Genomic DNA, 72089 nt, shown 5'->3' on the forward strand with positions numbered 1-72089 from the left:
TCTCAACTGTTGGCTCTATTTGAAACATATCCAGAATCCAACCAGTTTTCACTATTTCCACCACTCCTGCTGTGTTTTCGCCCACCATTATCTGCCATCCATTCCCACAAATTCTCCCAAATGGTTTCCCTCTTTCTTTCTCAGCCTTCCCCTTCGTGGTCTATTTTCAACACAGTCACTTGAGCATAAGTCAAATCATATCTTCCTTAATATCTTTCCTTTGCATAAAACCTTTTAATGGTGCCCCAATTCACTCAGTGTAAATATCTAATTTCTTACAACATCTGGTGCCTCATTCTCACCCTGACCCCATTTCCCAGTCTCTCCCACTCATTTTCTCTGCTCCAACCATACTGGCTTCCTTGTTATTCCTTGAACATACCAGACATGCTTTCACTGTAAGACCTTGGCCAGACTGTCTGGAATGCTCTTCCTCCAAGTACCACTTGGCTCACTCCTTCCTCCCTCAAGTTGTTGTGCAAATGTCATCTTCTCAATGAAATCCACTCTCACTACCCTCTTTCATATTGCAAACTGCCTCTGTGACTGGCATTGCTTATCGCCCTCATCCTGCTGCACTTCTTGCTTCTACAGCACTCTTCCCACTACTAAGTGATTGATATTTGCCTGTGATATTTGTCAACTGTCTGTCTCCCCTGCTGGAATGTAAGCTTTCCAAGGGCAGGGATCTTTGTTTTGCTTTCCATGTACACAAAGCACTTTAGGACAACGTCTGGCACATAGTAGGCACTCAATACACATTTTTTTAAATGAATGAATGAAAAAATCATGTCTTATCAGATGCAGGAGTTGGGAGACTAGAAATGCATCATTCATTCATTCATTTATTCAGTACATATCTATGAATCTCTACTGTGTGTCAGACACTGTGACAGTTGCTGGGATTTTAACGGTTGGCAACATCAGGTGTGTTTCACGTTCTCATGGAAACAGAAGTAATAAAATACTCCCTGGGGAATTTTAATTGTGACCAGTGCTATTAAGGAGAGGCCCATGTGTTGGAGGCCATCATAGGGGATTTGGACTTGTTATAAAGAGTCAGAAGTTTTCACTAAGGAAAGGATACTTGAGCTGAGTTATAAAGGGTGAAGAGAGCTTAACTAGAGGATGGGTGGGGATTGGGGGCAAGGAGACCTTCCATGCAGAGGGAATGGCAGTGACCATGCAGTGCAAAGGAACATGCAGGTTGGAAGAAGTAAGAGAAGATCAGAGTGACTGGAGTGGAATGAGGTGTCTAAAGTAAGGCTGGACATGTGGGTAGGGTCCAAATTGTGCACAGTCTTCCAAGCCATAATCACAAATATGGCCTTTATTATAGAAACAATGGAAATAATGGAAGGGTTTAAAGAAACTTGGATGGAATGATGAAAATTGTGTTTTCAAAGACCCTGTGGTTGCGGTGGAGAAGGGATTGGGCATGGATACAAGTGGGTGCAGAGTCCAGTTAGGAGACTTTTGGAACCACCTAAATGAGAGATGTTGGAGGCCTGGGCTGTTTGTGATGGGGATGGGGATGAAGAGATGTAGATGGTTTTGCTTGAAAAATGGCTTAGAGAAGTCAGATAGCTCATTCTGTGCTGTACAGCTAAGCCTTCTTCAAAAAACAGGCAAAAGCCAAAAGGTAACCTCAAGACTCTTGGGGAGACTCTGATGTTGCTGCATTGGCAGGGTGCAGAGGGGTATTGGTGGAGAGCAGGGGAGGTGTGTTGCATCTGCGTCAGCTACAGAGACCTTCACCTTTACTACCTCCCTGCTCCCTGATCAGCAGTGTAATCTCTGCTCCCACTATGCTAAAATTCCTGCTCTTCCCAGGGCACAGCCTCAGGCTCTTGTGTAGGCTGTAACCCCCACCTGGCATGCCTTTCCCCCTTTCTCCACTTGACAAACTCTTAGTTATCAAAACCCTTTAAAATCAACACTGTTATCAAGCATTTCTGATATCCCTGGGAAGAATTTCTGTTTGTTCTTTGTGTTCCTGCAAGTTTTGGTAAATTTAAAATTATCATTACCCTGTAGTATAATAATTCATTTATATGTCAGACTGTTTGATGTCTAACTCAGTGTCTTGCACAAAGTAGTCATAATAATAATATCTAGTTTATCACATGCTTATTATGTGACAGATGCTAAGGTGTTTTGTTTGTTTCTTTGTTTTGTTTTTTGATAGGGTCTCACTCTGTCACCCAGACTGGAGTGCAGTGGCACAATCATAGCTCACTGCAGCCTCGACCTCCCAGGCTCAGGTGATCCTCCCACCTCAGCCTCCCAAATAGCTGGGACTACAGGTGCATCGCCACCATGCCCAGGTAGTTTTGTTTATCTGTTTGTAGAGACAGGGTTTCACCATGTTACCCAGGCTGGTCTCAAACTCCTGGGCTCAAATGATCTACCTGCACTGGCCTCCCAAAGTGCTGGGATTCCAGGTGTGAGCCACCGTGCCCAGCCTAAGGTTTTATATGTTATCACTCATGAGGTAGGTACCATCATCATCTCAATTTTACAGATGAGGAAGCTGAGTCACAGAGTGATTATGTGGCTTGCTTACAATCTCCTTCTCTGAATGATGGGCCAGGATTCACATCCACACACTCTTTTGTCACCCACTACTTGTAGCATTCATTAATGAACCTTGCCCGCAGCAATTATTGCTGTGGTATAAAAAGAATAGGTTTAAAACTTCAGCTTTTTTATTCACTCATTGTGTGACCTTGGAAATGTCACTTTACCTTTCTGCATCCTAGTTCTTCAAGCATAAAATAGGATTCATAATAGGTTTGATATTGTCATGAGGGTTAAATGAAATTAGCATGGAAAAATACTTGCCTAATCACATATTAGGTACTCCACTAATATTAGATCTCTCTTAACCTCATCTTCTCCTCCAAAGAAATGGTATGTTCATCCAAAAGGCAAGATACTGAAAACAACATTCTTTTGATACCAACTGCCAGAATACAGAGATTTCAAGAATTTCAGCAATGCCGAGCACTCCAAAGTTGCCAGTAGCTGCAGGATTCTTCTTACATCTTCGACAGAAGGACATTTGGAGTTTTCTGTACATGCACTGTAATACATATTTTCTATGGGGCATATCAATTATGCATTCACTTGCCTCCATTAATATTTTAGGCTTCATAAGCATAAATAAAACATACATTAATTAGAAGTTTGCAATCAGATTTCTTTCTAGATCTTCTCTCCCCAGCAGCCTTGTTTCTAAAGACAAGCATTAGGGTATATGTCCCACAGCCATAAATCATTTAGGACCATCCTTCTGGGACAGAGGCATGCTCCCCTGCCAGGCTGGAACGATTGGTTCAAACAGCCTTGGCATGCAGTCACGGATGCAACAAGCGATGAAGTTCTATTGTTTTTTCCTTTTTAGAAGAAATTGAAATTATTCATGAGGCGCCGCTCAGCTGAACACTTGGATCCTTTTCCCCCACTTCAGGGACAGATTTCCTGGCCAGAACTTGCTGCCGAAGAATTTAACATTGGTTAAAAGTGAACATCTTCTCCAAAGGGGGACATTAATATACTTAATGTTCAAGGAGTCTTGGCATCCCCTGTTGAGAGGCTGCCAAACAAATTGCATTAGGTAGGTACTTTTGCTCTTGACGAGATGAACAGGTGGCCCAAGTACATCACGCATCATTATTTGTTTGGTGCAAACAGGTGTGTGCCATTCATATCTCCAAAACATGGATTGACCACCACCTTCAATAGGTCCTTTGACAGTACACTTGCAAGTCACCCAGGTGCAGAAGAATTGGGACATTGTTGGCCGGGCACGGTGGCTCACACCTGTAATCCCAGCACTTTGGGAGGCCGAAGCGAGCAGATCATCTGAGGTCAGGAATTCGTGACCAGCCTGGCCAACATGGCGAAACCCCATCTCTACTAAAAATACAAAAATTAGCCAGGCTTGGTGATGAGCGTCTGTAATCCCAGCTACTCAGGAGGCTGAGGCAGGAGAATGGCTCGAGCCTGTGAGTCAGAGGCTGCAGTGAGCCCGTATCGTGCCACTGCACTCCAACCTGGGCAACAGAGTGAGACTTGGTCTCAAAAAAGAGAAAAAAGAATTGGGACATTGTTCTTGTTTATACCAACAAGCTGGGGATCTGGGGGTCTATAATAGTTTTCTCCCAACTGGTGGACTTGGCAGAGGACAGAAAGGAGCCTGATTCTCAAATTGCTCTCAGAGTACTCTGATGCAAGAGTCACTAACTCAATCTTAACAGGCACACAATGTAAACAGGCAAAGCAAGCTAATGGGAAATCTGAGAATGAGAAATCTGACTAAGGCAGAGTAGCCAGGATGCACAGATAGTACATGGTAAAGCTAGAATTAGGACACAGTTCTCTGTGACTTCAAAGTTTTTAAAAGCCCTTTTGTGAATGACCAGATCATGAGAAAAAGCCAGAAGAACTTCACAAATCAACACATGGCTGGAGGTTTCTGCTGCGAATGATTTCATGTTTTCAACTTGCAATGGGTAGATGAAGGGTCGTCCTCTCTAGCAGGAAAAGTCAGGATTTCTGTGGCTGCAGAATTCATCCCATGTTCTTTAATTTATATTTTTCTTGTTTCTCTAAAGCGTTTTGTTCTGGGAATTCACACAAAGGCAACTTCACCACCTGCCATGTAATCTCCCTAATGACACTGTCTTGCAAATACTCGGATTCCTTGGCTTCAGTAATCCCTACACTAAGGGAATGTTGGATCAGACTGCCAGGTCCCTTGCAACTTTAAGAGTTATGATCTATTAGTCAGGCATGGTGGTGCATGCCTGTAGTCCCAGCTACTTGGGAGGCTGAGGCTGGAAGACTGCTTGAGCTCAGGAGTTTGAGGATGCAGTGAGGATTGCACCACTGCACTTCAGCATAGGCAACAGAGTGAGACCCTGTCTCTTTTTTTTTTTTTTAAAGTTACGATCTAAGCTCAGATGCACAATAATGTGGATGCTACTTCTGCTCCAAATACACTCCTTTTGCATACCATTGAAGGCAGAGTCTTTCGACAATTGCCCTATGGTTGGCAGGGCAACTCTGGTTGAAACTGATCTATATGTGAACCCTTTATCCATTCGGAAACCACTCAAGTTCATTTGCCACACCATTCACGTTTCTGGTTACTGTTGCTTAGCATCCCTCATCAATTGGCAAAGATCTGGTTAAAATCTTTTACAAAATAGGTGCTTTTATAAATTGTCAGTGGCCGTGAAAATTGGTACAACCCTCTAGGAAAAAAAAGTGGGAATCTAAATGAAGAACGCTGAAGACTGTTCCATGCAGTTTTACTCACTCATTTGACTTCTGGGAATCTGTCCTAAGGGTGTTCTTCTTATACTACTTACCGAGCACCTTCTCTCTGCCAGACCATGTGCTAGTTTACATAAATATCTCATGTGTCCCCACAACATTGCCATGAAGCAGATATAAATATACCCATTTAAAGACAAGGAAACTATAGTTCAGAAAGGTTGAATCACTTGCCCAGGTCCTCAGCCACTGGGCAAGAAAGGATTCAGGTTTCAGACCAATGTATTTTTTCTTTAGACAAATTACCCATGCAATTGGCCACACTCCATAGCAATGCTATTTTGGAAGCTCCATTTAATAAGTTAAAATGAATTTTATGGGCAGCTGAGTAATTATCTGACTTGAACCCAATTAAAAATTGAGTCAGTTCTGCCTGAGTTTGAAGGCTTCTTTTGATTAATGCTGGACAAATGGATTTCTCCTTTTAACCAGAACCCTGAGTCCCAGATGGCCAGGCTGGCCTCTGTACAGAGTATCCCCAAAAAAGCTTGTGTGATGCACCCATACGTGCCCACTGGTCCAGATCTCTACGTGACATGTATGTGCACCAACCGGGGGAAAGATGATTGACTCAAACCAGACATTCAATTAGCATCTTCTGCAGCCACATGGTTTAATGACAGACTATTTCTTTTTAGAAGCTCAGTGAAGATGGGCGTGGCCTTTAGAATCTCTAGACCTAGGATTGTTAACTGGCTCTGCCACTTAGTAGCTGTGACCTTGGGGAAGCGACAGAATGAATGGTTGGGGACATTGGTTGTAGGCCACAAGCTAAGCCTGAGTGTTTGTAAGGAAGCTCTCCATTAGAGGGTCAAGGAGTAGGCTCAGAGCTATGCAAGCAGCGTCAGCTCCCAGAATCTCCCAGCAGAACTGGCTGCCGTCTCTCCCAGCCTTACTTGTACTGTTAGCCCAGCAGCCCTTTGTGTCCGGGGAAATCAGAAAAGTCGCCACCACCACCAGCATCTGTTTTAAAAATGGATTGCTCTTGTCCCTCATTTTTTGGTGCCCATAGCTCCAATATCACTCTGGAGCAGGCACAGCTGATTGGCAGAGCCTGGTGGTTGCTAAGGCCCGAGAAAGTGGGTATTTGGCATCTTTACCTTCTACAGTGGGAATTGAGCTCTGCCCGGAATGCCCCAGGAAAAGGAGGGAACATTTTTCAGGTGCCAGGTAGCCAAAAAGAAAAGTACTGAGATTACAGATGTGAGCCACTGTGCCCAGCTAAAGGCAGTCTTTTGACAGTTGCCCTGTGCTTGGCACTCTGGTTGAAAGTGATCTATATGCGAACCCTTTATCCATTCATGAAGCACTCAGGTTCATTTGCCACACCATCCACGTTTCTGGTTCCTGACGTGCTGTTGCAAACACACTACACACTACAATTGACAAACACTGCAAACAGGAATTATAATACTCATCTGCTTGCTTTTATTCATTCATCATTCATTCATTCCATCTACAGGTATTTATTGAACATCTATTATGTACCAGGCACTGTGCTAAGTCTGGGGATACAGCAGTAAAACAAGGGTTTATTGAAAAGGTTTACATTATTGCTTGTAACAACAATACAATTCACAGAGTCTCTCATGTTTTGAGTTGAGTTCTGTGCCAGAAACTGCACTAGGTACTTAATGCCTGTCTTTCTCACCCCGCCAGTGAATGAAACTTTCTCTCCAAAAAATCATTGCAGAGTGCTATTGTGCAATAATCCCCAATACCAGGTGGCCAATAAAACTAAACACTCTTTCTGCTCAACAGAAACTTTGATCCCGAGAGATTTGATTTTCTTGCTTTTCTTTTAGACATCAATAAGCTTAAAAATCAAAACATAGGAGCCTGATGATTTTGGCTAAATGCATGATGTCAGCTCATCCAGCTCAATCAAGGGGTTGACGGCTGTCAAACAGGTGACAAATGGAATTAAGTGCACCCGCCGCATTGATGCACAGCTTGAAAAGCCTTGCTTGTTTGGAGACTCTGATCATCTGTCTCCAGACCCCCTCCCTGTGCTGAGCTAACTGATATAATTAAAGACATGTTTCTGTTTGTGAAGTGATAGACTGAGCTGGCTTTCGGGGCTGCAACATCCGTCATTCCAGCCTGTTGCTGTCTTGTGGCTCCTTCTGAGTTCAGGGTTCCTCGGGGTTGCTGTCACTAGCCTTGAGAGCAGAGCGGGTGCCCATGTTTCACAACTGAATTCCAACTCTCGTATAAGGTGAGACACGGGAAAGGTGTATTTATCAAAGTGGACAGGAAAATAAAAGCCATGTGTGTCCCAGTGAAATGCCTGGGTAGAAGAGAGACACGGGCAGGCCCATAGGCAGGATGGCCTAGTGACAAAGGATGTGGGTTTGGGACCTGGGTTCTGAGCATGGTCCTCCCCAACTCCTTAATATTCCAGAGAGCCAACTTGTTTACACAATCATCACACAAATGATACCCAATCCTAGGGCTGATGAAAAATTTAAATGAGAGAATGGTAACAAAGAGCCTGGCTGATAACATTGTTGGTAATAAGTAGTGTCTGCTAATGATTAGTGTTATTAAGACAATTTCCCCAGCGTGGCCAATTGCTGTAGATTCTTAAGAAAGTTGCTTATCCCTTCTGTGCCTCGGTTTCTTCATCAGTAAGCATCTCTCCCAGTCCATTTCGTGGGAACACAAAGGAGAGAAGTAGGGAAGGTAAATATGTCAACATTTAAAAAATGACTTGATGCCAGGCGTGGTGGTTCATGCCTGGAATCCCAGCACTTTGGGAGATGGGTGGATCACTTGAGGTTAGGAGTTCAAGACCAGTCTGGCCAACATGGTGAAACCCCACCTCTAGTAAAAACACACAAAATTAGCCAGGTATGGTGGCACGCACCTGTAGTCCCAGCTACTCAGGAGATTGAGGCAGGGGACTTGCTGGAACCTGGAGGTTGCAGTGAGCCGAGATTGTGCCACTGCACTCCAGTCTGGGCGACAGAGCAAGACCCCACCTCAAAAATACGTAAATAAATGAAAATATGTAACATTTAAAAATGTAAAATAAATAAAAAATTAAAAATGACCTGACAATTATGGAGCAACTCCTCTGCTTGATCAGATATGAAGGAAAATGCCTTTTTTTTTTTCACTGTGTATCCACTCTAAAGCCTGCCACATGGTAACTTGGGTCACTCACTTTCTTTGCACTCCTTGCTAGTCTGTACAACAGGGCTCCGTGCTTGCCTCTTAGGGTCACATGAAGATCACTTCAGGGAATGCATGAGAAAGTTCTGTAACTGTTGAGTATTATCCCCATGAGAGGCAGGGGGAGGTCTGTAGGCTTTGTCCTAGAGCAGCAGCTCCCTGCAGCAAAAGTGAGCATCTTTGTCATCTCTGCAGGCTGCTGAGCACCGGGCTTGCTGACCTTCTCAATCTGGCCACTGGCCACTCGAAGAGCTTCATTCACTCCTTCCCACTGCTCCTGCTCAGCTGTTCTCCCAAACTTTGTGAGCCCTATTCCAGGCTATGTGCACTTGCCTGAACACATTGCGTTTATCTCCTTGTACTAGAAAGTATCTGCTCTTGGTGAATCCTAGGCCTTGGTGAGTATGGCGTTGCCATAGCACCCCCACCTGTCGTCACAGCATCTAGCTTTCTGCATCAACATTTCCTGTTTGTTTCTCTCTCTCCACTGTGAGGCTGTGCATAATTTGAGGGTCAAGGTCCTTGCCTGCTTATCTCAGTAAGGCACCTCACGCTTGCCAGTCCACACAATAGAGGGACCAACCTCTCAGTCTGCAATCAGACGGCATGAGTTCAAACCTCACCTTGTTCCTTTATTAGCCATGTTCTTAGGCAGTTCCATAACAGGCCTCGGCCTCAGAGCAGAGATGTCTGATTGGCCTAGACTTGGGGCTCCTTACACTTTACTAAACCCTTGAAACGCCTAGGAGTCTTGTATAAGAATTAAGATTTTGGTTCAGGAGGTTGGGAATGGGACCTGAGATTCTGCATTTCTGACAAGTTCCAGGGTGTTGCCACTGCTGTGGGTCTCTGGACCATATTGTGAGTAGTCGGGTGCAGGCTACGATTGGTTCAAACACTGGATCATGGGGAAGATTTGGTTTTCAAGAACAAGTTGACAAATAGGCTGACATGAGAGTCAAAGGACATCATGCATTTAAAGCCCTGAATCCACGAATCTTGGCTAATCAAGGCATGCCTCATATCAGCTGTCATTTACTGAGCTCCTCCTATGAGAGCAAATAGCAAATGTTGAGTGAGCACTTTCTATATGTCATTCAATGTGCCAAGTACTTTGACACACAGGGTCTCAATTCTCACATCAACCCTATGAAGTGGGAATAACTATATTCTCTGTTTTGCAAGTGGGGAAACTGAGGCTCAGATAAGTTAAATGTGTTGAATTATTACCAGCCTGATAATACTTTTGATTGACTTGCCTTTCCCACCCTCTTCTCTTTTAATAAAATCACCAAGGATCTGAGAAGATCAAATCTGCCTCCAGCCCCTGCCACCTAGGAGCAGATGTAACGATACCAGCAGTATATTCCCTACTTTTTGTTCATTCCTGCAGCCATTGTTTATTGAGCCTCTACTATGTGAAAGGCACTGTGGATATACTAATGGAGACAAGCATAGCCCTTATGGAGCTTCCAGTCCAGGGAGAGACACAGATATTAGTTGAGGAATTCCATAGATAAATATGATTCCAATCTGTTGAAAGGAGCTATAAGGAGAAAAGGATTTGGGAGCTACAGAAATGAGGAATTTGATCAACGGACTCTGCAAAGGCTTCCATGTGTGGAGACGACCTTGAAATGACAGAGAAAGGTGGGTAGGAGTTGGCTAGAGAACATCTTGTGCAAAGGCCCTGGGGTAGGTTGGTGGGGGAGAGCACAGAACACTCACGAGACAAAAGAAGACAAGTGTGGCTGGGGGTGGGGAGGTGTGAGCTGAAACTGGAGAGGCAGGCAGGGACAAATCACAGAGGGCTTTCTAGTGCACATCAAGGATTCTGGGCTTTATCCTAAGAGCAGGGGAAAGTCACTGAACAGTTTTAAGCAAGGGAGGAGTGATAATATCAGGCATTAATTTTGAGATCCCTCAAAGAGATGAATCAAACAGAGTTGGTGGGAGTTGCTTGAGTGAAAATGAAAAGAGGAATAAGAAAGGCCAGGCAAGAAATGACAGTGATCAAGGCTGGGTGTTGGGGTGGCAGTGGCAATGGGGAGAAGGGGACCTCTGTAGAACGTATGTGAGAAATTAAAAAAAACCCATATATTAGGGCTTGGTGATGAGGTCACTGTAAGGGGTGCAACAGCAAAGTGAGGGTGAGGGAGGCTTCCTGAGTATTCTCCAATGTTAGGACCCTAATAATTCAGTCATCCTCTTCGTCCATATCTTCTATTTATACCTGGGCAAATAGTCCCAGAGAGAAAGGAGAAAAGGATTTGAGAGCTACAAAAATGGGGAATTCGATCAATGCAGAGGCTTCCATGTGTGGATATGACCCTGAAATGACGAGCAAAAGGTGAGTAGGAGTTGGCTAGTTAAAGAAAACAGTTTGTGCAAAGGTCCTGGGGCAGGGTTGGTGGGGGAGAGCTTGAAACACTCAGGAGTGCCTTTCACATGGTAGATACTCAATAAACAATGGCTGCAGGAATGAATAAAAAGAAGGGAAAATACTGCTGGAATCGTTATGTCGGTTCCCAGGTGGCAGGGGCTGGAGGCAGATTTGATCTCAGATCCTTGGTGATTTTATTAAAGGAGGAGAGGATGGGAAAGGCAAGTCAATCAAAAACATTATCAGGCTTATCCAAGGTCACACAGCTGGATGAGCAGAGGCTGGGCCAGTGTGGACCAGTTTTGAGACTCTAGTGGCCAGTCCTGTGTAGTCCTAAGGAAGGGACCCTCTACCTTCTGCCTCTTGTATTGCTAAACAACAAAGTAGCAAGTGAGAAGAGGATATAACAGTGAAAAGATGAATGAGCTGAAACTGTTTCTCCCTTTAATGATTCTGTTAGGCCTGTCAGATTCTCTGTCTTCAGGATTCCCGGTGATTCGTCTGCCTTCAAAAGTGGAACAAACCCAGTCCTGCTTGACCCTTCCAGGACTCTCAACTCTGATTTTTGGCTAGAATAACAAGCAGAAGCTTGACATTATAGAAAGACTTTTCAATCAGGAAGGCCTGGGTTCAAATCCCCTCGGTACTTCTAAGTATCTACTCAGGAGAAGCACTTATCTGCATGCAGTATGGGTCGTGCATGGAAATTTTCACTGCAAAACTGCCTTTTGTAATGAAAGACGATTAAAATCAACCTGAGAGTGTATCAATAGGGGAAAGAATAAATAGGATATAGTTTATTTACATGATGGAGTAAAACAAAGCCCTCAAAGGAATGAACTGACGTCAGTTGGAGAGGTGGATCTCAAAGACACATATTGTTGAATAAAAAATATGAGTTGTTGAGAAATCCATTTAAAAGGATACTATTTCTGTAAAAAACATCACAGCAAATGCCATGTATTTTATGGATACATTTATGTGCATGTAAAGTAATAAAAAGAGGTCTGGAAGAACAGGAATGACATTCATAATGCTATTTGAGGTGGAAGTCAAAGGGACTTTATCTGCACTGTTCTAATTTTCTAAAAGGCGAATGAACTGATTTATTATAAGAAGAAAAACTCTGCTAGCATGACCTTTGAAAAATAATATAAACTTTTCTGGCTAGGCGCAGTGGCTCATGCCTCTAATCCTAGTACTTTGGGCGGCTGAGGTGGGTGGATCACGAGGTCAAGAGATCAAGACTATCCCGGCCAACATGGTGAAACCCCATCTCTACTAAAAATACAAAAATTAGCTGGGAATGGTGGCAGGTGCCTGTAATCCCAGCTACTCGGGAGGCTGAGGCAGGAGAATGGCTGGAACCCGGGATGTGGAGGTTGCATTGAGTGGGGATTGGGCCACTGCACTCCAGTCTGGCGACAGAGCAAGACTCCATCTCAATAAATACATAAATAAATACAATAATATAAACTTTTCTGAGTCTCAATCTCATCACTGTATTCATTCCATACTTATTAACTACCGTGCTTTACCCGTGCAAGTTGTGGGGGACGCAAAGTCGAGATAGGTTCCCTGACCTTAGAGAAGCTATGTGGTCTTTTGGGACAGAGAGGAAGCAACACAGTGATCAGAGAGCACAGAATAAGCCAGGGCCCCCAAAGAAAGGTCATTGCCTAGCCTGGGGTGCAGGAAAGCATCCCACGGATATTGGCACTGAGCTGAGGTTTTGAAAGACAGGAAGGTGTTAGACAGTTGCAGGACGAGGGTATAGGTGATGCAGTTAAAAAACAGCCTGTGCTCCGTGTTGGGCTGATTAATTACCATTTAATCTACAATCAAAAACAAAAACAAACGTGGCTGCTGTTCTCCGCCTCTTTTATTTTTTAAAAACATTATCACCATCCATAGGATGGAAATTATGATATTTAGCACACAAACTTGTTTTGAGGAAGGGATCTAGCACACAGCAGGTATTCGACAGACATGACTTCCCATCTCACTTGTTGCTTCATTGAACCCACCTTAGGGGGCTGAATAATGGCCCCCTAAAATATCAGATCCTAATCCCTGGATCCTGTAAATGTGACTTTATTTGGGAAAAGGGTCTTTGCAGAGGCGATTAAGGTAGGGATCTTGTGACAGGGAGATTACAGGATGTTTTGTCCTAAATATAATCACAAGTGTCCTTAAAAGAGAGAGCCAATGGGAGCTAACACAGACACACAGGAGAGAAGGAGGCAATGGAGAGAGATCTGAAGACAATGATATTGAAGATTTGATTGATGCAGCCACAAGCCAAGGAATGCCAGTGCCTCAAGAAGCTGGGAGAGGCAAGAAAGGCTCTCCCTTGGAGCCTCTGGAGGGAGTGGCCCTGCTCAGCCCCGTGAGGGTGGTTTTGCATTTCTGGCCACCTGAATTGTGAAAGATTGTATTTCTGTTGTTTTAAGCCACTCAGTTTGTAGTAATTTGTTATAGCAAATGCATAAAATGAATATACCCAAGTCCATTACCCATAGCCCTCTTCAATCTTTACTGCATTGCAGCAAAAGGTATCTGATAAACGCACTTGCAACAGGAATGAGAATTCATGGCTTCCTAGGAGCATATGCATGGGGAGAAAGGGCAACGCTTACTCCAAAGAGGGAAGACTTTCTAACTGAACCTTTCGGACATCAGAGGGCTGTGGGTTGTGGCCAGAAGGCCAGTTTGAAACAAGACTTGCATGCTAGAGGGAGCTGGCAGCCATGGGAAGTTTCCCGGGGTCTTATCCAGGAGACACAATCATCTGAGCTGGGATGCAGAGGCCAAGGCATAACCAAGAGGAAGCTAAAATAGTCTGGAATCTAGCAGCAAGTGGCAAATCTGAGCTGTTAAGCTCGGATGGAAGAGAACAAGTCACAACGGAAAAGTGACTGCCCGCCCATGTGGGCTATTCAGTTACCAGGTGCGGGCACCTTACTAAGAAGTGTTGTACACCAGATCACCTCATTCTTAAAATTCTAAGGGAAGCCTGTTCTACAGTTTTGGAGTCTTAGGCTTAGTGAATCTACCCAGGGTCACAGTGCTGGGAGGAACAGGTCTGCAATTTATACCCAAGTCTTTTGGATTTCATCCAGTTCTCTCAAAGTTGGCTGAAGACTGGGGAAGGTGTTCCAGGTGTACCTGTCTTGTGTCCTCTCACTTTATACCTTGAGGACCTGTTTGCTGCAAACAAGGCTGAGGCTAAGACTAATGTCTTCCGGAGTTTTTTCTCATGGACTCTTGCCAACCTAGAGACCCGCTTTTTTTTTTTTTTTTTTTTCTGGACGCCCATTTGGGTTAATTGACTAGACTTTGAGCTGAGGAGGGTGAGCGAGTGTGTGTGTGTGTGTGTGTGTGTGTGTAGTGTGTGTGTGTGCACATGCACACATACATCTGGTCTTATCTGCTCACTTAGACTGTGCTAAAATAATGTGTTTTGGTAAAAAAGCAACATTGCCACTTGGTATCAAGCTGATTAATTCCTACAGAAGCTGTAATGAAAACCAAACCACATTTGTGTCTCAACCTTGCTACCATTCAGCATCTTCTGTGATTTTGTTTTTCTTAAGCTAGTTTCAGAATCTTAACAGCTTCTGTAATCTTCCAAAGATCTCACAGGACTTTCTTATATGACTTGCTCAGAGCAAATGAAAATAAAATTATATTTGTGCTTCTCACAAATTCTTGGAGGTTGTGCATATTTCCTCAAATGATGGGCCACTGCAAAGGTAATCTCAAGTTATCATGATTTACTTAATTATTTTGTAATTAATTATTTATTGAGATGTAGTCTCACTCTGTCACCCAGGCTGGAGTGCAGTGGTGCAGTCTCGGCTCACTGCAACCTCTGCCTCTCGGGTTCAAGAGATTCTCTTGCCTCAGCCTCCTGAGTAGCTGGGATTACAGTTGCGTGCCACCACACCCGGCTATTTTTTTTTTTTTAATATTTTTGGTAGAGATGGGGTTGTACCATGTTGGCCAGGCTGGTCTTGAACTCACGACCTCAAGTGGTCCGCCTGCTCCAGCCTCCCAAAGTGCTGAGATTGCAGGCATGAGCCACCAAGCCCGGCCAGAATCCTGAATCTAATTCTGGCAACTCCCAGTGCATTTCATGGAAGGGATCATTAGGGCTAACACAGAATTTTCCCTGTGTCACTTGCTAGTTACTGTTTGTATACATTTTTACACATACTAATTCTTTTAAACTATACAATAGCTCTACGAGATAGGTACTATTATTACCCTCATATTAAAGGTTTGTAGAGGTTAAAAAAAAACCTTCCCAAAACCACACAGCTATTAATGCTAGCCTTTGAATTCAGGGGGCCTGGCCCAAGAGTCCACTCTTTTAAGCACTCCACTAGTGTCCTTTATGTATCCCGAGGCTATTTCATGAAATCATAAAGCAGCTAACATTATTGAGCCCATATTGTGTGCCGAATATTTTGTAGGGTGTTTTACATGCATTTTCACATGTTCCCAAACAAGCTGATTGCCACAATTACTAGGGAACTTAAAAAATGTTTGTTTTCTCTAGGAGCCACCACCTGCAACCTCCTCAATCCATTATTAGGAGTAGAAGTGAAAACAGGGATTAGCATTTGAGTCATAGTTTGACCCATGCGCTAGAGGGGTCCCAGGAAACTTGGGAAGGGGCAGGAGATATTCCCTCCTTCTGTTCTCAGGACCCATGATCACATTTTTCTGGCTTATCAGAAATTCTTGGAGGTTGTGCATATCTCCTCAAATCATGGGCCACTGGAAAGGTAATCTCCCATTATCATGATTTACTGAATGATGAGTCTAATTCTGGCAACTCCCAATGCATTTCACGGAAAGAATCATTACCGTAAACACAGAATGTGTCACATATTTTGCACAATATTTTCCCCAGTAGCCCTCAATTGGCTCAATTTGGAGAGGTCGTTCTCCAGTGGGGAAGAAGGAACAACAAAAGGAACATTTTTGGAGTATTTATTAACCGTATAGGCTAGGCATTTTTTCTGTGTATTTTATATGTATCCATTCATTTAATACCATTGATAATCCACTGAAAGAGATGTCATTATTAGCATCCCATTTTACAGAAGAAGAAACTGAAACATTTCAGTTACACTGCAGGGAAGAGAAACAGGGGAAGGGAGAGACAGGATAGCAGTTGCCTGAGTTAGGCGTAAATGTCCTTCACAGAGATGCAGAAACCTTCCCAAGACCACACAGCTATGAACGCCAGGATTTGGACTTAGGCAGTCTGGCTCAAGAGTCCATCCGCTTACACACTCTGCTGGTGTTCGGTGTGTACGCCTGGGCTGTTTTGTTCAAACACAAATCGGATAACATTATTGAGCCCTTATGACATGAGAAATGTTGTGTTGGGCAGACTCGAGCCCCAAGGCCTGCAGTATTTCACTCAGTCCGTTTTCCCACATTACCATAGCAAGGCTGTTTACTCATTAACCTTCCATCCCCATTGAGAATGGAGGGGGAGGACGTGCAGAGGATTCATGTTTATGGAATACACTGCACCAGGGTCTGGGACACGGTGCTAGATAGTTATATACGTCACTTTATTTCATCTTCACTGTCCCATGAAACTGTTGATGCCCATAAGGAGGCCAGATACTGAAACAAAGTGGAAATGAACTGCCCAGAAAACTGAGATGTGTCTATTTTTCTTCATATTCATTTTTCTTTTTTGCTTGGATAATTGCAGTACCCTGCTACACCCTGTATCTGCAGTTCAAGCCTGCCATGAATCCGTTCTCCATGGAGTGGCCAGGGTGATTACAAATATAAATGAACTCAAGCTCTGTAGTCTAGTTAATAGTATCACGCCAACGTCAATTTTCCACTTCTATAAGTTATACCTTGTCACCATTGGGGAAAATGAGTGAAGGGCTGGTGGGACTCTATGTACTATTTTGTGACTTGCTGTGAATCTATAATTATTTCAAAATTAAAAGTAAATCAGGCCAGGTGCGGTGGCTCATGCCTGTAATCCCAGCACTTTGGGAGGCTGAGGCAGGCAGATCACTTGAGGTCAGGAGTTTGGGACCAGCCTGACCAACATGGTGAAACCCTGTCTCTACTAAAAATACAAAGAATTAGCTGGGTGTGTGGCACGTACCTATAATTCCAGTTACTTGGGAGGCTGAGGCACGAGAATCACTTCAACCTGGGAGGCAGAGGTTGCAGTGAGCCAAGATCGCACCACTGCACTCCAGCCAGCGACAGAGAAAGACTCTGAGTCAAAAACAACAACAGCAAAAAGTAAATCAATTTATCTATCATCTATCTAAATATTGTGTCACTGCAGTGAGAGATATGTTTAGATAGATGGCTACAGATGGAGAGACAGACACACAGGCAGACATCTCCAGAGTTCAGAGCTCACTGCTTCCTATCGCTACTCGCCCCAGCCTGCATGCTCTGGCCCCTGGTTGCTCCCCTGGTTCCCTGCACCTTACACCAACCATCTCTTTTACTATAATGCTCCAACCACACTTGCCTCCTCCCTGCCTCAGGACTTTTGCACTTGATGACTCACTTTCTGGACCACACGGGCTATTCTCATGACTGGGTCCTGCTTGGTCAGGTTTCAGCTTGTGTTGCATCTTCAGAGAGGCTCCTCTGACCTCTCTGCCTTTACATGTCCTCTCCCTATGTCCTTTTTGATTTTTCCAAGCATCAGCAAGCTTTCTGCAAAGGGCCAGAGTAAATATTTTAGGCTTTATGAGGCACCGAAAGTCCCTATTACATATGATTCTGTTTGTTTACAACCCTTTTAAAATGTAAAAAAATAAATCATTATTAGGATTTACTGACTCTTGATTTGGACTGTCTCAGCATCTGATTTATATTCTACTCAGCACAGCCTATCTAAGGTTAGTTTTGTAAAGCCTTACTCTACGTTTACTGCCCGGCTTCCCCTCTAGACTGTGGGATCCATGAGGACAGGTGTTTTTTCTGGATCACATCCAAGCCTTGATCTAGTGTCTGCCCTGCAGTAGATGCCTAACATGTACTAATTAATAAAGGAATGAATGAGGGAAATTCATCAGCCTTTTTCCTGGACACCACCAGGAAGTTTCAGCCTGGCATGGCTTGGAATGACCAGAAATCTCTGTGCCCTCTCTTTTGCCCACTTGCCTCCCTGCTAAGGGGGTTAGAATACTTCTGTTCAACAAACAGACTCCCAGCATTTGGACCCCCATCAAGCTGCTGACTTCCACAAATACAGGTAGAAGTGGGAAAGATGAGCATCAACACTGCCCCGCCTGGCACATCAGTTTAGGACTTTTAGATGCCATTGACAAATGCCCAAATAACCTGCAACCTCCATTCATTAGGAAACCAAACAGCCAACTCATTGGCTTCCCAGTTGGCCTTCTTTTTTTCTTTTTGAGATGGAGTCTCGCTCTGTCGCCAGGCTGGAGTGCAGTGGCACGATCTTGGCTCACTGCAACCTCCGCCTCCAGGGGTTCAAGTGATTCTCCTGTCTCAGCCTCCTGAGTAGCTGGGACTATAGGCACACGCCATCACACCCAGCTAATTTTTGTATTTTTAGCAGAGACGGGGTTTCACCATGTTGGCCAGTATGGTCTTGATCTCTTGACCTTGTGATCTACCCGCCTCGGCCTCCCAAAGTACTGGGATTACAAGCACAAGCCATCATGCCCAGTCCCCATTTGGCCTTCTTAGAGTGGGCACCACTAGGTACCCGACCCCAGTGCTGCCACAAATGTGGGAAAATTCAAGTATGGTAACTGGCCACGGTCCAATGTTGTTTGTGATGATGATGATGATGATGATGATGATGATGATGATAATGATGATGATGACTTTTTTCCTTTGGAAACGAACACAGCTTTATTGTTTCTTTTGTATTACACAGATAATTTGCAGGAATTTTAGAAACCTCAAATAATACAAGGAAGATTAAAACAACAAAAAAACCCCTCAACTCATCCAAATTCCCATCAGCCCTAAATAGCCAGTTAACCACGTTCTATTTTAAAGAGCATCTTTCCAGATATCTTTCCAGTGCTTAAAGAAATACACATCAATATAATTTACATAAGTGGGATTACAAGATACTGAATGTTCCACAGTTTGCCTTTTTGCTCAGATGATGGTGATTTTAATGAACAAGTAAAACAGAATCAGCATAGGAGAAATATGTCCTCTATCACAGTGACACATGCAAACTCGGGCTCTCTGCCTAAATGTAAAAGCTAATCCCAGAGAGAAGTAAGTGATCTGTGCTAATTCTCAGGACCTTACTCATAGGACTATTGGACCAGAATTCTGCCAACCAAATACCTGTACCTCAAACAAACATGCTCCCTGCTGCCTTCTTTCTGTGACCATTCAAGCCCTAATACTACTTATAAACAGCGTACATGCTGATCATTTTCTTATCCGGGAAAATAGCTTCCAGAATTCCTGCAGACCATCAAAGTCTGGAATCAGAGATTAAAATGTGAAGGTAATTGGTGTCCGAGTATCTCAGGTGGAGCGTCCGTGTATTGCATCATTTCAAAGTTTAAATAGCAAAGGTCAAAAATGATATGAGGGAGGAATATTTATTTAGGTCAGTTCTTGGATTCTTCTATCTAGTGGAATTCCTCTCTGCACTCTGATTACCTCACATCTGAAAAAAAATAAATTTGAAAGTCCTGATTGTACTTCAGGAAAGAGGCACTTTTACTGTCTCAGGGAGGTCAGCTGGTATAAAAATTTGAATAGCTAATATTTATTGCCACTTCTCAGGCGTCAGGCACTTGGAATGCACTTTGTATCTCCTACCTAGGACATCCTTGGTGGCAGGTGATCTCAGTGTCCACATTGCGTAGGTGAGGGAGCTGAGCTTAGAGCAGACAGGTAATTTTCCTAGGTCATCCAGCTAGCAAGAGGCGAAGCCAGGAATTTAGATCTAGCTCTGTCTGAGTTGGAGCTGCCCTCCTAACTGCCATGTTGACACACAGTAGGTACACTATAAACACATTTTCCTTTCTTTTACCCTTACAATAGGGGGCCTTTGATAAGGGGAAGCCTCATGTCCTCATATCTGATTTTTTTTTCTATCCTGAGCATTCATTTATTCATGCATTCATTTAATAAAGATTTCTTGCCCTCCTTCTCTGTGCCAGGCATTGTCCTAGCTACTGTGGATACAGCAGAAGACCTAACAAAGCCACTTCACTCTCTCGCTTCATGGAGCTTACTTTGCAGTGTGGAAGGTAGGTTATTTGAAAAAGCAAACAAACAAACAAAAAACAGAGATAAATATGTGCTATGTCAGGGGTTACAGGGGCAAAGTAAAGCAGAGTATGGAAGATAGAGAGACACGGGTATATCCTAAACGGTGGTCAGGGAAGAATTTTGGATGAGATGGTAGTTGAGTAGAAGCCTGAAAGAGATGTGAAGGTGAAGCCTGCAGTTATTTGAAGAAAGAGCATTCCAAGGAAGGGCATGTGCAAAGGCCCTGCAGCAGGAGCATGCCTGAGGGCCACAGAGAGTGCAGAGGTAAAAGAGAGGATTAGAGAGAGAAGATGAGCTGGAAGAGAAAATAGGAGGTGTTGATCAGATCAGATGAGGCTTTGTGGGCCATTGTGAAGGATGTGGGATTTACCTTGAGTGAGCTGAGGTTTGAGCAGATGAGTGCTCTGACCTGATTACATTTTAACAGAACCATTCTGACACTCATGTGAGGGGGTAGATAGGTGGGGAGTGAGGATGGGGTAGATAGGTGGGGAGCAACGATGGATGCAGACAGGCTGACCAGGAGGCCATTGTGATAATCCAGGTGAGAGATCACGGGGTCTTGGGGCAAAGTATGAGCACTGAAGGTGGCTAGAAGTAATTGGATCCTCTGTGCTTTGAAAAAAGAGTCAATGGTCTTTTTTTGTTTTGTTTTGATAAATTGGATGTGCTGAGAGAAAGAAACAAGAACAATACATTCCATAGCAGTTATGCTACTCTTCAGTATCAATGTGAAAATAATAAAAGAGCAGCTTGATGTCTTCAATCATGCTGCCTATGCCCTATGCCCTGTCCTCTCCCGGACAGAACAAATAGTGTTGATTCAAATCCACCCAACTATCTGTGTTCCCTGGACAAGTAACTTTACCTCTCAGAACCATTTATTCATCTACTGAATAGGAGTATTGATATCAACCGTGCCTCCGTCAGAGCGTCTTAGGTGGATTAAATGGCATGACTCATGTACGTGGCTTGGAGACATGCATATGGAGAGTGGGGGCTAGGTGTTAGTCCTTATTTCTCTTAGGAGTCACATAGGCCTTTGTTTCAGTCATGAGATTAGGGCCCTTCTTTTGAGGTCGCTGCAACCCTGGGGAGAGTGATTATCTAGCACTGTGGCTAAGATCAGAAACTCAGGAATCAGTTGCAAGGAAACCATGGTCAAGATGGTTCCATCACTTGGTCAGGGCATTCAGGCTCTTCGTGGAGCATGGTGACTCACATCTGTAGTCCCAGCTACTCAGGAGGCTGAGGTGGGAGAATTGCTTGAGCCCAGGGGTTCCAGGCTTCAGTGAGCTAGGATGGTGCCACTGTACTCCAGCCTGGGCAATAGAGCAAGACCCTGTCTATAAATCAAAAAGACATTCAGACCCTCTATGCCTCAGTTTGCTCACCTAGGAAATGGGGAGAGTAAACTCTCCCTTGCAGGGTGGCTGGGAGGATTAAATGAGAGGACGAAGGAACAATGACCAAAGAACAGCTCCTCAGTCACTCCTGCTTCCCTTCTTTCTTCCAAGTCTCTGTTCTCAGTCGCCAAATACCTGCATTGGGATTTGCCTTCACATTTCACGTCCGCTCTGGGTTATGGAAAATTATGCTTCTGTCCTCTAGCATACAGACCTGCTGCTATGTCTGGGGCTGGGGATTTAACGTCTTTGCAAATTGTCTGATTCTGACATTTACTGTTCTCTGCTTGTCCTGGGCTGGAATCTGCACGATGAGGCAGCTCTAGGCTTTGTTCCGAGCAGAGGCAGTACACACCATGGTCTGTTTGTGGGGCATAAATTAGAGGTGGGACTAGACTTTATTGCTATTATTAAATCAGATAAGTATCAGTAGTGATTTCCATCACTACCTCTCATCTGGGATGCTGCCCCTGCTGTCCCAGGTCCATGCTCACTCCTTTCAATCTTTTCTCCATATGGCTCCCAGAGGCCAGAGGGATCATTTAAAATGCCCGATCACATCATAGTTATCTTAAAACATTCTCCTTCTGCCTCCCACTAGTCTAGCCACACTGGCCTGCCATTTGCAACTTGACTTTGCATCCTTTCTTCTACCAAAGTTCCTTTCCACATGCTATCCTCTTTCCTGGTGGGAGGTGCATTGGTGCATCTAGGGTTATATAACAAGATAAAATCAATAAGGTACAGTTGGAGCATTTAGAGGCCCAGCACCCTGAAAATATCAATCACACTGCTGCCATATGCAATTTAGAACAAAATAACAGTAAGCAGTGGCATATAATTTTGTTTTTCAAAATACACACATTTATATAGTTGTGCCGAAATACATTTGTTCTCTTGTTTGCTTGCTCTTGCTTTCTCCTTTCAGATGTTCTTATTCATTCTCTTTTAAGCTCAGTATCTCTGGGGCTCTGCTTTACTGATACCCTAAACTGTACTTAATTTCCCAACTGGGAATTCCAGAAACTGGAGTCAAGAATGGGATTTTTTTGTTTGTTTTTTTGAGATGGAGTTTCACTCTTGTTACAGCCCAGGCTGGAGTGCAGTGGCACAATCTTGGCTCACTGCAACCTCTGCCTCCTGGGTTCAAGAGATTCTCCTGCCTCAGCCTCCCAAGTAGCTGGGATTACAGGTGCCCACCACCATGCCTGGCTAATTTTTTTTTTTTTTGTATTTTTAGTAGAGATGGGGTTTTACCATGTTGGCCAGGTTGGTCTCGAACTCCTGATCTCAGATAATCCACCACACCTGGCCAAGAATGGGATTTTTAGAAAATAAATAATTAAAAGAGGGCAGAGTAAGGAGTATTCAAAGAAGGCACTCTCCCGAACCACAGAATCGTCATTATCCTCATTATTGGTTTTTTTGTTTTGTTTTGTTTTTTTGAGAAGGAGTCTCGGCTCTGTCGCCAGGCTGGAGTGCAGTGGCGGGATCTCAGCTCAGTGCAACATCCGTCTCCTGGGATCAAGCAATTCTCCTGCTTCATCCTCCCAAATAGCTGGAACTACAGGCACACACCACCATGCACAGTTAATTGTTTTGTATTTTTAGTAGGGACGGGGTTTCACCATGTTGGCCAGGATGGTCTCGATCTCCTGACCTTGTGATTCACCCACCTTGGCCTCTCAAAGTGCTGGGATTACAGGCATGAGCCACCATGCCTGGCCCTCATTATTGTTTTTTAAATAATAATGACAATAATGGTAAAAATTTGCCATAAAATTGTCCTTCACAATGAAGGAGGGACTTCACTGAATCCTTCCCAGAACCCTTTAAGGAAGTATTATCAACCTCATTTTACAAGAAAAGCTAAGGCCCTGAGAAGTTGTGTTCCTGCCTGTTATGGACTGAATTCCCTGTCCCTTCCCTCCCCGATTCCTGTGTTGAAGCCCTAACCCCTCATGGGATTGTATTTGGAGACAGGACCTGCAAGGAGGTGATAAAGGTTAAACGAGGTCAGAGGGGTAAGGTTCTGATCTGATAGGACTGATGCCCTTATAAGAAAAGGAAGAGACGCCAGGGCACTTTCTCTCTCTATACCGTATGAGGACAAAGTGAGAAGGTGAACGTCTGCAAGACAGAAAAAGAGCCCTCACCAGGAACTCAATCAGCCAGTGCTTTGATTTTGGACTTCTCAGTTTCTAAAATTATGAGAAAACGGATTTCTATTGTTTAAGCTACCCAGTTTATAGTATTTCGTTATGGCAGCCCAGGTGGACTAATACACTCCCCAAGCTGCTCTAACCACTGACAGCTGAAGACAGAATTCACAGTCAGATCACCTGACCCCAAAGCCTGGGCTTTCAACCCAAAGCCTGACTCATCACGAACAATTGGGGTCCTAAGTCCAGAGGGTTCCTGTAATATCACACTATACAGAAAGACCCCAAGTAGAAGCCAGTCAAATGAGACCTGATAATGCCCAGGCATGATAATTTTATTCCGTATACCCCAAAGGCAGGAGAGATTCTCTGACCTGCAGCCACAGTTTGCAAGACTAGGAGAATCCTGGCCACCATGTTTGAGTTGATGGCCTGGCATATGGCTATGAGGCATGTGGAAGAGCCCAGGACAAGGCCAGCATCCACAGAGATGTGTGTTTCCTAGGGATACCATTACTACAAACTGAGTGGCTTACAACAACAGAAATCGATTCTCTCACAGTTCTGGAGATTATAAGTCTAAAATCTAGGTGTTGGCAGGATTGGTCCTTCTAGAGGCACTGAGAGAGAATCTGTTCCATGCCTCTCTGTTAGATTTTGGTGACCCCTAACAATTCTTCGTATTCCTTCGCTTGTAGATGCTTCACTTTAATCTTTGCCTGTGTCATCCCAGGACATTCTCCAGTGTGTCTCTGCATCCAAATGTCTTCTTCTTATAAGGATACCAGTCACTGGGTTAGGACGAGTAGGCTTTCTTCTTGATTACTTCTGCAAAGACCCTATTTCTAAATAAGGTCATATTTGCAAATATTGGGGATCAAGACTGCAATATTATCTTTTTGGGAAACACAATTCACCAGAAAACATGGGGTGGTTTTAGTGTCCACCCTAAGCCATGTGGAGAGACCATGCACCCCATGTAAAATAGCAGCCATGACTGCTATGCAAATGCAGCTTCAAAACAATGCCCCACCTCTTTGCAGTAAGATGACCAACTGAAGCCCTCCTACACAGAACTTCCAGAGACTCAGGATTTCACATAGTTTTGGTATCATAAAGGATGAGGTAAGTGAAGGTATAGGAGGGGGACTAAAATTGCAGCCACGGAGGTCCCTTGCTTATATATCCCTTTGAGGAAACCTGCTGTAATTAGGGTGATTGGCTGATCATCTCTAGCTGCTGCATGGTTAAATCCACTACAGCGTTTATTATGAGGCCATATTCTCCTGGCTGCACTGAGCCAGTAACTAAGTAGGGTGAGGGTGCCAGTGCCATCCCATCCTGCCTGATGAAGATTCTTCTAGTAGACAATGCATGCTTGGACGCTCCTCAGGCAGCCTGAGCATCTCCCTACCACATCCTCCTTCCTTTTCTCCTTTCCCAGGTGTCAGACCTGCATCATGGTCTAAAGGCTCTCCCCACCTGCTCCTCTTCACTTCTCCTTTATCCTTCATAGGCATTTCCCCCAATAAATCTCTTGCATGTCAATTTCCGTCTTGGCATCCACTTCTGAGAGAACCCAGAAGAAGAAATGACAATACAGACATACAAATCCAGCCACCTTGGAAGCTCTGACATTCTGAAACTCAAGAACTCCAGCCTTCATGCTCACCATATTCACATGGATAGTAAGATTTCACTCATGTGGAAGGTTGTGTCAAAGACGGCCTGGAGGTTAGCTAGCCGAGTGGACACTCCGTAACTATTCCCACCCCACGCCCTGGCTTCTTTCCACTACAGTGCCTGGAAAGCCAAATATTTATTTTCCAGCCTCTTTGCATTGAAGATTGCTTTCTTGATTGAAAAAAGGACAAGATTAAGCCGGCACCACCCTTCCCTCCCTTTGTTCTGCCTTGAACATGAACATCACGCTTAGATCCTGAGTAGCTAATTGAGAACACGAGATAACAATCATGAAGGAAAGATTCAGAAAAACACACAGGCACCCCCCCTGACATCACCAAGCTTCTGAATGAGCACAGCAGCTCTTTACCTCTAGACATATTGTTACGTAAGAAAAATAGACCCTTATCTGTGTAAAGTACCATGTGCCACTTGCAGGTAAAAACACACCTAGATGATACAGAAGACTTGATTTTGAATACATGCTCTGTGGATTTTGAGCAAAGAGCTCAGGAAATACTAGCACCGTCTTTGGGTGCAGGCAGAACATCACAGGCAGAGGGTCAGAGAGTAGTACCCACATCCCCCTCCACTTGGCATCCCATGCAGAGGTGGACCTGGGCTAGGAGCTTCTGGATTAACTGTGGGGCTGAGAAATGCCCCTCCTCCCTGTTGCTCTCTGTTTTGCTTTGATGGGGTAGGCAAGAGAGATATGGGCTTTGTCTTCTCCCTAGTTTATTTGATTAACAGGAATAGGTTACAACAATGAGAGTTTGTGGAAGAGAACATCAAACTTTTTTTTTTTAGTGAAATCTTTTTTTTAACTTTTAAGTTCACGGGCACATGTGAAGATTTATTACATAGGTAAACTTGTGTCATTGGGGTTTGTTGTAAAGATTATTTCATCACCCAGGTATTAAGCCTAGTACCCATTAGTTACTTTTCCTGATCCTCTGCCTCCTCCCACTCTCTGCCCTCTAATAGGCCCCAGTGTGTGTTGTTCCCCTATCTGTGTCCATGTACTCTCTTCATTTAGCTCCCAGTTATAAGCGAGAAGATGTGGTATTTGAATTTTTGTTTCTGTATTAGTTTACTAAGGATAATGGTCTTCAGCTCCATCCTGGTCTCTGCAAAGGACATGATCTCATTCTCTTTCATGACCGCATAGTGTTCCATGGTGTATAAGTGCCACGTTTTCTTTATCCGTTATATTGCTGATGGACATTTAGGTTGAGTCCATGTCTTTGCTATTGTGAACAGCTGCAATGAACATATATATACATGTGTCTTTATAATAGAGAGTCTTTATAAAGGATTTATACTTTTGCTTATGCAAGTGACAATGAGTAGAACACAGAGGAAAGTGGTCTTGGGAAGACTTCCACAATGGAAGACTTCAGAAAAAATTGCAACCACTCACTCATGTGTTTTTCAGGACTTAATCTTTTTTATTCTATTAAAAAAAAATCAAGTCCACTTTCCACATCCCCCCAAAGCCCAGATCTCCACCAGCTGAAAGTGAATCAACCCCGCACTCACAGCACGATCGGGTGTCACATTCTTTACTTAATATCAGCAGCAGTAACACTCAAGCACCAAAAAAGCCCAACTAATTATATGTCTGTTTTTCCGCTGTTGTTATTTGCTTGTAACAAAAGGCACCTGCCATGTTAATTATGCCCTTTTCATAAACAGCTTCTCCAACCAACCAACCAAAAATGAGTTTTGGAGTAAAGCGTTTTGAGTTAGAAAGGGAGGTCTTTAAATCAGATCTTTACATTGTTCCTTGAGTCCACCCAGTGACATTCTCATTCATATGAGGCCTCCATAACCTTCACTTTGGCCATCAGGGAAGATGATTCACTGAAATTTTTTTTTAAAAAAGATAAAAATGATAAAATAAAACATCTTGGAGAAGGGGAATCTAGAGGGAAGTCAGTCAAACCTCCCTGCTTTGAAAGTCACAACCTCACTTTGAGGATGAGATTTCCTGGAGAAAAGCACACATCACAGCTGTATCATGTACATATTGTAAAATATTCTCTGACAGTTTTCTTTTTCTATTTGTATCCAGAGGCATAACATACAGGAGAGGGCACACATCTGAAGCATATGCCTTTGTTGCTTTTTTTTTATTTTGAACATTTTTTATTGTGGTAATAGATATACAACCTCAAATTTGCCATTTGAACCTTTGTGTGTGTGTGTGTGTGTGTGTGTGTGTGTGTGTGAGTGACAGGGTCTCACTCTGTCAACCAGGCTGGAGTGCAGCGGTGCAATCTTGGCTCACTGCAACCTCTGCCTCCCAGGCTCAGGTGATCCTTCCACCTTAGCCTCCCAAGCAGCTGGGACCACAGGCATGCTTCACCATGTCTGGGTAATTTTCGTATCTTTTGTAGAGACGAGGTTTTGCCATGTTGCCTGGGCTGGTCTCAAACTCCTGAGTTCAAGCGATCTACTGGCCTCAGCCTCCCAAAGTGCTGGGATTAGAGGCATGAGCCACTGCCCCCAGCCCATTTGAACCATTTTTAAGTATAATATTCAGTGGCATGAACTGCAGTCACAGTTTTGTACAACTATTACTACTACTTCCAAATTTTTTATCATCCCACACAGAGACTCTGCAACCATTACAGCTTGATTGATTTTACACGTCTACAATGTGTAGCCAAACCCCAGATCAAGATATAGAACATTTCTAGCTTGCTCTCTTCTACTTCTTTCTAGTTAATAACCTCCCAGAGGCAACCACTGTTCTGACTTCTAGCACTATATGTTAGTTTTGCCTAAACATCCACATAAATGGAACCAAACAATATGTACTCTTTTGTGTCTGGCTTCTTTTACTCAACAATGCCTGTGAGATTCACCCATATGGTTGCCTGTATCCAGTTTGTTCTTTCTTTATTGCTACATCATATACTATCATATGAACACATCACAAGTCTTTCAGTGAACAGGAGCACTTCTTTCTCTTGGCCACTGTGCTAGTTTCTAGGACTACCATAACAAAGAACCACAGATTGGGTGCCTTCAAAAACAGAAATTTGTTTTCTTACAGTTGTGGAGGCTAGAAGTCCAAGATTAAGGTGTTGGTAGGTTGGGTTTCTTCTGCGGTCTCTCTCTTTAGCTTATAAATGGCCCTGTGCCTTCACATAATTTTCCCCCTCTGTAGATGTCTGTGTCCTGATTTCCTCTACTTATAGGAACACCAGTCATATGGGATTAGGGCTCACTCCAATAATCTCATTAATCTTTGATCACCTCTTTAAATACCCTACTAATAGGACTTGAACATATAAATTTTGGGTGGGACACAATTCAGTACAAAACAGCCATGTACGTAGGAGTGACATTCCTCAGTCATAGGATGGGCAGGTGTTTAGTGTTAATGATTATATTGCTGGTTTTCCAAAGTGACTGTACTAATGGAGAGTCCCACCAGCACTGCAAGAGTTCCTGTTCCTCCACATCTTTGACAACACTTGATGTTGTCAGTTTTATTTTCATTTTAGTCATTCTGGTGAGTCACTGGCAGTATTTATTGGCATTTTCCCAGGCACTTCTTGAACAACAACTCAGTGTCTGATTTGACATTTGCCCTCTAGCCCATATGTTGTCAGAATATATTTTGTGGTCATACCTGGGAAGTTGTTTAGCTCACAAAGTTTCCTGTGGTATGTTTGTCTCCACAAGTCTGGGAAGTGGTCTTTACCCCTACGTGAGTAGAGAAATTGTGGGTAATCCGCAGTTACATATTTATTTATATATGAAATTTATCAAATACTCTTCTATTAGTGTGTACTGCTTTTCTAAAACAAACAAACAAACAAACATGAATTTGAGAAAGGAGGCTGGGCATGGTGGCTCACACCTATAATCCCAGCACTTTGGGAGGCCGAGGCAGACGGATCACCTGAGGTCAGGAATTTGAGACCAGTCTAGCCAACATGGCAAAACCTCATCTCTACTAAAAATACAAAAATTAGCCAGGTGTGGTGGTGCGTGCCTGTATTCCCAGCTACTCTGGAGACTGAGGCAGGAGAATTGCTTGAAACCAGTAGGCTGAGGTTGCAGTGAGCTGAGATCACACCACTGTACTCCAGGCTGGGCAACAGAGTGAGACTTTGTCTCAAAAAAAGATGAATATTCATTGTGCGAGCGCTAGAGAGATGATTCTGGGGCGCAGTTGTAAGTGTGCTTTTTGATTGGTTTCCATTTTCAAAGAGCTCACTCATCGGCAGGCACTGGGATCACCCACTTGCTGTTGGGAAGGCTTCTAGAGAAGACGGAAGGCTAGTCCTGATTACAATACAAATGTGTAAAAATATGTGCTTGCCTGTTTGTGTAAATACATACATGTCATTATTTTTTTAATGACTCTGCGCCAGATACTGTGCTAAGGGTGCTTAGCAATCTTTGAAGCATCTTTATTAGATTTATAGTGACATAATAACAACACTAATAACAATAATAATAATAATGATTATTATTTTTTGATGTTCAGAGAGGTTCAATGACTCACCCAAGGCCACATAAATAGCTTGTAAATGGCAGACCTAGGACTGTGAACTCTGTTCTACCTGACTCCTTTTTTTGAGATGGAGTCTTACTCTGTTGCCCTGGCTGGAGTGCAGTGGCACCAGCTCAGCTCCTTACAACCTCTGCCTCCCAGGTTCAAGTAATTCTCCTGCCTCAGCCACTCGAGTAGCTGGGTTTACAGGCACACTCCACCATGCCCAGGTAATTTTTGTATTTTTAGTGGAGACAGGGTTTTCCAGGTTGGCCAGGCTGGTCTCAAACTCTGACCTCAAGTGATCCGACTGCCTCGGTCTCCCAAAGTGCTTGGAGTACAGGCATAAGCCACCACACCCTGTCCACCTGACTCTTACCTTTTGACATTTTGCTGCTTTTGTTATGAGTTTGGGTCTTTCACAAACCTTACCTGCAGGATTTCCAAAGCTCATGATGCTGCAAGGTGGGAGTTATTTAGACCCACTTTATAGATGAAGAAATAAAGGCATTTGGCCATAGTCACGTGGTTAGTTGACAGAGCCAGTACTGAAACCCATTTGGTATGATTCCCAGCTCCATGATTACTATCATTATTCTTATTATTCCAAATCTGTATCAAGCTCTGGTAAGATGGAAACTGGGTTTGTACTACCCTTGAGTGACAGGTTCATCCACCGGAAAGTTCTGCCTTGCATTGAGCTGAAATTGGCCTCCTTGCAACTTCACCCAATTGCTTCCAGTTTGCAGCCCAGTATTTAGCACTTAATTACATCTTGTCTTCTATTATGCATTAATTGTGTCTTGCGGTTCCTCCCTTCTCCCTGGCTCACTTGCCAACTCCTCGAGGGCAGAGACCAAGTCTTGTAGGCTGTACACCTTTCAGAGAGGCAGAGCAGGAGCTTATTAAATAAATACCTGTTGAGTGAAAATTCCCACCAGGGTTTCCCCCTGGGGCCTCATACCAGGTGTGTAGAACACAGTGTAGGAAGGTCACAAGGGATTTGCAATTTAAATATGCATACAGTTCGTATATAATTTGCATACCCTCTTAACAAACTGTGCAGTCAACACTCAGCAACTTTAAATTTTAAATGATATTGCTCCCTGAAGGCTGTCATTTCTTCATCTCTTCTTTCTTTCCTTCTTCAATATTGTGCATGTCCAATCAGGAACTAGGGCATTTGCACCTTAACTATAAAATGAATAGAGCCTAGCTTGTGGCAAAAGAGGGTCAGGGTAAGGCTGCCTAGTTAAAATTTTATTTGCCCTTGCAAGGGTTGCCTGTGTTTGCCAGTGTTCTCAGACACAATTACTAAGTCCTGCGTTACTTAGTTCATGCCACCAACTGTGTCCTTTACCACTGTATTTTAGCTAGAAATTACTCAGCATTCTTTCATTGCAAGTGATAGGAACCTCACTCAAAACAGTGTAAGCAAAGAGAGAGAACTTGAATTCATTGGCTTCTGTAACCGAACAGTCTGAGATCTGGACTCAAAATATAGTGACATATTAATAACAATGACACTAATTGTTGTTGGCTGGATCTAGAGATTGAAATGATGTCATCAAGAGTTAATCTGACTGTGTCTTCTCGTTTTCCTACTCTGCTTACAGCCCCAGTAGAAAGAACCTTCCTGGCCCCATAGATGCAGTAAAAATCCCAAGACTGTGTCTCATTGGTCTGATATGGGTCACATGGCAATCCCTAAAACAATCACTGTGGTTGGAAGAAAAATATGCTGATTAGCTAGTTCTTGGATGAGCCTCACCAAGTCATGTGGTACCAGAAAGAGGAGAGGGAGTTTCCTAAAGAGAAGTCAGGTTGGGGGGCGATGAAGGGAGAGAGTTTGGGGATCCTGTCATTAGAGAATGGGAAGACACAAACCACAGATGTTCATGAGATGTCCATCACCAGCCCTGTACCTGCATAGTAAGTCAGTCCATCTTCCTAGCCTGGAATTCCTTGAAGGCAAAGAGTTGGGTGACTCCTCATGGAATGGAACATCTAAAGGAGTATGAAAAAGAAACTGCCAAGGCACAAGGCAGTCCTTCATTTCCCAGCTGTTCCCTGAGTGCCAAGTGTTAAAATGACAGCGATGAGCAAATGCAGACAGAGTCTCTGCCCACCACAAGACTCACATATTTTTGGTGGGCAGACTACACACAATTGGCTGTGATAGAGAATGATGCCCATTATACAGAAGTATGAACAAAGATTTCTGCTCTCAGCCTAGAACACTCGAGGCAATAGAAGGGTGATAACAGGCCGGGCATGATGGCTCACACCTGTAATCCTAGCATTTTGGGAGGTCAAAGTGGGAGGATCACTTGAGCTCAGGAGTTCAAGACCAGCCTGGTTAACAGTGAGACCTTGTCTCTACAAAAAGTAAAAAAAAAAAAAAAAAAAAAAAAAAAAAAAAAGCCAAATTTGGTGGTATGAACCTAGAGTCCCAGCTACTCGGGAAGCTGAGGCAGGAGGATCACTTGAGCCCAGGAAGTTGAGGCTGCAGTGAGCTGTGATCCTGCCACTGCACTCCAGCCTGGGCAACAGAGTAAGACCTTGTCTCAAAAAAGAAAAAGAAGGATGATAATAACAGCTTACATCCTCTTAGACACATTCATAGCGACTTCTAGGATAACAGATGTGATGGTGCCCCCATTTTGTAGATAAGGGAGTGGAGGCTTTGAAAGGGAAACACCCCACCTGCCAGTCACCCATGCGCTTTCACATAATAAACCACTTTCACTAATCTTTCCAGTAGCCCTGAGATGTATTAAGTTGGTGCAAAAGTAATTGCGGTTTTGCCATTGAAGTAATTGCAAAGACTGCAATTACTTTTGCACCAACCTAATACTTACCTTCTTTTGTAGATGAGCATCTCAGCATCTCAGAGGCAAAGAAACTGGCCTAGCCACCACGTGGTGGCACTTGCAGCCTGAGTCAGCAGATCCCCAGGTAAATGACTGAATGTCATACAAAACCTGAGGCTGGGACAGGACTCCATGCTCAAGCTCATGGCTCCAAGCCCAGTGCCAGTTCCTCAGCCCCACTGATGCCACCCTCTGCCCTCAAGCCATGCCCCCATCCGGGCATCACTCTGATGGGTCATTAGGCGGTGACTCTTGCAACTGGGCAAACAGCTATGAGCAGCCCAGGCCCAGAAAGAAGAACAAGGTGCCCTTGCTATTCTCCTTGCCAGAGCTTTGAAGCCCTGCCCCAGAAATGTCAACCTCCTGTTCCGAGAGGTATTTCTGTCCTCTCCATCACTCATCACTAACCCCGTTCCAGACGCTGGGTGGTGATGGTGGCAGTGGTATGCAGCCAGCCCCACTGGGGCTTGGCTGGGTGTGGGTGGCAGCCGAGATCTGGCCTATTTTGCTCACAGGGTGAGCAAAGACCTGCTTGCTATTCTGCAGGTAACATCCAGGCCATTCTCATAAAAGTAAAGGATTCTCTTGTGGTTCCAACTGTACAAAATGTCAGACCCAGAGAGAAGCATGGTGCCCAGTGCCTGATGGATGTACAACAATGGTTTCCTAAATTTATTAAATAACTGAAGGGCCAAATTGGATCAGCTGAGATTTCTTCAGTGCCACAGGAAGTTTTGGGGACACAGCTCTCCCTGTCGCCCTCATGATAAAGGGTAATGAATAATTGAATCCCAGCATCCAAACCCATGGTGAATTTCTTCTCTGTCATTAATGACAGCAAAACCATAATAGTACCTACTTTTTTTTTAGTGCTTTTGTTGCCCATATTACTCTGGCCTTACTCTGACACTTACATATATTGTTGATAAACTTTATGACAGTCCTCTAAGGTAGATGCCCTCATCTCCATTTCACAGTTTAAAAAACTGAGGCTCAGAAAAGAAGATAGACTTGACCAAGTGCACGTGATCAACGTCACACAGCTATTACATGCCACAGTCAGAACTGAAACTCCATCTGACTTTCATTCACTTATTCAAAAATATTTAATTAAGTGCTTACTGCATGCATTCACTGTGTTGGGCTCTGGGGATACTGCAGTGAACAAAATAGAAAAAAATCCTGTTCTCCTGAAGCTTCACATTCTAGAAGGGGTGAATCACAATATGCAAACAAATATATACATACAGAATATGTCAGATGGTGGTAGGTGCTTTAAAAAATTAAGCAGACTTGAGGAGCCTAATGGGGGCCGATTTGATTTATGGTGATTGGAGAAGACCTCTCTTACGAGGTGACATTTGAGCAGAGACCTGGAGGGAACTAGGGAGTGGACAGTCAAGAAAATACCTGGAGGAACCACATTCCAGGCAGAGGGAACAGCCTAATATGAAGGCTTTGCAGTGGGAAGTCTTCACCAAGGAGGGAAAGTAACATCAGAGGGTGAAGAGGGGCCATATCACGTGTTGTTTTATAGCTACTACACAGATTTTGGATTATGTATTTGGAGGGAGATGGGGAGTTGCAGGCATGTTTTGAGGAGAGTTATGCCTTATCTGACTTATATTTTGGATTACTTAGGTTTTTTGCAGAGAACAAACTGTAGGGGGACAAAGGTAGGACCCAGTGCCCACTTAGGAAGCCACTGCAGCGAACCAGGGAAAGAAGGTGGAGTCTTGGTCTAGAGTGGAAGACGTGGATTGATTTTGAATGCATTTTGAGGGAAGTGGTGTGGGACTTGCTGATGGCTTAGATGTGTGTGGTGAGTGGGGGCAGAACAAAAATGACTTCGACATTTTTTTTTTGTCCGTGCAACCAGAAGTTGCCATTTACTAAGATGGGGAGATACTGGTCAAAGCTGATTTGAGCAGAGTGGGGTCAAAAGTTTGGTTTTGTACCTGTTACGTCCAAGATACTTATTGGATAGTCAAGGGGAGATATTAAGAGGCAGTTGTATATGGAAAGGATGGAGCTGGAGATGAAAATGAAGGATTTGTCGCCACAGAGGCAGTATTAAATGCTATGGGATGGTTAAAACCGCTAGGGAATGCAGCCCTGGAGCACTCCAATCTCGGAGGCCAGGAAGATAAGACCCAGCAAAGAACACTGAGAAGGCACAGTTAGTGGGACGGACGATACAAAAATTAGATTGCGGAGGCCAAGGGAAAAGGGTATCTCAAGAAGACAGAAGCAATTAATTGCATCAAATGCTGCTGCTCAGTTGAGTTAGATGAGGACTGAGGATTCATTATTTGTTGTAGGACATTAGATATCATTGTTGACTGTGACACAAATCTCTTTCTGGGGTAGAAAGCAAGAGAGAGTGGGAAGAACACAAGTGGAGACAATTATTTTTCAGCGTGTGCACAATAAAGGAAAGCAAAGAAACAGAACAGTAGCCAAACAGATCGGGGATGATTTTTCTTAAGATGAGAAATAGTGCAGCATGTTTGTGTTCTGATAGGAATGATACAGCAGAGAGGGAAAATTTTATGATACAAGAAAACAATGGGTGATTGCAAGAATAGTACCCCTGTACTGGCTAGAGGAGAGGGGCTTCAGTGGACAACTGGAGTATTTGGCTTTAGACCCTGCATCTATGCTCTCTCTGCTGTGCCAGGGAGCCTCTACAGCATGATGCATTCATTCTTCACTTCTTTCCTCCTGTTCGCAAGAACAAAGCCTAGGACAGACGCTTGCTATTTCTGCTACCTATAACCATGAATTAGAGAGAAAAGAGAAATAGGAGGTGACAGAAGACTTTGTCTGAGCTGCTGAATTTAGGTGTATGAACTGTGAGCTTGCAAAATCACCTTGATGGGGATGTTTTCAAGGTTGGGAGGCAGTTTCAAGTGGAAGCTGACACAAAATTAACACACACTACTAAAATACAAGTGGGGAAGTGATCTAAGATGTTTACCAAGGAGGTAGCAGTTGTCATTGTCTCTCCAATTTCCACAGTTGGTATTTAATAGCTTCCTTTTAAGGCCATTCATACAACAAATGAAGATCCTGGGAGAGGTTTTGGAGATAGAACAAAGATAGGGCTTTTGTCCTCGGGGAGCTGGAGGTCCAGGAAGGTTTTTGTGAACACTGGATGTTCACACAGTACACCATCCCATGTTATGTGTTTGGAGAGAGTTACACATGAAGCACGCACAGAGCAGGGATGGATAAACCAGGTAAGTTTGAAGAAGACAAGGCTTGGGCTTGTCTTCAAGAAGGAGTGGACTCTGTTCAAGGAGATGTAAGGAGACGTGGTTCTGAGACAAGGAACAAAATCTCAGTGGTATGAAATACACTCAGGAAACACCAAATATGGAGTTGGCTGGAGTTGAGACTATCCAGAACACTACGAAGATCCAGTGAAAGATTTCAGTAGAGGGACAATTGGGATGGGCAAGTTTCAAATTCAGAGCACGAAAGAAATATAAAAGAAGTGGCCAGGTTGAAAGGCATTTCATTAACACATAAACAGGCTCATCTATTTATCTTGTAGTATAGTTGAATTACATGCACTCTCTAGGGTTTGGGGGGTCTGGAGGCAGGCATGGAAAGAAGATTAGGAGTTTCCTGCTTCGTGACTACTTACCAAGCCAGGGTCTTGTGCATAATTATTGAATGACTGTTCTCTAAGATGTAGAGTTGAGAACTAAAGTTTTCTAAGCATACAGCTCTAATTCCAGTGACACCCATTTAAGCTCCTACTAATAGCAAAGCAAATACCTACACAGGGCCGATGGGAGCATCCCCTAAACATGTGGGAGGCGTACCTCTGACGACATCTAAATTTATTTTAAGTGGGACATAGACGAGCACAAAATAATAGAATCACTGAATGAGGGAGTTATTTTATTTTATTTGTAATTATTTTCCAATCCTTTTGAACACTTCAGTGCTCAGTTTGGTGCTGAGCATTTAGTGCTAAGTTTGGTCTTTAACACTTCTTTATTTTTATAAATTCAGGGGGTGTGTGTTCAGCTTTGCTACATATATATATTGCATAGTGATGAGGTTTGGGCTTCCAGAGTACCTATCACCAGAATAGTGAACATTGTACCCCATAGTTAAGTTTTTAACCCTCACCCGCTTTGACACTTACTAATCTCTCCTTTTCACATGTTGAAAGCAAGTCAACTATGCTACAGGATAAATAGGTGAGCCTATTTTGACGGAATGCCTCTCAACCAGGCCACTTCTATTTCATTTGTGCTCTGAATTCTAAATGTGCCCAAAGTTGCCCAGATGTCAGTAACTAACTAGCTAAATAACAGTTTTATTTATTTATCTTTTTATGGAGACACAATTCATGACAGTATTTTATTTTGTTTCTATTTATTTTGCAGTTACCTTCCATTACACTGTAAGTAACATTGGTTTTCCCTTGGTAGTCCCAATGTTTTTAGCACAGCTTTTAGAAAAGTAAATGACTTTAGATAGTTATACTATTCTAAGAAAGGAATAATATATGTGGCACTTGAATATGACAAAAATTGTGAGGGCAGCCAATATAAAGGAATGAAGCAGTGATGCATGCTACAATATGGTTAAACCTTAAAAACAGCATGTTAGCGGAAGGCCACCACTTACAAAATGCCATTCTATGAGTCCATTTATATGACATGACCAGAAATGACCAATCTATGAAATAGATTAGTAATTGCCTGGGGCTGGGGGTGGGAAAGGGGAGAGAACAAATAGGGTATGAGGGATTTTTAGGGGTGATGAAAATGTTCTAAAATTAGTTTGGGCTGATGGTTGCACAACTCTGCAAATCTACTAAAAATCACTACATCGTACACTTAAAATGATAATATGGCATGTACATTATAGCTCAATAAAGCTGTTTAAAAACTATGAGGGTGGTCGGTGCTCACACTTATAATCCCAGCATTTTGGGAGGCCGAGGCGGGAGGATCGCTTGAGCTCAGGAGTTCGAGAGCAGCCTGGGCAAAAAGGTGAAACCTTGTTTCTACAAAAAACACGAGAATTAGCCAGGCATGGTGGTGCATGCCCATGGTCTCAGCTACTTGGGAGGCTGAGGTGGGAGGATCACTTGAGCCTGGGAGGTGGAGGTTGCAGTGAACTGAGATTACACCACTGCACTCCAGCCTGGGTGACAGCATGAGACCCGACCTCAAAAAAGAAAACAAAAACTGTGAGAGTAGTGTGCGAATGCCTGAAGTTTTGAAACCATCGGGCAGTAACAATAGGATGGGTTTCGATTGTGTTTGTCAGAGCTGGCTCAGGGGCTACTTTGAAGGAAAAGATAGAAGGACACCCAATCAGCGCTAGTTCAAAACCACTCTAATCTGTCCTTAATTGTATATAGAGAGTTCAACTTAGAAACACTGCTAGAGACAAATGAAGCTACCGCCAGAGCAAAAGTAGGTCCACTCTGCCCAGCACCAGCTGATGGCATAAGCATTGTGTAGGGCCACTTAACGTCTAGATGTCATGATTTATTTATAAAGGTGACTCATGCCTTATTTATGATATAAAGAAGGTCACCATGTAAACATCTTTGAATAAAACTTCTATGAGCACGAAACAGAACAAGAGGTGTCAGCATACAGAACCTGGCTTAATTTAGATGGGTGTGCATCTGTCACATGTCCAGAGTCTTGAGATCTGGGTACAGAGAGCTTGACGAAACCTAACCCATCTGCAGGTTGAGGCGTGTCACATGCCTGGGACTTCCACAGACAATTTCAGTGGAGGACAAGATTCCTCCCATCCAAGTACTAACCACGCCCTAGGACAAGATTCCTCCCATCCAAGTACTAATCAGGCCCGACCCTGCTTAGCTTCTGAGATCAGATGAGATCGGGAGCGTTCAGGTTGTATGGCCATAGACTGGAGGACAAGATTCCTAAGCTAAAAATGCCTGTCAGTGCTGTCCAGGGAGGACAGTACCATCACAGAGTTTGGTCTGGTTTTGTATGCTTTGCACAAATTGAAGTAATTACCACTTGTGATTTCCTTTATGGGTAGGCAAATGAAGACTCTCAGATGAAGATAGCTGAGCACATGATGGGGTAGGTCAGCCTTCCTCATGGAAATTCTGTGTGCATGAGGCCCACCCTGCCAGTGCAGATGGAGGGATGGGATGGAAATGAATCCAGGGGAACGCATCCTAGCTGGGATCCAGCCACCTCTGCGTTTGAGGGCTGGGGGTTATTCCCTCCCCCTGCTTGCAATGTAAATGTAGCCTTTTAAACTAGTCTCTCTACGTCCAACCCGATGCTCGCAGAAGAAAATCTCCCCTCAAAGCCACCACAATCCTTTTTAGAACAAATTCAGTAAAGTCATATTCCCACTCAAACTCTCCAGTGGCTTCCCATCTTACTGAGAACAAAGCCCAGGCAGGGCGCGGTGGCTCACTCCTGTAATCCCAGCACTTTGGGGGCCGAAGTGGGTGGATCATCTGAGGTCAGGAGTTCGAGACCAGCCTGGCCAACATGGCGAAACTCTGTCTCTACTAAAAATACAAAAATTAGCCAGGTGTGGTGGCGGGTGCCTGTAATCCCAGCTATTTGGAAAGCTGCAGCACGAGAATCACTTGAACCCAGGAGGCGGAGGGTTGCAGTGAGCCGAGATCACGCCATTGCACTCCAGCCTGGGCGACAGAGCGAGACTCCATCTCAAAAAAACAAAAAAACAAAAGCCCAAAGAATAGAAACCTGACAGCCAAGTTCAGCTATCTCAGTCTGCGCTGTCCATATGTGGTTACTGAGTCCTTAAAATATGGCTACCTGGAACTCAGATACACTGTGGGTGGGGAACCCACAATTGTGGACATTCTCGTGTTTGCTCTATTTTTAGGGAATATGAAAAAGTAATGAGAACTATCTCTTTATAACTTTTAATATTATCACTATTAAAATAATATTTTGATTCTATTGGCTTACTAAAATAAGTTTCACCTGATTTAAAAAAAAATGTGTATAAGAAGAGAAAAAATTTATGTTACATTGAGGACCACACACTGTTGCTATTAGATAGCACTCAACTCATCCCTGCTTATTTCCTACACTGGCTTTCCCATTTGTCCTTGAACTAGGCAATCATGCCCTTGGTTTATGCACTTAGCATAGCATGTGGCTTCTTCCTTTGTCGACCCCAGACCTCTGTTCAAATGTAACTTTATCAGAGAGGCCTTCCCTGACCAGACTGTAGTCTAAAGATGCACCCTAATCGCCCCAATCACCTTCTCTTGCTTTATTTCTGTTCATAGGACTCGCCACCACTGATGTTATACTATACATTGGTTTTGTCTGTTTATTGTCTCTTCTACCAGAATGTAAACTTCAAAGGGTGGGGGCTTTGTTTTATTCATCATCTGCTCTCCCAGTGCCTAGAACGGCGCCTGGCATTAGGTAGGAAAAGTCCCTCCTTGCATAAAGCTCTGTCTCATGAGGGAGACTGAGGAGGAAGCAGATTTCTTTACTGCATTATAATAGGTGCTCTTATGGGGAGTACGGCCTGCTAGGGACGCAGAGAAAGAAGGTGATGCTGTTCTTGGTGATCTTCCTTCCATTCATTCACCCTCTTCTTTACTAACATAATCCCAATGTTATTCAGGTATCCATACCTTCCCTTAGCTAAGTTCCTCACAGGAAGAAGACCCCATCCACACGTGGGCCTTATTCTCTTAGCCAGTGATTGGTTTAGAAAATGGTCATGTGACCCAACTCTGGCCAATGAGGTTATGAGGGTTTACGAGGGGATTCTGGGAAAATTATGTGCTTTCCTGTAAGAAGAGATAGTCTCTCTTTTTCTTCTAGGCATTCCCATGTTTGCATGTGATGCCTTGAACTGCTGCAGCCACTTCGTGACAGCCCGAGAATGAATCCAGCGCTAAAATCATTCTAGCAAAGGGAGGAGAAACACCTGGGTCTCTACGATGTGACTGAGCAAGTGAATTGACCAGCTGTGAGGTCTGTACTATGTTTTAGGAATCTTCATGGGAGATAATGCATATCTTTATTTTTAAGTAATATAGAGTTAGGGCTTTGGTGATTTTCAACTGAAAGTTTCCTGGAACTGGTATCTGACCTAACCTTATGAAGTGTTGAGGCTAGCATCTGTCTTAAATCAGGTTCCTCAGGACATAGGCTCTGAGATGGAGAGTTTCATGCAAGGCATTCCTCAGGGAGTAGCCTTGAGATCAACACTTGTTGGGGAGTGAAGGAAATGGGATCCAGCAAGAGAGAAGCTGAATGTGATGCATTTGCAACGAAGGCCTCCACTCATGCCTCAGCAAGCTCTGAAGCTGGGATGGCCCTAAGCCTTGTACTTCTTTGAGACAGCCACATGGGACAGTCACGGGATGTGACTTGGCCCCAAGTAGGTAGAGTGACTTTCGGAGGGGCAGTTCTTTTTGAATGAAGGCATTTTTTGGAGAGAGATCGTTAGGTGGGAGCTGTTAGCCACTGACTTCCCAGTAGTTGGAGGTGAATATTGGTGGCTCACCTCAGCAGTGACTACAGCCTTATGAAGCAGGTGATAGCTAAGCTATGATTTGAAAAGATAAGGGGAGGATTGGGAAAATGGAGACCATTTCAAGGATAGGAAATAGTACTTGAAAAGCCTAAAATTAACAAAGAGCATGAACTCAGAACTGAGAGGTGACAGAAAAATGGTGATCCTTTTTCTCCCCACCCTAAGTCACTTTCAGTTGGGTTTTCTGTCGCTTGCACCCAACAAGTCCTGATTGGTACATATAGGTTCTAGATGTCAGAGCCAAGATTTGAAGTCTATTCTCTGTAACTCAAGAGTCCATGACCTTAATTGACATACATATTGTCTCTTGAGCTAAACAATATAACCCTGTATCTGAGTCACTTAAAGTGTTCTAGGCAAGATCTTCAGATGACTACACATTTGAAAATGAGGTTGTGTGAGTCAAAAGAGTTGAATCCCATATATTTTTGTGCCCATATGTTTGCAAATAAACTTTCCTTTTACCTCTTCTAAATTCAATTTGTTTATGAACCTTCCTTTGTCTCTCCCCTGTGTGATGGGAGTCACAGGAAGGAGGAAAGGCGGGGCCATGGAAACAGAAATAACAGGCACTCAGTCATAGCAGGAGTCCCATAAACTAAGCCCTAAAGATGGAAAGAGATTATTTCATTCACTGTAAATCAGTCACTGGCAGGCAGGGCTTTTGTCACCGTGGAAGGCCAAATGTGCTTCTGAAGTGAGTTCATCACATAAAAGTAGCATCTGGAGGGCCATTGACATAATGTTGAGGGAAGCAAACAGCCTGGCTCCTGGGGCCCTGTCTCTGCAGCGAGTGTGTCACCAAGAGCTGCAGCATTTCCTGTAGGCTTATGAGCTGAGCGCCTCTCAAAGCAGCCATGCTCCCAGGTCAAAACAAATCAAGTTTTAACTGGGGAAAGCAAAAGCTGCTATCTTCAAGGTATACCATGCTCTAATATTTCCCCACCCCTGGGATTTTGCACAGGCTATGTTATCCACTTAGGCTGCTTTTCCCTCTCTTAAGCCTGGAAAACTCCCGGTCATCCTTTAAGACCCAGCTCAAATATCACGTGCTTGTGAAGCATTCCCCAAGGATAATGCAGCTGACCCCTCCTCAGGGCCTTCTCAGCAATTTGCACCGACCCTTCCTACATCATGTTTCTGCCGTAGGTAAGACAATGTATTGTAGTTTTTAGTCTTAGCATCAGATTCCCCTTTAGACTAAAGTTCTCCTTTAGGGGAGGAACGTGGGCCATTTCTGCCTACAGTCTCCTGGTGTCAGACATGTGATATGTACCCAGTAAGGGTTTGAAGGGTGAATACATGATTGCATGAGTGTGTGACAGAGAGAATGAGTGTGTGTTGCCTGAATGGTGAGTGAATGAGACAGTGAGTAAATGATGTGTGTGTAAATGAGAGTGTGGGTCACTGGAGAGATAAGTGATGACTGAGTAAATGAAAGGATGTCTAGAAGTCACATCAGACTTTGGAAGTCTGTCTTTTGAACTTTGAAGGGTTTAATTCGTTTGCAGCCAAACTTGGGCATCTCCCGTACCCACCATTCACTGTGCTGCTTAGCATAAGAAAGACAAAACTGATTGCTTTCTCCAAGGGCAGGATGAGTTTGTTTCCGGGGGTAAAGCAGTAGGCAGGAGGTGCTGTAGTTGAAGAAAACCAAGAGGCTTGCAGATGTTGAGATATTAAAAATCCTGAAAATGGTCCCGAAGTCCTCAAAGTGATGGAAGATACACCATTACTCCTGGACTTACCAATTCTTAAGCCTTTTTTTGTTTTTTTTTTTTCTTTTTCTTTTTTGGTGGTGGTGGGGGGGGCGACAAAAGGGGTGGAATCTTTTACAGTAGGATAAACTCTGTGGGTCTTCTCTCCAGAAAATATGTACAATCCCACACAAAGATGCACACATACATGCACAGTTGTGTGTATAATTTTAGGGATTAATGGAACCTCTTGAATCCAACTACAAGATATGCAGACTCCAGGTTTCGAACCCTTTGAGATTTCATGTGTCTATTTTAGCTTACCACTGTATTCACTGGATGCATCAGAGAGCTTAACATACAATATTAGGGCTTCACACATTTCTATTGGATTGAGTTGCATTTCTGTTGAATTGGTTTCAACTGAAATTGCCCAACTTGAGAAACAGGGGCAGGTACCTGCTGACTTTCTCAAAATCTCATATATCTTGAGAATGTTCAACTATACACAAGGTGGCTCCAGAAATTGATTCTATGCTGATAAAATGATTTTTCCAGCACTTTCCATCTTCAGCCCTCACCAGGACATGTGCGTCTTTCCTTCCAAAAAGAATCATGGTGGAAAATATGAGAGTGTGAAGTATGATTCACATCTGGATGAGCAAACAGAGCTCTGTGTTGAAACAACTTAATTAATGGTGATGCCAAGCCCTTGGCCTTGTTTCCTCAGTGCCATATGCTGTGCAAATGACACCCAAGTCTCCACTCTGAGTGGAACACGTGAAACTCCAGTCTGGAAAGGGCAGCCTAGATCGGTGAAAAAAATTAACAGTCGAGGTGGAACGGAATTAAAATTTAATTTATCTTGAACCTAGCATTTAAGGAAGGGTGTTTAATTTCATTAATAGAGCTTAGAGAATCTCTCCTGTTGAGAAGGACTTATATAAGGGTAAAATGAATAACTGTCCAACTACTAGGGAGGCAGAATGGTAAAAATGGAAAATGTCAGTAATGGGAGGTTTGGCCAGGGTGTGAGAAAATCAGTATTTTTATATACTGCTGGAAGGAGGGTGAAATGTGTAAATATTTTGGAGAGCTATTTGGTAATAATGATCAAAACAAGCATAAAAAGCATGTAGTCTTTGACCCAAGTGTTCCAGTATTGAGATGTTTTCCTACAAATGTTCTCATTCCTATGCACAATGAAGATGTTCATTGTTTATAATAGCGTGGACTGGAAACAACCTAAGTGTCCAAGAATAGGGAATTGACTAATTAATTAATCCATTCACACAAAGGCACCCATTGTGACATTTGGGAAGGAGAAAATAGCTTAATATGCCCTGATAAGGAGTCATAGCCATGATATATTTTTTCAGTGGAAAAAAAGCATGGGGCTTAAAGAATATTTCTAATGATAAGAACAAGGATGTGGAAAAGCTTGGAATATCTGTGGAAGGCTGGGCATACACACATACACACTTTATAATAATAGATACTTGTAAAGAGAAGTTGGGGATGGTATCAGGGATGGGATTAATACTTAATTTTCATTGTATATACTTTGGAGTTTTTCTATATGCATATATTAATTTTTTAAATTAAAAAAATTTTAAATACAAGAAATCCATTTTAAAAACAAGTAATCATTTCTTAGGTTTATTTGTTCATTTATTCACTTAAATACTCACTGAGCACATGTAAAGAGCTGACATTTGATGACCCAGTCTTCAAAAATGTGACAAATAAAAAGAAACAGCTGAGAAATGGGGCTGTCAGTTTCTGCTTTAGCTATCAGGATGCAGCCAAAAATGAAGATATGGACAGACTAAGCCCTCATCCCAAAGGGAAGAGCAGCAATGTCCATGTGGGTATCCCAGGATGCCCCACGCACAATCTCATTTAATCCTTCCCCTTAACATTTCTGGCAGGTACTTCTATGATTCCTCCACCTCACAGGTGAGAAAACTGTAGTTTGAAATGGCTAAGTCATTTGGACGAAGTTACATGGCCTATTAGATGTGCGACCAAGGTTTGGCTCTTGTTCTTGGCTTAGCTCTGGCTCTGCCTGGATTTTTGGCCCTGGATAAGGTATTCTCCTAGTCAGGGCCTCAGTTTTCCCATCTGCAAATGTAAAGTGTGGATGGAATGACTCAGAATCTTCTGCTCCTTAAGTTTAGTGGTTTTCACATTGTGGGAAGTGTAGCTGACTGTTATAGACTGAATTCTGTCCCCCCAAAATTCATGTTGAACATAATCCCTTATGAACTATATTTGGAGATAGGGCCTTTAAGGAGATAATTAAGGTTAAAGGAGATTATAAGGGTGGGAAGTACAGTTGACTGTTACAGACTGAATTCTGTTCCCTCCAAATTCATGTTGAACGTAATCCCTTATGGACTGTATTTGGAAATAGGGCCTTTAAGAAGATAATCAAGGTTAAAGGAGGTTATAATGGTGGGGTCCTAATCCATAGGACTGGTGTCCTTATAATGAAAGGAAGAGACACCGAGTTCTGTCTCTCAGCCTTTTGAGGACACGCTGAGAAGATGATTGCAAGCTGGGAAGAGAGCCTTCACCAGGAGCTGAATTTGTTGGTACTTTGATCTTGAACTTCCAGCCTCCAGAATTGTGACAAAATACATTTCTGCTGTTGAAGCCACTCAGTCTGGTATGTTGTTATGGCAGCCCAAGCTGAGCAATATACTGACCATCACTTGACTTTATGGATTCATGTATTGGAAGCAGAGTCTAAAGGTGGATTGCAGAGGACTATTTGGATCAGATTCTGGATATGGGCCAGGGAAAGGTATTCTGGGTGGCCAAAGGATGGGGGTCATGATAGGCCAAATGAGGGGACACAAGGCACAACAGCCATAAATAGCAATGCCCTTGACATTTTTATCCAAGGGCTTTCCATGCCAGAGGGAGTCCCAGCACAAAAGGTTAAAATCTCCAAGGACTGGGACGGTGTCTGTTGTGTTTCTCATTGCCTAGCTCAGAGCCTGCCACGGAGCAGAATTTCAACAAAATTTATTGACTGACTGGCTGGGCAAGCACTTACTGAACTGGTTTGAACTCTGGTTCTGCCTCTTAGGCAAGAGACTTTTTGGTGCAAATGACACATCTATAAAATAGGTACCATGATGGCAAGACTGTTTAAGCCTCACACGTCGATTTCGGTGGTTGAGAGTTTCGGTTCTGAGGTTGGATGGTATGAGTGTAAATCTCACCTCAAACTTCTGAGCCATTAGATTTCAAGCAACATCCCTGAACTCTCTGTGCCTCAGTTTCCTTATCTCTAAAAAGGAGATGATAATACCACCCCATGAGGTGCAGGGAGGGTGAAGTGAGATGCAAGTGTAATGTGCTTGGTGGGGGGTCTGGCACAGAGTAAATTCTCAGTCATCAGCAAATGCCTTCTACTCCTTAATATTCCTTCAAAGCTGCAGAGTGTGGGAGTGAGGGCTTCCCTGCCAGTCCTGCGTTTAACTGAATCAGACGGAATATTGCCGTCTTTCAGTCCCCAGATCCCTGCAGACTCAGGATTCCCCACTGCAGCCTGTAACCAACCTGCTGGATTGGGGCTGCTGGGTAACACCTTTTTTTTTTTTTTCCTTAAAAACAGAAAAGAAAGGTTTTTCTTAGATGGGCTCACTTGCTGAAGAACTCTCAGAAATCCATTAACTCTAGTATTACTAAACATCTGAATGCAATTTGCGGGCTATAATAACATCTCTCTAGTTAGCAAATGTTTATGCCTCTCTATAATTTTCTTTTCCATATGAAAATAGACCTGTCATACTAACGCGGTAGGCCAGCTGCCTCTGTAATATCGTTAAAAGGCGGGAAGGGCTGTAGGTCCTACAGTCTGATGGGCTTGAGATGCATTTCTGTTCCAGAGTGGGCTCAAGGACGGGTGGGGTTTCAGCTCTGGGGTCTACTTCACATGTGGTGCTTAACAGGTAGAAAATACATGACGCTAGAATAAAGGAATTAGGAGACACCAGGCCTGCTCTCATCTGTCAGGGAAATGAGTGAGTAGAACAAACATTTTTAGAGTCCCTGCTTTGTGCCAAGCAATAGGCTGGGCTTTATATATATTTCAGTGGTATTCTAACTTGTCAAGGTCCCCCATGGAGATTATCATAAAAACAGATTCCTGGGCCTCACCCCATACTTGGTGAATTAGAATCCCAGTGGGTAGTGCCTGAACATCGAATTTTTAATGTGTTTCTTTGACCACCTAGTGGTTTCCATGCATTTCAGGACTTGGAGGGCGGGGGGCTAAATCCTTACAGCACAGAGGAAAATAAAACTATATTTCAGGGAAAATATTCCTTTTACATGGCAGATATGGATCATTTAAGCTTCCCCTAAATGTTTATTTCCTTTTCAAATAATTGGATAATTTAGATCCTCCACCCAAACCAGCCTCCTAATTGAGTTATCTGGTACATCAATTCAGCAAACATTTTCCGAGTGCCTACTATGTGCACAGGTGTTTGTGAATGAAACATTAGAAAAACAGAGACACCACACTGTTCCTATAGAGGTTAGTCTCTAGCGGAAGAGCTGGGCGTGAGCACAGATGACTATAAGAGTATAAATATTACAGCAAATGGAGAAATGGGAACCCTGAGAAGAGCTACTGACTTAGTATTGAGGGTCCAGGAAAGACCGTCAAGAGGTAATGATAGCTCAGCTGAGATGAGAGGAACACCAGAAGCCAGCCATGGGAAGCAAGCAGAGTGTGTGCTGCACAGAGGGAACACCACACGGCTTGAGTCCTGGGGCTAGAAGGGACTTGGAGAGGCAGAAGGACTCCAGAAGTTTCTGCCTGGCTGCAATGTAGAATGAGAGGTAGAAAATTTGGAAAAATGAGATGAGGCTGGAGAGGGCAGTTGCATGCCAGGCTGTGGAGTAGAGACTTTATCCTGAGGGCAGTGGGGAGCCGTCGGAGGGCGCAATGCAAGGGCATAACACAGTCATATTCACGTTATAAAGATCACTCTGGCTGCTACGTGAGATGCAAAGTAGAGGCGGGGAGTGGATCTCAGGGCTGGAAGACCAGTTGGGAGAATGTTGCTGTTGTTCGGGAGAATGGGGATGGTCATTTAGACCAAGAGATTGGCAGTAGAGATGGGGTCCAGTTGACAGGCTCAAGACTCTGTCCAGTGAGTGAATGGATACCAGACAATCTAGAGAGTTATTAAGATGCAGAATAAACAATTCGTCCTGAAATCCAGCCCCAAGGAAATTATTATTATTACTACTGATTTGAATTATTTATAGTTTACTTTATGTTCTGGGATACATGTGCAGAACGTGCAGGTTTGTTACATATGTATACGTGTGCCATGGTGGTTTGCTGCACCTATCAACCCATCATCTAGGTTTTAAGGCCCGCATGCATTAGGTATTTGTCCTAATGCTCTCCCTCCCCTTCACCCCCACCTCCTGACAGGCCCCGGTATGTGATGTTCCCCTCTCTGCATCTGTGTGTTCTCATTGTTCACCTGCCAGTTACGAGTGAGAACATACGGTGTTTGGTTTTCTGTTCTTGTGTTAGTTTGCTGAGAATGACGGCTTCCAGCTTCATCCATGTCTCTGCAAAGGACATTAACTCATTCTTTTTTTATGGCTGCATAGTATTCCAGTAGTTCTTCTTACTATTACTTTTTTTTTCAGATAGAGTCTTGCTCTGTCACGCATGCTGGAGTGCAGTGGTGCGATCTTGGCTCACTGCAACCTCCACCTTCCAGGTTCAAACGATTCACCTGCCTCAGCCTCCTGAGTAGCTGGGATTACAGGCATGCACCACCATGCCTGGCTAATTTTTGTATTTTTAGTAGAGAGAGGGTTTTACCATTTGGCCATGATGGTCTCTAACTCTTGCCCTCAAGCAGTCCACCTACTTGGCCTCCCAAAGTGAGCCACTGCTCCCGACCCCTGATTTTTTTTTTTTTTCATTTAACATTGTATCACACACATTTCCTATACCATGACTAACTTTTCATAAACCTTATTGAGTGAGACTGGCTACACAATATGCTACTGTCTGGATGCACCATAATTTATTGAAACAATCCTTATTGCTGGACACTGAAGTTGTTCACATAAGTTTTTTACCATTATTAAAAATGCTAGTTATAATACTTTGACTTAAAGCTTTTCCGATATTTTAGACTTTTTTGAGAATAATTATTAGAGTATACTAGAGGATTTTCTAAAGAGAGGTAGCCCCAAAGGAAGACTCAGCACTGATTTCACTGGACAGGTGCCTTCTCCTTTCTGGTCAGTTTCCTTATCTGTGAAATGGGCTCTAGGTGTGATGATCTCTGTCACTATCATCCTCTGAGTCTGCTCTGACTTTGAGCAGAGGGTAACTGCCCACCCTGACCCTGAGTTGAGCCTCTTGGGTGGTCATCCCAGCTAATCCTGTACTGCTTTGGAGGGAGCACCAACGGAGGAGAGCCTTTCTAGGATTCAAAATAGCAGCATGGTTGCTAGCATGAGCTCTGAACTCAGACAGGCATGGATCTGAATCCACTTACTAGCTGTAAACCTGGGTCAGGCTATTTATCCTCTGTATGCCTCTGTTTTCTCGTCTGTAAATGGTGATAATGATAGGGTGTAGCTTATTGGGTTATAATAAGGACTGATGAGGTAGAACATGTAAGGCATTTGGCTGAACTTAAGCAGCAAGAGAATATTCAGCCTTCTTACTACTTTTCTATTCTTAGAGAACCTATGATTTTAAGTAGGAGAGTCAGTATGGTGTTGTATTGAAGAGTGTATGCCCTGGGGCCTGATTGTCTGGGTCCCATCTACCATCGTTCTACAACTGCTAGCTCTGTGACCTTGGACAACTTCTCTGAGCCTCAGTTTCCTCATTTGTAAAATGAAGATAATACTATGCCCATATCAAAGGGTTGCCGTGAGTATGTACATGAATTAATCTACGTGAAGGAATGAGAACAGTGCCTGGCACATGGTGAATGCTGGAGGAGTGTCAAAAAAGAACGTGCATTTTCTCCAGCTAATACGGAAGTCACCTTGGTACCAGCTAGTCTTTGTTGAGTGCCCACCACGTGTCAGGCGTATCTCAGGACACCTCACATGTGCGGTACTCACACCTCCCACAGCAATGAGTCAAGGCAGAAATGATGATTCATCCTACTTTACAGACTGGGAAGGTGAAGGTTCAGGGTGGCTCCCTGACATGCCTGAGATGCTGGTTTCTGCAAGAAGAGTTCTGTCTCCTTGCACACTCCGTGCCCTGCCCATGACATCGTGCGGTATGCTCTTGATGATTTTGGACCATTGACTATGAAGGCGATTGGAAAGCTGCAAGAAAAATGGTGTCCTTGAAGCTGTGATGAAAAATGATCACTTTTCACAGTCCAAAGAGCTTCTAATTAAATTACCAGCTCCCTTTGCCCAAGGCTGGCCCAAAGAATATTGACTTGATAGGGTACCCTCTCTAAAGGAGGGTCAATTTTAGGCTTGGAATCTGTTATATTTTTTTGAATCAGATCCAATGGTCTGATTTGCTGTCATGACCCTCCTAATAAATGAACTGGTTTGCTCAATTTCCCTTGAGGTTGCCAGGATTGGGATAAGGGAGGAAAGAAAAATCATGGGAGGCCGAGGCAGTGGGTCACTTGAGGTCAGGAGTTTGAGACCAACCTGGTCAACATGGTGAAACCCTGTCTCTACTAAAAATACGAAAATTAGCCAGGCCTGGTGATGGGTGCCTGTAGTCACGAGAATCACTTGAATGGGAGGTGGAGTTTGCAGTGAGCCGAGATCATGCCACTGCGTGGCAGAGCAAGATTCTGTCTCAAAAAGAAAGAGAGGAAGAGAGGAAGAGAGGAAGGAAGGAAGGAAGGAAGGAAGGAAGGAAGGAAGGAAGGAAGGAAGGAAGGAAGGAAGGAAGGAAGAAGTGATGAGTTGAAAAAGTGCCAGGTGACCAGTCACACTCCTTCTCTACTGATTCTGATTCATTTGCTCTGAAAAGGTGCCTAAATGTTGGTTATTTTTAAAAGCCCCTTAGAGGGGTTATAGTGGACTGGCAAGGTTGAGAACTATAGGCTTAAAGAAATGTGTTGTGATGGACAGGGAGTGGCTTCAAAGTCCAGCTGACCTGGGTCTGGGTCCTGTCTCGACTTCCAGATTGCTAATTCCCTGAACCTGTTTCGTCTGCAAAGATGCAAGTTATAGTATCTACCACATCAGGGCTATTGTTAAAAAATCATATTAGGTCACATTAGTGATGCACGTGGGCTTGAGATTTATTAGGTGCTAAATAAACTACTATTATTATTATAAAGAGTAGATGCCAAAATTAACTGTAAATGATTAAAAGAGCCATTAAATTATAAGGTAATGAGATTTTTCTGCCATTATTCTCAGACACTGGACTTTGTGGGGGTAGGAAGGGGAAAGAGGAAGGATGCAATGTTACCTAGATAATTATTTTCTCTACTTATCAATGTGTTTATATCATCAAGTCTAAAATAAAATTGATTGAGATCACAGTAGGTGATAATTCCTCTCAATTACAAACCAAAAAAAAAAAAAAAAAAACTGCTTCTCTCATAAAGGCCCTCAAAGTTTTCTTTTGTGTCTTTGGGAAACAAACAAACAAACAACAACAAACAAGCAAAGTGGTCTAGGACGCCTTGGCACGTGCAGTTGGGTTGTATTTTATGGCATTGAGATCTGGCTGCTGTTGTTGTTGCTTTGGTCCACTCTGGCCTCTAAGGAGCTGAATTTAATTCATGGCCTTTCTCAAATCATTATATCCCATAGTCAGTGGCAATAAATCTGACAAATTAAGTTTACCCAATGGCTTTCAATTATTTTTTGTCTTTATTTTTCCTCCACCTCCATTTTCTCATCAATCCATGCATTCATTTGCATGTATTCATGTGTGCATTCTCTTCTTTCATTGCATGACTTCCTGTAAGCTGCTTCGAGGTAACGTTGCTGCTATTACCTGGGGCTCTGGGGTCAGACCCTGTGGATTTGTCCCCAGTTCTGTCTTTTTCTGGATGTGTAGCATCAATTTTTTTTTTTTTTTTTAAATCTCTCTGTGCCTTGATTTCTTAATCTCTACAATGAGGATTTTAACAGTGTCTGCCTTGTGGGCTAGTTGGAGGATTCAATGAGATAGTACATTTATGAAGACTTTAGCATAGTCATGAAGTTAATCCTGAGAAATGATAGCACCTCATCCTCAGATCGGATAGAATCCTTTGGGCTCTGAGACTCTGTGATCACCTTTCCTGGGCATGCTTCTTCTTCTTAGCCATTTGGGGACAACACCTCTTTGGACAGTTGCCCTACAAAGCATCATTTCTTCCTCTGAGAAACTGGGTTTGGTGTCCTGAATTATTTGGCTGCTTTCAATCTCTCTCACCCAGTGGAGCACAGCAGTGTCTACACCAGAGACCCTGTCCATGCCGTCTGGGTGGGTAGTGCTGCAACTGGGAACCTCTCGCCCTGACCTTTTGAATGTCGCTCTCCCAATTTTAATTTTTTAAAGATCTCCTTTTCCTTTTGTTTGAGTGGCAAATGCATTTCTCATACCACTTACTGCAAGTGCTCAGAATTTTCTCCAAGTGGTGGCCAAGGCAGTCTCATTTGAGATTCATCTTCATGTAAAGTCAGTACACAGACACACACCCAGCACCTGCATTGTCAGGAATGTCAGTGCTTTACACTTAGCATCTCACTTAAATCTTAAAACAACCTGCATGAAATGGGCATTTTATTAATCCTGTTTTTAAAGGTAAGAAAACAGGCATAAGAAGTCAATAAACTTTTCCAAAAGCCACAGAGCTAATATGTTTTAGATCAGATTTGAACTAGGCATCTCACCCCAGAACTGAGGTTCTTAACTATTGTGTTGAACTGCCTCTTTATAACAATTATCTTTTTTTCAAACCTCCTAGTTTAACAAAGGAGGCAATAACTTTTCAGAGAGGGGCTGTGTCCTGCCCAAGTCCCAGAGAGAGAGAGGTGGATACAGAACCAAGACTACAATCCAGGTCTCACAGTCTTGCATTTTCGCCCCCCGTGACACAATTTTGTAGTTAAGTTCCAAAGCGATGCACCTTCTGCTTGTAGTCAACATCTTCCGGAAGTTTCCTAGATTACTCCAGACCACAGTAGGCCCCCTTCCTCCTGTGATCTATTCTCTGTATGCCATAATAGGGCCAACCTCAGATCCATAACCTTATCTTTGGGATTCTAGCTCATCTTTCTAGAACTCTTTCTACATTGGAGTCAACCTCCACATGTATTGAGCACCTGTGGGATACAGGGCTCTAACCAGATGTCATTTGAGAGTTCTCTCTTCTGTGAGGCTTTCTCTTGGTTCCTCAGGTACAGAGTAGTATTCAGGGCAATGCTAGCTGTGATAACAAATAGATCTGAAGTATATGTTAGTTGCAACTCAATAGAAGTTTGTTCTCTTCATTTAATAGTCCAAAGAGACTCCAGGTCAGTGAGGGAGGCTCTATTTCATGCTGTCACTCAGAGACTCAGGTCAAAGGAAGTTCTGCTATCTTAGACATGGTATTCCGAAGTCATTACTGATAATAAAATTCAGCTGGTGGAAGGAAAAAGACTACAGGGAATTATGCATGACCACTTTTGAAACAGGTAGGAAAAAAGGGCATACATTCATCACTCCTGCTCACATTCCATAGATCAAAACTCGGCCCCACAGCCACATGCATCTTCCAGAGAGGCTGGGAGACATAATCTGTATACCTAGAAAGAAGACAACATAGGTTTTGATGGACAGGACTCTGTCTCTGCTGTAGAGAACTAACATATTTCTTCTCTTCTGAATCCTAACTCCCTTCCTGATCTCTGAACATTCCCCTGTTTTAATATCCCCTGTTCCCAACCCCAGGATCCTAGGTGGGTTTTCAGAATCAGGATCTTCTGCCTCATCTTTGCTGATTTTCTTCTTCTCATGAGTATTTCATTCTCTAGAAATTGCCAGAGGCAAGATTCTGGCTTCAGGGTGGTGGTGGCCGGGAGAGCCTCAAAAGCTTTTGGGCTAAGTCATGTGCTCTGGCTGTAATCACCAGAGGGAAACTACTCAGTACCTAAGAGAATCACCAGGGGCTCAGTGTTTTGGAGCAGGATTTGGGTATTCCATTGGGTATTCCATGTTCCCACCACTCACCGCATCCTAGATAGTAATTACTAGAGTGATTAGCAGCCTATACTCATGGATTCACATGCCACCCCCATTGTTTGAGAGATGTGAGAACTTGGGTAAGACACTCACCTGTGTTACACCTTGGTTTCCCTGTGTACACATGGAGATAATAACAGTACCAACCTTTTAGGCCTATGTTGAGGATTCAGTAAGAATATGCTTAGTAGGGGGATTGGACTGTAGTAAGTAATAAAAGCTGGCTATTTATTTTTAGCAATAACATGAACAGTTTGCAGGCTTTGAAGGATATAGACAGAAAAGCTCCTTGGAGGGCTGCGCTTGTGTCTTCCCTTGTATCATTCCAGCACCCAGGCCTTGACAGCATGCTGTCATGGAAAAATATGATCATTCTTTCCTGTACTTAAAAAATAAATTTGTCTGAAGAGCAACTTTATGAGAAGTATGTGCATCTTTGCATTTTATGACTTGGATTTTCTTCTCCTGTCTGTTGCCTGAGTTTCATAAAAGCACAACTATAATAGGACAGCATCTGGACAAGCTGAGGAGGGGTTTAACTTTTAAGAATAAACCTAGCATCTTTGAGCATCAGCCTTGGAGTACAAATGGGCAGCAATCTGCCACAGCCGCTGTAACTGTGCCTCTGCTTCCTACCAGACCCGCTCTTCTCCCTGGCTTTGAGGGGAGGAACACTCAGATGTAGCACAACTTTCCAGGTACTCAAAGCTCCAGGGGAGAGAAACAGTAATACAAATTCAAAGGATAGCTGAACACACAGAGACCTGTCATTAAAGCAGAATTAGACATGAACTCAGATGAAAACCTCAACTCCCCCGGCGTCCCCCAGTCTCTGGCAAGCCTGACAGATTGAATGTCTGTGCCTTCCTGTAGCAGATTTCTTTTGTTCTTCCTACTGCCCAAATTAATTGTTTTAGAGACCCCTGCTATGACAGGTATTCTGAGAAGACCCAATCCACTGATTTGTAAATTTTAGCTAATGTACCTCTTCAAAGACTATTCCAATCTTAAAAAATTTCATAGGATGAGAAAAAGCCATTGGGCAAGACGTTATCAGAAATTTGTCCCCTTACTCTCTGTGTTCTATGGTGACAGAAGGGGATGGAGTGAAGAAGTTATATAATTTTTGTGCTTATTCAACTTTGTTAAAGCTTTTCTATCTCAGTTTAGAACATCTCATCCCTGCAGCATGGGAGATACGCTATAGCCTCCTAAACCTGGCAAGTGTGCTTTGTATAATTTGAAGCTACCCTAGGGCAGCAATAGGAGGGGGGTGTTCTGGCCACTGTAACATCCAGAAGCAAAGGCCACAGCATCGAAGGTCATGGACTACAATCTCTGTCATTCACAAAAATTATTTCCACAGGATTTTCGTATTTAAGGATGTCAGGTGCAAACCCCAGCCTCAACTTCCAATAGATAAGGCATTCAGGGTTTCATTAAACCCAAAGTACATTGTATCCAGAGCCTTAAACACTGTCTTATGTGCAGGAAATTGTATTGCTAGGAACAGGAGTGTCCATCTCCTCCTCTTCTAACTGGAACATTCCCGATTCTTCACGATTGAGCTCAGGCCAAGAACATTATCTGAAATCCACAAATCCTCCTCTAGTCTTATTAGATCATTCCATTTACATCTTCCCATTGCCCAGAGACTGATTATTACACAGAATTACATAAATCATAATAAAATGAAATTCTACATAGTCATGCCTAGAAAAGTTTCCTTTGAAGTTATTTTATGTTTACTCATTTTTATTTATTGAAACACTTTGTGAAGAAGTAAAAATAGAGACAGCTTACGTTTCAGGGCTTCATAAAGGATCTCCTGATTCCCACTCTGGGGCATTTCACACAGGCTTCTCCTTATAGCACATATCATGTTATGTTTGTATTTTTCCACTTTCATCTCCTCTACTGTTTGTGAACTTTAGTGCAGACCCTGAACTAATTGCTTTTCAAAGAGCAATTTGTCTTAGCTACTCTCATGAATAATTAGAGTGCTCACATAAGAATCTTACTGATATCTGAGCTTCAACAGAGGAGGAAACTGGGAGTGGTATAGCTTAGTATCCTTCCAACAAAAGCTACAGTTGGACTGCCTGATTCAAATCCTAGGGCCATCACTTACCAGCTGTATGATCTTGGGCAAGCCACCTTGCCTCTCTGAGCCTCAGTTCTTTCACTTGTAAAATAGGGATAATAATAGATACACAATTTTGGTCTAGGAAATGTATGAGAAGATACAAGAAGTATGTTAGCTAAAATGTACATCTTTCTCATGGTAAGTATTTATCTGCAAAATGTTAGCTGTTATTGAAACACTTTGTTAAGAAGTAAAAATAGAGACAGCTTAAGTTTCAGGGCTTCATAAAGTATCCCCCGATTCCCACTCTGGGGCATTTCACGCAATTGTCCCCATCAACCTTGGTGCATGTTAATACTGAATGACACTCAACAGACATGAAAGAAAATCATGGAACCATCTTTACATGGGACTCTAAAGGTCACTTGTTCCCGGTTCCTAACCTCTTTCCACATAACCTTGTTGTCTGCCCTCATTTTAACGATAGAAGCATCAAATGACTACATTTTACTGGATGAGAACTAAAATTTCCTGAGTATCTGCTCTGTGATAGGCACCCTACTGGGCAATTTTAAATTCACTATCTCATTAAATATCCCCCAATGCCATGAATGGTAGGTGTTATTATTATATTTGCCAACAAGGAGACTGAGGCACACAGCTTTCCAAAGGTCACACAGCTTGTAAGCAGCACATCTGAGACCAAATCCCAGGCTTCTCTGCCTTCAAAGCCCTTGTGTCTTTCATTATATCCCATTGCCTTCAGAAAAATAAAATGAGTTTTCCAAGCTGAATAATAGCCTTTCTTCCTTCTAGAAAGGCAGGTACAGTAGTCAGAGCTCGGATTTCAGTAGAATGTTGTTTTTAATGCCCTCTTCTGACCCCATTTAAAACCTCTCTCCTACACTCTCTACTTCCCCAAAGGCCAAAGGAGTAGTTCATAAAGCAGCATTATCGTGTGTGACACCTTCCTCAATATAAGGATCAAAATCCTTCGTCCCTAGAAAATAACCTTATAAAGCAAGTCTCCCTCTGAAACCCAGTGGATAATAAATGACCTTTCATCCATTCTTTTCAGCTCCTGCCTCAGTTTCAGTCAAATGGCAACTGCTCCTGGCCAGGGTCTTCTGGAACCTGCTCTGAGTCTACCCATTTCTTTCGGTAGGAGATAAGGATGCCCGGAGAAGAGAATGTAGACATTTGAGTCAAGAGGACTTCAGTTCCGGCTTTATTGCTTTTGGTCTATGCAACCTTGGAAAAGTCACTTGTGTTCTGTGAGCTTTATCTGCAGCTTTAGGGATCACTTTATTTCCAGCATAGGCTTATTAAAACCTACCAGGTGTCAGTGCTCTGCTTGGTGGTGAGTGAATACTGTCCTTGTCCTATTTGAAAGATCCCCTTTGCTCATTATAGTAGAGTTAGGAAGAAGAGGAGGAAGAATCACATTATTGAGCAACTAAAATTACAACTGAGCTAAGTCCCTCAGATAGAAGTCACATCATGCCTTGCGAATGCATAATAGGAAGAGCTGATTAGGTCTGGAGGATTAGTTAAGATCCTAAGGATGATTGAGAGTTAGCCAGAACAAGGTAGAAAGCATTCCAGGTCAAGGAAATGGCATGTGGAAAGGCCCTTTCTTGAAGGGTCATCTGTGAAAGAGATGAAATGACACATAGAGCACCTAGTACAGATTTTGAGAATAACAGGCTTTTATTTGTCTTATTTCCCTTGGTCCACGGCCTTCCCTTCCTCCATATCAGAACAGACATAAGTCCTCCTGATGCTCTGCCATTGGGATGAAGTCATTCCAGCATGGGATGCCATATACCTTTAAGGAAATTAAGGTTTTGTTTTGCTTCTCTTTACTGTTACCCTCTTATCACACAAACGTGGAGACATACTTTTTTAAAATGTGATTTTGGAGGGTATATTTGGAACGGATTTTACTTACAGTAGGTGATGTGGCATATAGGGAATTTTCCGTGGAGGATATGATATGGGGGGACATCTCAAAGGGTTAGTCAACCATCAGATAAACGGAGACTGACACATAACCAGAGGACATGTCTGTTGATTAGGGGAGATACATCATATGTACTAAAATGCCAGGGACCAAGGTCGCAACTGTGGTTTCCAATATGAACATCCAATTGTAAGTATCTCAGAAGGGCAGGCGTCTACAATTGCAGGGGCTCATTTGTGATTTAGCTGCTTCTCACTAGGGCAACTCTACACAGCAGATTTCAAGACATGGAGCAGTAGGTGTTTATTTTTTTCATAATCATTTGCCATAGGCATTGTAGCTAATTATGAATGTGTCATAGCCAAAAATATATTAACTCATTTATTCAACAAATATTTGACTATCTAATATGGGCCAATTCCTGTGTTGAATGTGAAGGATGCAGAGATAAAAAGATACTGTCCCTATCTCCCAGGAGAAAACAGTCTAGTAGATAATGAAGGCATTTATCACCTATAAAAAGTGGATGCCAGGCTGGAAAAAAATGCCTTTTCCACAATGGAAAAAAGGGATTTCACAGACAAGTGTGGTTCCCTGTGTCTGTGAATTGGTGCCAGGTTAGGTCCAGTAGAGTCAACCTGAGACTTTGCTAAACACAAACAGTAGAGATTCCTTGACATTACCTCCTAGAAATTCTCATTCAGTAGTACTGAGATGGGTTCCAGCCATCCATATATTTGACAACTTTTTTACACGTAGCTAGGTTTGGGAATCATAGTTGAGCCTTGCTCTTGTAGACTATTATGTTGAAAGACCAATGGATTTACGGTCAGATTGACTGGAATTCAAATCTCACTCTATTCACATGTGCAGTTAGAAAACAGTCCACAAGACTGCCCTCACTGTGATGCCAACTACAGTGTTTAGGAGTCCCTGAGACCAACCTTCCTTCTGATACCAATTGCAGTTTCCGAGATCTGCAAGACTACTGTCAGGATAATTTGCCAGGAAGACTCAAAGGACTCTGAACGTTGTTATGCTCACAATTTTGAGTTGTCATCGTGAAAGGATACAGATCAAAACTAGACAAAGGAGGAAATGCAGAGCCCATAGCACAGGCAAGTTCCAAATACAGAGTTTCCAGTTGTCCTCTCTCTGTAAGATCATGGACAGAATGACTTTTCCCGGCAACAATGCTTGACCATACACATGGAGTATTACCAGCCAGGGAAACTCTCTCAAGCTGCCATGTCCAGAGTTTTTACTGAAGCTCAATAGCATAGGCCTGGTTGACCGCCCATGTGACTGATCTCAGTCCCTAGCCACATCTGGAGGTTGAGCTGATACTGTGTGACTCAAAGCCTCCACACTAAATTACATTATTAGAATAGTGGCTAGTTTCCACCCTAAAGCACATTGTGTGACTGAGGTCCCCAGGCAAAGAAAGATACTCCTGTCATGCATGACATTCCAAGGGCCTAGAGGTCCTCTCCCAGAAGAAAAGGGAAAAGGCCATATCTCTTTTCAGGCAACGGTAAATTCTATTTATTTTTAATTAATTAATCAATTTTTTTTGAGACAGGTTACACAGCTTTCCAAAGGCCACATAGCTTATAAACAGCACATCTGAGACCAAATCCCAGGCCTCTCTGCCTTCAAAGCCCTTGTGTCTTTCATTATATCCCATTGCCTTCAGGCTGGGGTGCAGTGGCACTACCTTGGCTCACTGTAACCTCTTCCTCCTGGGCTCAAGCAATCCTCCCACCTCAGCCTTCTGAGTAGTTGGGACTACAGACCTGTGTCACCATGACCTGCTAATTTTTGTATTTTTTTTTGTAGAGATGGGGTGTCTCCAGGCTGCCCAGGCTGGTCTTGAACTCCTAGACTCAAGTAATCCACCCACCTTGGCCTCCAAAATTTTAATTAAAAAAAAAAAAAATAGAGACGGCTAGGCATGGTGGCTCATGCCTATAATCCCAGCACTTTGGGAGGCCAAGGCAGGCGGATCACCTGAGGTCAGGAGTTTGAGACAAGCCTGACCAATACGGTGAAACCCCGACTCTGCCAAAAATACAAAAATTATCTGGTCATGGTGACGGGTGCCTGTAATCCCAGCTACTCAGGAGGCTGAGGCAGGAGAATCAATTGAACCTGAGAGGAAGAGGCAGTGAGCCAAAATCATACCACGGCACTCCAGCACATGTGACAGAGTGAGACCTCGTCTCAAAAAAAAAAAAAAAAAAAAAAAAAAAGAGACAAGGTCTTGCTATATTGCCCCTGGGTGGTCTCAAACTCCTGGGCTCAAGCAATCCACCCTCCTCGGCCTCCCAAAGTGCTGGGATTACAGGTGAGAGCCACCACGACCAGCCCAGGTAAGATGAAATTCTTTATAACATACCATATGACTAATGATAATTTCCTTAGCTCCTTGGAGCTTCAGTTTACCTACCTATAAAATAAACATAGCACCTCACCTGCCTCAGAGTAATAACATGAGATAGTGGATGCTTAGTCCCAGCACATGATAATTGCTTCAAATGGTATCCATGACCATGAGGCTGATGACAATGATGAGGAGGAAGAAATGATGGAGGTGCTAATGATGTTGCTTAGAAAGTTTTAGAGTGAGGAAGGATACTGGGTAGAAGGCACATTTTCACCACTCCATCTCTATCCTTTGTACAACATTCTAAAAATCCTTCTCGTAGCCACTGCCAGGAGGCTGTTCAGAAAGCTTCCCTCTTTATCTTCACTTTACATAACTCTGTCCCCAGAAACCATTTGCTTATCATGTTTCCCCTCCTCATATTTCAATGACGGCTCATGCAACAAAGGCTGTCTCAGAGAAACATCATCTTGCACTTCTCATAGAAATTTTGTTCCCTTTCACCAGCCTAGGCTATCAAACCCCATTATTCAGGCCTACACAAAGGAAGCCTTAATGGGACGCACTTGGCAGAGGGATTTTTTGTCTGAATAGTGTCTTTCTGTTGTTTTAAATGGGCCTCAGGAACAGTTTCAAAGCTTCTCATTCACTGACATGAACAGGCTCGAAGACAGTCTCTGTCTCAGCTGTTTCAGTCTTCTCTCCAATGAGAGTAAAACCCTATCAACTTCTAACACACCTTCCTTGTGGCCCACAGCAGGCCCAGAACTCTGACCAGAGAGTAGAGCCCCAGCTGAGACAAATGAACCCCACACACACAATGCCCTTACACTGCAGAGAACAGCTCCACAAACAAGAAGCAGCCCTCCAGAGAAAGGAGAAGGGCATAGAGGAGACACGACCAGCTTTGGAGTTCAGACAGGGCTGGCTTCCTAACCAAGTTCTCCAAATAACTCACTGTGTGTTATGGCCAGATCCCTTCAGCTTTCTGAGACTCAGTTTCTCCATCTGTCATATAGCATAGTTCATAGCATTGTGCTAAATGCTTTCCATGGATGATCTCATTTGATCCTCACACCAGATCTATGATGAGGCAGGTAATATCACCACCTTCGTTTTATAGATGAAGACTTTGGGGCTGAGAAGTTAAATGATTTTCCCAAAGTCACAACTCGTTACTGGTGGAATCAAAATTTGAACCCAGGACTGTGAGATTCAATACTCTTTAGTTCCCACTTTCACCCATTTTTTTTCATAATCTATGACTTTTGTCAGTTCTTAGAGATTATATAGTAATATTGGGCCTGGTCATCAACTGGAATATACTACCCAAACCCCATTTTAGGCTCTGAACCTACAGGGCTTTTGACCAAGGCCAATAGGAACACCAAAAAGAAGTCAAAGAAAAATTTTGATGTTAACCAGCATGTCCAAACAGAAGATTCTCAAACTGACTTTATGTTTCTATATTAATCAGCATAATTAAAGTTAGCTGTTACATCAGATCAAACCTGAGATCTCAGTGGCTTAACACAATAAAATTTTATTTCTTATTGACAAAACAAGATGTTCCATGATCCACAGCCTCCGCGGTTGCTGTGGCAGAGCAAGGAAGTGTTATGAAGGTCACCTTGCTCTTAAATGCTGTAACCCAGAAGTGATGGACGTCAGAACTGCAACCTAGCAATATTCTCACATTTCACTGGCCAACACAAGTCACACGGCCCACCCTGGCCACATGGGAGGATAGGAAATGCAGAAGGAGGCACAGATATTCGTGGTCACTAACAGATTTGGTCCTGAGCTCCAAGGAAGTCCTTTGATTCTGTCATAACCTGGCTTGTCTTGAGCCTTCAACTCAGCTAGCATTTTTATTCTCTGTATTATTTGGAACCTGGTGGAGGGAGCCCTTGGTGCTGAGATGTCCTTCAAAAGAGTTAAACTGCACATAAGAATGTCACAGTAGGTTATACAAGGCCTCTAGCTCAGGAGGGATGTTCAGTCCAGAGCAGCCTAACTCAGCCGCTGGGATTTCTGGAAGACTGGTTCCTCTTGGAGCAAGTCCCAGCAGCGTGTGCTCCCATCCATATCCTTAGATACGTGCCTGCCTGTCATCTGGCCCCTATATGCTCTCTAGGTGGTGGTAGCAGAATGGGAATCAGAATTGGGAAACAGGAAGAGAGGTGGACACTTTTATTAGAAATGAATTGCATGGCTCCACCTCCCTACCACCCTGAACACCTGAACACACCCAATCTCGTCTGATCTCAGAAGCTAAGCAGGGTCGGGCCTGGTTAGTACTTGGATTGGAGATATGAGTTGCACGCATCTTTACTCACTGTGAGAGTTGGAAGAGTCTTGTTTTTTTCAGAGGCCCCCAGGAAGAGGAGATTCTCATGCCCACAAAACCCTGGCCCTCTGTGGTTGATTGCGTGGCTTGCCCTAGTACTCACATATCATTCTGAAAGAAGCAGCCCAAAGCTGACAGCATTTCTTAAGGAAACAACAAGACCAAGGTGACAGCTGGATAATTGCACCCCAAGTCCACCTTCAGAGTTCTTCCCTTCTACAAGCAAAGACAGACAGAGGGTCAAGCGAGGGCTGAAAAAAGCACTTGGAGACCCCGTTTGGGGACCTTGGTCTTGTTCTTTTGGATATAAAAATCCAAGGAAAGAGGGGCATAAAAGCATGCCAGCTGGGCTTCTGTTGTCAGGAGACTGACAATTGGGAAGTCTTTTTGATTTCCCAAGTTTTTAGGATTCTTTCTTTTAGCCAAGGGCAAACGATTCGCATTAAAAGAAGAAAAAATAAGAAAATACGATTTATAGCAACTATCAGACTCTCCATAGGGACATACATTTTTATAAACTTTCTGGAAAGCCATTTGAAATACATATCCAGAGCTCTAGAAATGTTCTCACCTGTTGATGTAGTAGTTTTACTTCCAAATATTTATCATAAGGCAATCATCACAAATGAAAACAAATTAGGCCTATATAAGCATGTTCAAGAAATAATTGTTTGTATTAATAAGACTTTGGAAATAATCTACATGTCCAATAGGAGAATAAAATGCTAATTATGGCATATCCATATGACAGTATTATGTAGCTGTTGGAAATAATGTTTCGGATCCTTTTTATGATGTCGGCAATGCTCACCCGAGCCTTGCAACTTATGAGCTGTGTAAAAAGCACATGAGAATGAAACAGGATGGCAATAATAGCATTCAAATGGTAACAATAATACATGGAAAGATTGTGGTTTATGTTTTATTTCATTCCTTCTGTTTGTCCTTATCTTCCAAGTTTTTTTCCAATAAAGATACATTGCTTTTATAATATTAAGAAAGAACCAATAAAACCCACACTTTTTTGGATTGGATGAACCTCCTTAACTGGAAAAGACAAATTCTTATTTTGGATCTTTAAGTTTCAAAAGTAATGGATGCTTCTGCAACCAAGGGGCTGATTGCACAAAAGAAGCTTCCCTTTGAAAGTGACGCTGAGATGTTTTGGCAAGAATGGCTGGGAGCAGAGAATGGGCATAGGATTTTTCTCTTCTCTTCTAAGTAACAGACTAACCTAGCTGGGCTGAAGGACTGACATTGTGGCTCAGGTTTTCTTATATCCACTTACAAACTCAACAATGTGTATTTAGCATCTGCTATGTGCCAGATTTTGCCTAAGCCCCTGAATTTCAAGTAAGCCATAGACAGGTTGCCTTTGTCCCTAATAATAAAGTGACTTGTGCATTCCCCATGAGGTTACTTAATCAATTATACGGCCCAGTACAATTATTTTTGTGCACTTCACTTAGTCAATTAATGTTCATTTTGGGGGTCACTGTAGCACAGTGTTCTCAAACATTAGAGTACATAGTGCTCACTTAGTAAATGCTAAAAATCTGTATTGCTGGGCCAGGTTTTTTGAGATCTGGATTTAGGGGCTGTGGGTAGCTTGGAAAGCCCCTTTTAGACGAGCACCCCAGGTGAGTGATGTGAGTTGTCCTGAACCATAGCTGAGAAACTCTACACTGAATAGGCTGAAAAAACAGAAACAAATAGAACCTTCCCTATAGAAGCTTGTAGTCTAGAGGGGCATATGAGCTACTGCTGATGTGTTAGAAAAATTTTAATAATATGGAAATAACCACAGCACAAAAACAATAAAATGACAGCTATCTTGAAGACTTACTATGAACCAGGGATTACATGAAACTCTTTAATTATTCCATTTAATCCTGGTAACTGCTCTGTAAGTTAGGTGTTATGACTCCCATTTTAAAAATGAAGAATAAATTAACTTACCCAGGGTACACAGTCGATATATGGTGTATCCAAGATACAACCTCAAGGTTTTAATGCAAAAGCTTGTGTTCCTGCCTGCACTGCAGATGCACTATGGTGATGAATGATTCTTATTAGCCATTCCAAGAGCATGGGAGAATCTGAGGGCCCTGGGGGAGACTTTAGGAGAATGTGTCAAATACCTGGGCTGAGACTTGAAGATGAGTTAAGGCCTAGAAGGGAGAGCCCGGGTGTGAAACAGTCACAGAGCCTGGCCTATGTTTGGGAGGCTGCCAGAACTTGGAGATGGCTGTACAGCAATGAATGCAGTGTGGATGCAGAAAACGGAACCTGGAAGATGTGGCAGGATCACAAAGGGTTTTCTATTCCTCCTTAGAAGGTTTCGATTTTGTACTACAGACAATGGGAACAGGAGAGTGGAAATCAGTAGTTTTGCGTTTTTGAAGGATCACTTTATTTGGAAAGAAGGCACAGAATCATCATTGTTTATAGGCAATATGATTATCTAGCCCATGAAAGGCACCTGAAGAAATCTTAGAACTAATGAAAAAGGGCACCAAAATAGCTACACAAAAAATAAATAGAAAAAATCAATGTATTTCTTATATGCCAGCAATAAGCAGTTACAAAATATAGTGGAAAAATAATCCTCTTCTCCCATAGTAGCAAAATAGTTTTTTAAACCCTTAGGGAATAAACTTAACTGCCTGAAGAAAAAAAAAAATTACAAAATTTTACTGCAGAACATTAAAAAATACCTTGGTTTAATGTAGAAACATATGTCCTTAAAAGGCAAGACGCAATATTATAAATAGGTTCTCTCTCAATTAATTTACTGGTTTAATGCAATTGTAATATCAATCCTAGTAGGACATTTTTGGGAAACTTGACAAAGCGATTCTAAAACGCATTTGGACAAATAAATAGGTGAAAAAAAAAAGCCAAGAAAAGAAAAGTTAAGAACGTTAACAAAGTGAGATTATAATATGTTTAATATCTGAGAGTGCTAGGGGAGCAATACATTTAAAAGTGTGGCACTATTTCAAAAAGAGACAGATTAATGGAATAGAAGAGAGACTAGCAACAGATGCAATATCACACCCACACACACACAAAGGTAGCAAATGCATGATAAAGGTGCCTTTTTAACTGGTGTGGAGCATAAGCCTTCTTTAATCTATACTGCTTGGACAACTAGTTAAGTATTGGGAGAAAAAACCAGATAGCTCCCTACTTTCAGCAAAACACCAAGCAAAATCACTAGGGACTGAACTTGCTGTCCTCTCTTATAACTCACTTCCTCCAGCCATCTGTGTTTAGTGCAACTGTCAACAGCATTCATTAAGTGATGTAATTTCCTATTTATCTGTCTTCACAATCAGACCATGAACTCTTTCGAGACCAGCAACTTTGCTTATTCTATATGCATCCCCTAAGATATAGTAAGTGCTCAAGAAATGTTGTCGTTTGAAAGGGCAAGTGGACCTTTGTACATTTGCCTCTTTCTGCTTCAGAAAGTCTATGAGGCCAGGATGGCTTATGATCACCATTCTCAAATCCTGGGAATCATGCTTCAAATGTAACCCTCAACAAATATTAGCGGAGTGCAATAATTACTATCACAGTAACAGTTGTTTCCATTTTCCCCAACTTAAGCTTTTCTGTGTTTTTAAAAAAATCTCAGCTCTTGCTCTTTTGTTTCTTGGGTGCACTTTAATTACATCCAGGAGGCACTGGAGGAGAAACCATTTCAGCATCTCAGAAACATTCATTTATTCTTTTATTCAGCAAATATACATGGAGTACCTGTATGTGCTAAGCAGTGTTGCAAAGCCCAATGTGTGGCCTACGTTTGGGCAGCTTTCCGTGTATTATTTCAGGTCTTTCTCTGTTTTCTGACTTCAGACAGTTGCTAGTATTCTTGAGTCATCTCTATGTCGTTGTTGTTGTTTCTTCTTCTTGGAGCCATGAGAAAGAAGGCGATCACTAGAGAACTTCTCCACGCAACAGTAATCTCCATTCGAAATGGCCTTGTCCAGAAATTGCCTTGGTGAGTCTGAAGAGATTTTTCTCCTTCAGCTGGACAAATGCTATTGATCAAAGCTGAAGACTCAGGTGGGAAATGACAGTCCAGACAAAGTGAGATTGGTTCCTACTCTCTCCTTTTTCTCACTCTGTCACCCAGGCTGGCGTGCAGTGGCGCAACCTCAGCTCACTGTAACCTCCGCTCTTGGGTTCAAGCTATTCTTTTGCCTCAGTCTCCCGAGTAGCTGGGATTACAGCTGCTCGACACTATGCCTGGCTAATTTTTGTGTTTTTAGTAGAGACAGGCTTTTACCATGTTAGCCAGGCTGTCTCAGACTCCTGACCTCAGGTGATCCACGCACCTCAGCCTCCCAAAGTGTTGGGATTATAAGTGTGAGCCACCACACTCAGCGATGCTACCTTTTAATCTGGTGAAAATTTAACCTTCTTCTCCCCATTCCCACCTGTAAATATTTAAAAAATTTTTGCTTTCTGTGATACTTGACTCTGCATTTTAAATATAGACCTTTAATTATAATTATTCACCCATGATATATTTATATTGATATAGTATTTCTGATATGAATTCTATCAAATCAATTTATGTCATCAATTTCCTATATATTGCAGTTCTTTTTCTCTCCTTTATTGATTGATTGATTGATTGGCACAAGTTGTTGCTCTGTCATGCAGACTGGAGTGCAGTGGCGAAATCACAGCTCACTGCAGCCTCGACCTTCTGGGCTCAAGTGATCCTCCAGCCTCAGCCTCTCAAGTAGCTGGGACAACAGACATACACTACCAAATTTGGCTGGTTTTTTATTTTTTATTTTTTTGTAGAGATAGGGTCTTGCTGTGTTCCCCAGACTGGTCTCAAACTCCTGGCCTGAAGCAATCTTCCTTCCTCAGCCTCCCAAAGCTCTGAGATTACAGGCAGAAGCCATTGCTCTGGCCTTTTTTTCTCTTAAAATTAGTTTGCCTCCCTTTCCTTCCCTACTTTTTCTTTCTCCTTCTTCTCCCTTTCTCCCTCTCTCCCTCCTTTCCTTCCTTCCTTTCCCCTTCCTTCCTTCTCTCTTTCCCTTACTCTATCTCTGCCTCTTTTCCTCCTCCCCTGCCTCTCATACTCCCTCTCTTCCTCAAGACATTAGTTTGGACAAGCTGAGCAGGCAAGTGGTGAGGGGACAGCAGCCCTTGTGTCGGTAGAGCCCAGAGAGTGTGGGAGTCAGTAATGGCAGGAGATTGGTGATGGGACATGGTTAGGACAACTGGCAATATTTGAATGGGATCCATGGATTAGACAGCAGAAATGCATCAGTGTTAATTTCCTGATTTTGATAGTTGTACTACAGTTATTTAGGAGAATATATTTGTTGTGGGAAATACCAAAATATTTGGGAATAATGGGGCATTGTGTCTTCAGTTCATTCACAAATGATTCAAAAAGTTTTATCAAACTATTTCTTCATTTTTCCTGTGTTAAAAATTATTTTGGCCAGGTGCAGTGGTTCATGCCTACAATCCCAGAACTTTGGGAAGCTGAGGCGAGAGGATCACTTGAGGCCAGGAGTTTGAGACTGGTTGGGCAATATAGGGAGATTCCATCTGTACAAAAAATTTAAAGAGAAAATTATTTCGAAATATAAGGTACAAAAATATTTTATTTTTCTAGAGACTGAGGCAGGAATCGCTTGAACCTGGGAGGTGGAGGTTGCGGTGAGCCGAGATCGTGCCACTGCACTCCAGCCTGGGCAACAGAGTGAGACTCTGTCTCAAAAATATATATATTTTATTTTAATTGTTAAATTAAGGTGCATGGTAAAAATAAACATTGAAAAGCACAAACACTGTAACCAAATTTCCTGGGTTCAGTTTAACCAACTTTTTTTTTTTTTTTTGAAACAGAGTCTCACACTGTTGCCAGGGCTGGAGTGCAATGGCACAATCTGGGCTCATAGCAACCTCTGTCTCCTGAGTTCAAGCAATTCTCTTGCCTCAGCCTCCCAAATATCTGGGATTACAGGTGCCCACCACCAGGCCCAGGTAATTTTTTGTGTTTTTTTAGTAGAGACAGGGTTTCACTATGTTGGCCAGGCTGGTCTCAAACTCCTGACCTCGTGATCCACCCACCTTGGCCTCCCAAAGTGCTGGGATTACAGTCATGAGCTAATGCACTGGGCTTTAACCATCATTTTTATTTGCTGTCTGATCCATGTGGGCAACTTCCATACCTTTCTTTACTTCAGTTTTTTTCAACTATAAAGTGAGAGTAACATTAATGTCAATCTCCAAATCTTTCTTAAGTATTAATAAAATAAACCATAGGAAGCATTTATCATACTGGCTGATGCAGAGAAAGCTCTGATTAGTGGTAGCCAGTTAAAAGCTGTCATTACTAATGTTTTCTACCAAATCAAATTTTTCCAGGTAGAATTTTGCATGTCTAAACTTTGTCAAGAATATTTTATTCTTCCCACAATTTTTAGTCATCAATAGGCTTTACCATGTACCGTTTTAGCAGCTGTCAGTTTTATTTTCTGTTAAGCATTATACCAAGTCTAATTTTTTCTTTGGATGATTTTTTTCTTTTTGTAGATTTCAGTATTGTCAAAATGCTGTGACTTTTTTCAGTCAGTTTTCCTGCTATAACAAATTTTACTCTGTGCACATTTAACAGTTGTCAGTCTCAGTTTGTGGCTGTGTATTTCTATGAGTAATAAGTATTATGAATTAGGACAAAGACTAATGGTGTTTTAGCCATCGCTCTTGCATTGGAAAACACTCAGCTGAAAGCCAGATGTGTAGACAAGGGTTTACATAAGACTCACAGTGGGCCAGGTGCGGTGGCTCACGCCTGTAATCCCAGCACTTTGGGAGGCCGAGGTGGGTGGATCACCTGAGGTCAGGAGTTCGAGACCAGCCTGGCCAACATAGTGAAACCCCCATCTCTACTAAAAGTACAAAAATTAGCCAAGCATAGTGGTGTGCACCTGTAATCCCAGCTACTCGGGAGACTGAGGTAGGAGAACCACTTGAACTCCGGAGGCGGAGGTTGCAGTGAACCAAGATTGTGCCACTGCACCTCAGCCTGTTCTACAGAGCAAAACTGTGTCTTAAAAAAAATAAAAATAAAAATAAAAAAAGAAAGACAGAAAGAGAGAAAAAAAGAAGGAAAAAAAAAAAGAATCACATTGATAAGGCATGAAACTTGCCCTGAATCCAACTATTCACCTGTGATGTAGAGTAGAGAGCTTCAGTACTGGGTGAGTTACTTACCTTCAAGGCTCCTTCAATCCAAATACTTTAGATGCCTATAGTAAAGTCCATGCAAATGTAGCAACACTTCAGTGAGAGGAAATTGATTACTATGGAAAGAGCCCTGGCTTAGAATCCAATAGCCTTGGTCTTAGATCCCAGCTCTGTCTACCAAGCCCAAGCAAAATGGCAATGGGTAAGTTACTTGATCCTTCAAAGATCTAATACCCTCAGTTGCAAAATGGGAGCATTGAGGAAGATAATACGTGAAATGTGTCCTTTCTGGTACTGGGCAATAAGTGTTCAACAACTGAAAAGTCCTTGAATAAGAAAACACCCTGAACAGTCACAGTGATGGGGCTGAGTGACGTAATACTGATGACTAAAAGCCCTGGACCCACTGTCTTCAATAGCACTTTCTGTGATGATAGAAATGCTCTGTCTTGCCATTGTCTAATACTGTTTCCACCAGTCACGTAAGGCTATTAAGCACTTGAAATGTGGCTAGTGTGAATGAGGAATTAACATTTTAATTTAAATTAAATTAATTGAAATTTAAGTAGCACAATAGGTTTTGGCTTCAGCATTAAACCACACAGTCAAAGCTATTTATTTCCAAATCTCCCTCCAATACACTTATATCAATACTCCCATATTTACTCATGCTGAACCACATGGACCCTGCTGGTTTGAATCAAAAGTGCTGGCCAGACGCCAAAACTCAGGACTCAAATGCTTTCATGAAATACCTACAATCTTACTTTTCTGTTTTCCATAAATGACAATATTTTGTGTTCTAGGCTTGCCAGGCCTGGCACAACAGCCAGAGGATGGTAAAAATCAACTCCTAAATGGATGCTCTCCAGGGTATTACAGTAGATATCCCAGTTCCCAAGTCTTTGCAATCCCTAACAACTGTCTTTCTCTGATTTCAGACAACACCCTTTTGCATTCCTAGTCTCAAGTATTATGCACTGATTGACTGACTGATTGATTTAGTCATTTATTGGTCAAACATTTATCGAGAGTCTACTATGTCTCAGGCAGAGCAAGTGAGCATTGGAAATAAATCAGAAAAATCACTAAAAGACAGCCCCTCCATCATTAAACTTACAGTCTACTGGGGAACTTGGCTTTTACCAAGTGCCACTGATGCCTCAATTCCATGTGTAGTCATGGTTTAATTACTATGGCTGACAAGCAAATCACCCCAAAACTTAGTGGCTTAAGGTTCTAATCTATGAGCTTTCTTGGTTACTCTAGATCAGGAATTAGAGAGAAGCTTGGTTGGGCCATCTGGCTTGGGCTCCCTCATGAAGTTACAGTCAGGTGGTGACTGGGGTGGGGCTCATTCTGAAGAGTCCTTCACTATCTATCTCTCTCTAGAGATTATTCCATATGATGAGTCGGGGGAGAGAAAGAGAGAGAGAGAAAGAGACCCAGTTGGAATCCATTTTGCTTTTTATGATCTTGCTTTGGAAATTTTGGCCAGGCGTGGTGGCTCATGCCTGTAATCCCAGCACTTTGGGAGGCCGAGGCGGGCGGATCACAAGGTCAGGAGATCGAGACCACGGTGAAACCCCGTCTCTACTAAAAAAACAAAAAATTAGCTGGGCGCAGTGATGGGCACTACTCGGGAGGCTGAGGCAGGAGAATGGCGTGAACCCAGGAGGCGGAGCTTGCAGTGACCCGAGATCATGCCACTGCACTCTAGCCTGGGCGACAGAGCGACACTCGGTCTCAAAAAAAGAAAA

General features: G+C 42.9%; 1 long non-coding RNA gene across 1 annotated transcript; it reads left to right on the forward strand.

Annotated features, from left to right (window-relative positions):
* Positions 1-20625: 20625 nt before the first annotated feature.
* On the forward strand, positions 20626-57771 carry LOC139359828 (uncharacterized). Its single transcript, XR_011616302.1, has 3 exons — positions 20626-20738; positions 40679-40831; positions 57479-57771. It is a non-coding gene; the product is annotated as an uncharacterized lncRNA (long non-coding RNA).
* The last annotated feature ends 14318 nt before the right edge of the window (positions 57772-72089 follow it).

The sequence above is a fragment of the Macaca nemestrina genome, chromosome 18 (genome assembly GCF_043159975.1).
Source record: "Macaca nemestrina isolate mMacNem1 chromosome 18, mMacNem.hap1, whole genome shotgun sequence".
NCBI classification, from domain to species: Eukaryota; Metazoa; Chordata; class Mammalia; order Primates; family Cercopithecidae; genus Macaca; species Macaca nemestrina.